The sequence below is a fragment of the Tachyglossus aculeatus genome, unplaced genomic scaffold (assembly GCF_015852505.1).
Source record: "Tachyglossus aculeatus isolate mTacAcu1 unplaced genomic scaffold, mTacAcu1.pri scaffold_100_arrow_ctg1, whole genome shotgun sequence".
NCBI classification, from domain to species: domain Eukaryota; kingdom Metazoa; phylum Chordata; class Mammalia; order Monotremata; family Tachyglossidae; genus Tachyglossus; species Tachyglossus aculeatus.
The window spans coordinates 2,271,199-2,343,287 of record NW_024044841.1 but is presented as its reverse complement, the minus strand read 5'-3'; the positions used below and the strand labels follow the sequence as shown (position 1 = coordinate 2,343,287).

Below are 72,089 nucleotides of genomic sequence, written 5' to 3'. Positions count from 1 at the left end.
AAACAGTGCTGGGTGATAGTACCACAATACTTGAGCTCAGAAGTGGATGATGTTAATCAATCTATCAATAGTGTTTATTGTGCACTTACCATGTGTGGAGCATTCATTCATTTCATTCAATTGTATTTATTCAGCACTTAGTGTGTGCAGAGCATTTTACTAGGCACTTGAAAAGTATACTAAAGCAATAAAAAGAGACAATGCCTGCCCACACTGGGCTTCATTCAGTAGTATTTATTGAGCGTTTACTGTTTACAAACCACTGTACTAAGCGGTTGGAGCACTTTACTAAGCACTTAGGAAAGTGAATACAACAGAATTGGTAGACATTACCCCTGCCCACAATGAGCTGACCGTTTACAGGGGGAGATAGACATTAAAATAAATTACAGCTGGGGAAACATTAGAGTGTAGGGAGGTGTACTATAAATGATGGTTGCTGGGGTAAAAACCAAAGTTCTTAAGAGGTTCACAGCCAAGTGCAGAGTCTCTGTAGAGGGTAGTGTGGGGATGGTAAATGAAGAGAGCGCTTATTCAGGGAAGACCTCCTGGAGGAAACCTTCTCCACTCACAGCTGGTCTGTGTGTTTATGAATTGCTCTTCTCTCCACATGCTGGGGTGGGTTGTGCTCTGGAAGGAGACACAAACTCCATGAGTAAATTTCCATTTGATTCTTTGATTCTGAAAAAATGTAAAGACCACTTGGAAAGAGTTTGCCATGATTTAGAAATAGGTAAACCTGTGTTTCAATGCACGTGAATGATGTATAATTAATTATTTCCAAAAGCCATTTTTTACCAGACGATTTGTGAGTTTCTTCAATGTTTTCATAACTACATAATTCTGTAGCAAGCTAGTAGAATGAAATATTTTGAAATTTAAAGGTGAGTGAACACATCTTTATGTTGACCTTTAGGGTTATTGTATGCTTTCTGTAACTGGCTCATAAAGCAATCATTCTACTATACACTGAGTATTGACTGTATGTAGAGTACAAACCTAAGCCTTTGAGGGAGAATAATAAAGATAAAAGACATAATCCCTGGCCTCAATAATTTACAATCTATTGGCAGTAAGAGGTACAGAATAACTTCCAATTGGATGAAAAATTAAATGGAAAGATGGTTAAATGAATCAGTAAGTTCTTTAAAAGTGTCTAAGTTGTATGGCTGGCTGTGAGTGAAAATGAACTGACTGGGTGTTTGAGAGGATATAAACGGGAGAAGAAAATAATCAGCAAATGGTTAAATTATAATCGAAAATATGGGCAAAGTCATAGAATTCATCGCAGTGACTATGAAGCTGTACTCAAATTTGTTTTCAACATGATAAAGAAAAGTTACTGGATTTGTTCCACCACCACCCGTGATAAGAAAGATCTTCAGGGACTTTGGGAGCTGGCAGAGTCTCTGGACCTTTAAAATGTTTTGCTTTAACAGCTGAGTCTTCTAGGCAAAATTGTTCCCAAAGATAGCTCTGCACCAAGCATTTGATTGGTCAAGGAGGAAAACTTTGGAGCTGTCTTTTATTTTTTTTCCCACTGAGTTCAGACACTGGTCAATGAGGTTGCACGTCTCAGACAGCACCAGGGAAATGAATTTGACTCGCAGGAAACCAGAGATGACTCGGGATTCAGAAACTCCAGTTTTTTGGAAACTGCCTCCATCCAACGTGAAGGTTGTACTTTCATTGAGACTTGAGTTCTGTCTTGATGCATCTCTGAAAAGCGTTTTCTTTGTAAAGAGCCAAGCCCACAGAAATCCATCACTGTGGGAAGACTAGCGAAGGGGTAAGATTATTATTTTCTTTTTTATAACAACAGAGTTTTCTCTTAATTTCTCAGTTCTCATTCTTTTATTCATGGATCTTTCCTGTGCAGGTTCCTAGTCGTTTTAATATTAAAAGGAAGCCAGATTGCAATGACCTAGGTTCGTATTGGCTGACTATCCTTGGAAAATTGAGCATGGATTGTGAATTTTGGTCTTCACCAAAAATCACAATCTAAATTCTGAAACATTGTGAGACAGATAAAATTCATTTTTTTAGCCCACCGTTTCCCCTTTGGCAGATCTCCAGAACCGTTTAAAAAATATCTGAATAGACACCATCATGTGATTCCTTGGTTCTAATCAGGTGGTCCTTAAAGGAATCCCGTGACTGATGGGCTGTATTGTTGTTGTCGAATGCCTTTGAATCATTTCTGACACATGGTGACTCCTTCTCCACACGTCTTCTCCAGAACATCCCATTTTCCTCTGTACTTGTTCTGGTATATAGTCCATAGCGTTTTCTTGGTCAAAAATATGGAAGTCCTTTTGTTCTGGCAAATCCCACCTGGTGCTGTCCCTGCATAATGGGATGGCCCAGGAATTCTGAAGAAGGAGGCAGACCACGCCAGTTTGATGTGTTATAGAGGTTAATTTTGGGGAAGTGTACTCACAGATCGTCTCTGGGTGGTGGCAGGGCCCCGAACAGCACACCACAACCCCACAACACCCGGGGGTGTGTGTGTGTTATATAGCTGCTGCAGACTGTGAGCTCGCTATTAGTTGTTTGTAGCTACATCCTGGGGATACGGGGAGGACTAACTGGTACGAGGGGGCTTCGTATAAGCAACTCACAATAAGACTACACTACAAGGTTGCAGAGTGGGAATTGTTCCCAATTAGATAGACATCCTGGGAGAATGGCCCGCTCGCCCTGAGGGATGAGACAGCATTCTAGGGACATATACTAAGAAGCAGAGCATGGAAGAGCAGGCCGGGGCCAGGACATTCCATTACACTCCACCCTTCCCGCCCCGCTCATACAATCTGGTGCACAGTCCGTGGGGGTCCAGCCGACGCCATACCCAAGGCAACGTGTTCAGACAGGCGGTGGGGTCCACTGCTTGTTCCCAACACAGGGGAGCCATTGTTGCCAGCTGCCCTGAAGCTGCGGTGACGCATATTCGACCCATTCGGATCTTGTGGAGGCCGACAGTGCGCGACACACTGAACAGGCTTTGCGTTCACCGACGGGGCTCGCGAGGAGTCTGGTTTTCATAGTCCCTTAGTGGACGCCAAACTCTTAGGGAAATTTCTCTCACATTCCCGGATCATACGCCTGTCTCCAGATAAGGTTCGTGGCCCCAGTGGAAGGTAGTCCTACTTGGCGCAACAGAGAAAGAAAAGTTACACTGACATAGAGCAGACAAGCATGACCAGTCTGGAGGTTAACCCTAAAAGGGCTCACCAGGAGAAAGGCGCTTTTTAAAGGGTTATAGCTTTAGGGTGAACCTCGATCCTTCGCTGGGGTTAGTGACTGTCGGGTTGCCATGGTGTCAGTGGAAATTTCCCTTCAAGGCCCTATTGAGAGCACAGCTCCTCCAGGAGGCCTTCCCAGACTGAGCCCCCTCCTTCCTCTCCCACTCATCCCCCCGCCTTACCGCCTTCCCTTCCCCACAGCACCTGTATATATGGTTATTTGTTTGTACATATTTATTACTCTATTTATTTATTTTACTTGTACATATCTATGCTATTTATTTTATTTTGTTAATATGTTTGGTTTTGTTCTCTGTCTCCCCCTTCTATACTGTGAGCCCACTGTTGGGTAGGGACGGGCTCTATATGTTGTCAACTTGTACTTCCCAAGGGCTTAGTACAGTGCTTTGCATACAGTAAGAGCTCAATAAATATGATTGATTGATTGATTGATTGATTGACTTCAGGAAGTCCCGCCTGCAGGTTCCCATATTCCTAAAAGAAGGTGGAATTTCCCATTTACATCCAATTATTGATGCCCCCTCAACCGCAAAGTTCAAGTTTCATTCAAGGTAACTTGCTCTATGCATGGGCTGGGAGATAAACAAGATTTAAGGGATTGGCTGAGACTCGCTAGGATACCTCGGGGTTTAGCGAATCTTTACCGAATCCCGGTTCAGCATCTTATCGTGTGGTTAAGGAAATTAGGGCTCAGGGATTGGCTGAGGCTCGTACGATTTTTTTCTCCAACATTTCCCCCCTTTAAACCTAGGCGATGTAGAGGTCACCGCAGGGTCATTTCAAGATTTGAAAACACGTCGAGGGCGTCTCGAATTCCTTGGGCCTCTTCTCTTTCTCCTTCACATACACTTCCTCTAGCCCTTCATACACATACAATTTCGTTCAGCCATCATTCTCCCCTTTAGCATGGAGGTTCGCTCAGGTCATGGATCACTGCTCTTCATGGGGAGTTGCCCGAACAGAGCCTTGTAAGAGAAAAACATGACATCCACACGTGGCCTGGTGCAAATCTGGAACGGGACTAGAGATGAGCAGAGGAAAGAACGACCCTGCAACTCCTCTTACTAACCTTAACCCTCTCTCCTTGAGTACAATGATCTTGCGCAAGGGCGACGCCTAAATGCAACGCTGCTTAGAGGACTTCCCTATGGGTAATGTAAGAAAACAATCCTGTACTTCTGGGTCATAGGTCTAGGCGAATTCCTGACCTTTCGGGGGATGAGGAGGCCACTCAATGATGGTTCCTTTGCTGGGCGTGTCTGGAAGTCAGGCAATTCTAACCATAACATTGTGAGGCAGACAGATACCCAGGAGGAGCATATAGCCTGATATAATGGATAAAGTTTGAAATAATAGCTTTCCTAATAACATTTAACAATTGTTCTTAATACATTCTTAGAAGTATTGATAACAATGTAACAATCTTTCCCATTATTATCCTTCTGTTGCTTTCCAAATCCTGGGGATATGATGGCTAAACCTTCCCAGCCCCTTAAAAGGAAAATTGTAAAGACAAAATAGACATCCAGATCTGTACATATGTGTGATACTGAATAACATACACCTGCTTTTAGTGCCCTTAGCTAGGCTATAGCAGAGACATCTCACATAACTTATATTGTTACCTTAACATAATGGAGATTTTATATTAAAGACCACCTGAACCAATTTAACAAACAAGGATGAACAATTAACCCCATTTTTTATACATTCTACTTGTAATATTTAGCAATTAAATGTGAACTTTGTGTGCAGTTGTCCCCTTATCAGACTCCCTAAGATCAATGGCTGACAAAGTTTCTCAGCCTAACTCTATTTTAGTTACGTCTTGAAATTCAAGGAGAGGACAACTCCAGGTTCAATTATCATTACCAGTTTTACCAATTTATCAAGATTAACTGCAGTAGAATTTCAGAAATCATGATTAAATCACTACCTCTACAGTTATTTCTAGGCTGGGAGCATCCTGGCAAATTTACTCCCAATTAGTTTCTAAAGGGAAGGGCCATAGATTGGAGAGGACAATCATTCACTTGAGGGAGGTAACCCTTCGCTAGAGGGAGGTGCCTTCTCTCAAAGGCATTCCCTTTGATCTTCCAAACTGATAGCACTGACCCTAAAGGCAAATTGGTTAAATTTCCTACCCCATGCCTTAACAGCAGTATGTCCACCCCCAGAATATACTCCGCTATGGGGGAGATGTACACCTGATATGATGCCAGGGCTAGGCGGCCGATCTTGAGGGTCAACATCGCCGCTTTAACCCTGATAGCAGTCCCACCGTATACGTCGATAGCCGTTATGAGCCCCTGAAAGTGGGAGATGTTACCGCAGATGAGGGGGCACTCCACCCCTGTGTCTACTACAGCTAAAATGCGCTGCTTGTTAGTGCGGAACTGGTAAATCACTAGCGCCAAGTGAGGCCTTCGGTCACCCACCAGGGCCCGCACTTGGGGAAGACCTTGGCCTAGCTCCTAGGGGAGGCGTCGCAATGGGGTCAACCCCCTAGGGTCTTCCACCTCCGCCCCGTCGCCCTCAGCTTCATCAATATACTTCCCCTCCTCCCAGGGGCTCCATGTTTCACGTTCCACTCCAGTCGGGAGATAATGGTACGCACTTGTTGCCAGGGCATTCATCGCCCCCAATCTCACACAACTGGCAGGCAAAATGTCCCAATCTCTGTCCCTGTTCCTCCATCTCCTTCCTCTGCTCTTCCAGGCAGTCCGACAGCCCAGAGGCCAATAGTGTAGTGGAGGTCCGGGCATCCCAAGCGCTTAGTACAGTGCTCTGCCCACAGTAAGCACTCAATAAATACGATTAAATGAATGAATCCCATTCTCGGGCTAATTCATCTTCCAGACTCTGGAGGCGGGCTTCTGCCCTTAATTGTGCTTCGGTCGTCAAGCGGGCAGCCCACAGGAGGGGCCAGGCTACCGCCGCCGCCCCCTTTTTCCAGGGCCACCCCGAGATTTCCCCCGCCACGGTCCCCTTCCCCATACCTCCTTCCTCGGAATCCCGCTGGCAACAACAAATTGTTCCGGTAAATCCCGCCTGATGCCAGGAATTCTGAAAAGGAGGCAGACCACGCCGGTTTGCTGAGTTCTATTCATTCAATCGTATTTATTGAACCCGTATTGTGTGCAGAGTACTGACCTAAGCGCTTGGAAAGTACAAATTGGCAACATATAGAGAAGGTCCCTATCCAACAATGGGCTCACAGTCTAGAAGGGGATAGAGGTTTATAGAGGTTTATTTTGGGGAAATATACTCATAGACAGGCTCTGGGTGGCAGCAGGTCCCCAAACAGCACACCACAAACCCCCGAATCTATGGGCGAGGTTTAAATAGCCGCCGCAGACTATGTTAGAGCAGACCTTGCTATCAGCTGTTTATAGCTACATCCTGGGAACACAGGGAGGGCTAAACCGGTACGAGGGGGTTTGGTATAAGCAACCCACAGCAAGGCTGCACTACAAGGTAGCGGAGTGGGAACTGTTCCCAATCAGATAGACATCCTGGGAAAATGGCCTGCTCACCCAGAGGGAGGAGTCAGCATTCTAGGAATGTATATTAAGAAGCAGATCGGGGCATTATCACTACACCTTTTCTATTGCCTTTTTTCCCGTGCCACTGCTGCCCAGCACAGGTGCATCAACTTCGTCTGATGCTTTGGCATAGACCTTTCCAGTATGGGTAAACCTGCTGAGAGAATAGCTCTCTTGCTTTAAGCTCTAAGCTTCATCAGCACTCAAAACCTCTACCGCCATGATAAGGCCTAGATTCAAAGGAGAGTGGGATTTATTAGAAAAAGGAAATCAGATCGTTTGAATTCTGAAACATCCTCATGCGACAGATATGATCTCTAGAGGAATATATGTATTGCTGGGAACTATCGCCCAGTGGAAAGCGCTTAGTACAGTGCTCTGCACACAGTAGATAATAATAATACAGTAGATAATTCAATAAATACGATTGAATGAATGAAAGACTGGGAGTGAGAGACCTGGATATGGGAAGCAGTGTGGCCTAGTGGACAGAGCACAGGCTTGGGAGGCAGAAGGGACTGGGTCCTAATCCCGGCTCCACCACATAGCTGCTGTATGACCTTGAGCAAGTCACTTCACTTCTCTGTACCTCAGATATCTCATGTCAAAAATGGGGATTAAGATTGTGTGGGACAGCGACTATGTCCAACCTCATTAACTTGTATTTACTCCAGATGTTTTATAACAGTGCTTGGCATATGGTAAGTGTGTAAAACATACCATAATAATAATAATAATAATAATAATAATTATTATTATTATTCTCATTATTAGTTTCTGCTCTGCTCCTGGACTGCTGGGTGATCTTGGACAAGACACTCAAACTCTTAATAATGATATTAATAATAATAGGGCAGGTAATGTGTGCATCGACTCTGTTATATTGTACTCTCCAATGCGCTTAGTACTGTGCTCTGCACATAGTAATCCCTCAATAAATAGGATTGATTGCTTGTTTTATAAGGGTTATTGTATCTGTTAAGCATGTACTCTGTGTTATACACAAAAGTAAATTCAGGATAATTATTTTTGTTATGATTTTTATTATGGGAGTTGTTAAACCCTATGTGCTAAGCACTATACTAAGTATTAGGATAGATAAAAGATAATCAGTGCAGACAAGCGGTGTGACCTAGTGGATAAAGTATGGGTCTGAAAGTCAGAAGGACCAGGGTTCTAATCCTGGCTCCACCACTTGTCTGCTGCTTGACCTTGGGCAAATCATGTAAAATAATAATAATGATAATTATGGCATTTGTTAAGCACTTACTATGTGTCCAGCACTGTTATAAACACTGGGGTAGATACAAAGAATCAGGTTGTACCATGTGTGGTCCACAGTCTTAATCCCCATTTTACAGATGAGGTAACTGAGGCACAGAGAAGTTAAGTAAATTGTCCAAAGTCACACAGCTGACAAATGGCAGACCCGGGATTAGAATCCCCGACCTCTGACTCCCAACCCCGTCCTCTTTCCACTAAGCCACGCTGCTTCATCATGTCAACATGTGGAACACACACCCTGTCCAACCTGATTAGCTTGCAATAGTAATAATAATAATGGTATTTATTAAGCGTTTACTATGTACAAAGCAATGTTCTAAGAGCTGGGGAGGTTACAAGGTGATCAGGTTGTCCCACGGGGGGCTCACAGTCTTCATCCCCATTTTACAGATGAGGTAACTGAGGCACAGAGAAGTTAAGTGACTTGCTCAAAGTCACACAGCGGACAGGTGGTGGAGCCGGGATTTGAACCAATGACCTCTGACTCCAAAGCCCAGGCTCTTTCCACTGAACCACGCTGCTTCTCTACTCAGTGTACCTATCCCAGTGCTTAGAACAGTACCTGACAAATAGTAAGCACTTAATAAATAACATTAAATAATGGGGGCACTGAGTCTAAGTAGGAGGGAAATAGAATTTAATCCCCATTTTAAATATGGGGAAACTGAGGTAAAGAGACATTAAATGAGGTCGTCAAGGTCACACAGCAGGCATTTGGGACAGCTGGATTTAGAACCCAAATCTGGTGACTCCGAGGCCTGTGCTCTTTCCATTACACCAGGCTTCTTCTCTTGTACCTTAGTTTTCTCCACTGCAAAATGGGGATAAAGTTTTCCCTCTCCCTACTTCTTAGATTGTGAGCCCTATACGGAAGAAGGACTATTTCCTATCCAATTAGCCTGTATTCTGGTACATAACAAAATGCGTGGTACATGGTGAGCACTTAATGAATAAAAAAATAATAAAAAAATCACCTCACTAGAAATGAAAGGGATGTATATCCAGAAAAGATATAAAATTTCTCTTGCAGTGTTCTCATATACATCAACACAGTAAGTAAGTAAGTAATATTCAGTTATAAGTAGAATGAACTGGTCACTGAAATTCTCTAAATGTTATTTATGATATTTCATTTTGCAATCATTTCAGGTAAATATTCCTCATTCTTAAGATGGAAATTAGGAAGAACATCACGGAATTTGTTATCTTAGGTCTGTGCAGTGACAGGAATTTGCAGATATTCTGTTTTGGGCTGTTCCTCTTCTGTTACTTTGCAATCCTCTTTAGGGAATCTCATTATCCTCATCACTGTCAAAGGCAGTTCCCTCATCAAACAGCCCATGTACTTCTTCCCTGCCCCGTGTCCCTCATGGTCCTCTGCTACACTTCTACGGTGACTCCTAAATTGGTCAGAAATTTGCCGTCTGAGAAAAAAACCATCTCCTTCCAACACTGCATGATGCAGTTCTTTACCATGCACTTATTTGGTGGAATTGAGGTCTTTATCCTTGTGACGATGGCCTACAATCATGATGTTGCTATCTGCAAACCCTTGCACTATGTGGCTGTCATGAGCAAGCAGCAGTGTGCCACAGTGGTTGCAGTGTGCTGGGGAGGAGGATTTCTCCATTTCATCGTCCAGTGGATCCTTGTTATTTTTTGCCCTTCTGTGGCCCCAGTAAAATTGATCACTATTTCTGCGATGTTTACCCTCTCCTGAAATTGGCTTGTGCAGATACTGACATAATAGGATTTTTAGTCCTCTCGATCCAGGGACAGCTACATTGTTCTCATTTATAGTCTGTTCTTCTCTTATGTCACCATTTTAGCCAGTCTGAGTATCCGCTCTTTGGAAGGTTGTCTCAAAGCCCTCTGCACCCGCGCTGCCCACATCACCATGGTGGCATTGTTTTTCTTGTCCTCCATCTTCATTAACCTCCGGCCAGCCCAGACCTTCCCTGAGGATAAGTTGCTTGCTCTGCTTTACACCATCATCGCCCCCATGTTCAACCCCCTCATCTACACTCTGAGGAACAGAGATGGAAACGGCCATGAGAAAGCTATCGTGTTGGAAGCCACATTTGGAGTGAAAATCAAGCAGGTGAAATGAATGTCCACATCTCATGTCTTCCCCTCCTGCATCTGTCTTATTCTGTCCACCCAACTAATCTCTGTACAATCAACCCATGTTTTCCTCTAGGCTAGGGGAAACGAGAATTCTTACTGTTTATCAGACCATAAACATCCCTTCTGCCACCTCAGTGCCTATATTTAATACAGCCATCTATTATCCTAGGCCATTTCAAATAAAATATCTTCAAGTAAAGGAATAACTCCTGCTTAATGGGATGGAAAGCTAATTACGGTCTTCAGTTGATGTTAAAATTAATTGTAAGCTTCTGGAGAGAGGGAGTTATGTCTTTGATGTGCACTTTGCAGCAATGGCAGATGTGGGTTTTCACAGATATAGTTTCTACTAAATGTTTATGTGTAAATAAATGTGTAAAGCAGGGCTCTCAGTGGAATCTACTCATACAATTGCCTTAGTCCCTCCTTACTGGTAGATGAGGCACAGAACGGAGTTGAAAGCTCTTTTCAGACATGGAGGTGGCAGCTTTTATGATTTTAAATGGGAAGTAGTGTGCTTAGTGGAAAGAGCACAAATCTAGTATTCAGAGAATTTGGGTTCTAATGCTGTTTCTGCCACTTGTCTGCTGCGTGACCTTGGGCAAGACACTAAACTTCTTTCAGTGTGCCTCAGTTACCTCATCTGTAAAATGGAAATTGAAACTCTGAGGCCCATGTGGAATCTAGATTATGTTTAAAATGATTATCTTACTTCTACCCCAGCAGTTAGTATAGTGCCTGGCACACAGTAAGCATTTCAAAAAGATGATAAAAAATCATCTTTACAACGCTTAGTGCATTAATACTGTTGCATAATATTACTGAGGTACTAATTCATCAGGCTGAGGTCTTTTAAACAAGTTGGGGAGTCCTGGAATTGCTCAATGGAACGGATTTATTTGAGATCATATTTTTCATTTAAAGAAAGGGGGCAGTGTTCTCAGTGATAAGTTCTTCTGCAATTGAAACTATGATATGAGGATTTAGGACTCAAAAGAAAAAGAAACTCATAATATGGAGATGGCTGCCATTAAACAAGATAAAATGGAAAACCTACTAGAATGGAAGATCAATGCTGGGGAAAATAGCTTTCAGAATGCTGGAGACATTAATGTGCATATCCATGGAGTTTGAAAAACATGATGTAGACGTAAGGGGAGCATTAAGGAACTATCCCCATGAGAATGTTTAGATATTTCCTTTGCAGTTTTATGTTATCATGTGAAGGTAAATTTGCCCCTCACTTGGCAGGTAGACAATCAGTAGTGTACCGTCTACTAGATGATTTTTGCAAGCATGATGCGTGGTAGTAGGGTCAAGACTGTTTCTTCTTTTTTTCCTTTTTCAAATGGTATTTGTTAAGTGCTTACAATGTGTCAGGCAGTGTGCTTGGACAATGGGGTAGATACAAGCTAATCCAGTTGGACACAGTCCATATCCCACATGGGACTAGCAGGCTTAATCCCCATTTTATACGTGATGTAACTGAGGCACAGAAAAATTGAGTGACTTGCTCTAGATCACACACATCCAGTGGCAGAGCCAGGATAAGAATTCAGTTCCTTCCTGAGCCTAGAGACATCAGTTCTTTCTTCTAAGTGTCTTCAGTGAACAGGTGAAGCAATCCTGCTTAACTTGGAAATTCTGCTCCTTTATTTCTACTTCAAGCACCTTCCTAAAATGCTTATCTGGCTGAAGAAAACCATGCCATGCCAGGGGATTTTCTGCATTCTATCACATGCAGATTTTCATCATGGTGCAGCTAACCTTCTGAGGCCCCAATCAAACTGACCACGATTTCTGTGACGTGCTTCCTCTGCTGAAGCTCGCCTGTACTGAGACCTATTTTGTCAACGTCTTAATTATTGCCAGCACTAGTGCTCTGTCCGTATTAACTCATTTTGCCTTGATTGTTTCCTATTTCATCATTTTATCCGCCCTGATGAAACACTCCATAGAGGGTCGGCGCAAATATCTCTCTACCTGTGGTTCGCATATCACTGTGGTACACATGTTTTTCTTGTCCTTCATCTTTACCTATATTTCCGTGGCCAATTCCATCAGTGAGGATAAAGCTTTTTCCCTCTTTTACACCATCATCGCCCTCGTGTTCAGCTGCTTCATCTACATGCTTGACCCCCCCTCCCCTTCTATTTATAGCCCTATCTCCCTCCCACCATTCCCTTCCAAACTCCTTGAACAAGTCGTCTACACGCGCTGCCTCGAATTCCTCAACGCCAACTCTCTCCTCGACCCCCTCCAATCTGGCTTCCATCCCATACATTCCACGGAAACTGCCCTCTCAAAGGTCACCAATGAGCTCCTGCTTGACAGATACAACAGCTCCTACTCTATCCTAATACTCCTCGACCTCTCAGCTGCCTTTGACACTGTGGACCACTCCCTTCCACTAAACACGCTACCCAACATTGGCTTCACAGACTCTGTCCTCTCCTGGTTCTCCTCATCTCTCTGGCCGTTCATTCTCACTCTCTTTTGCGGGCTCCTCCTCCCCCTCCCATCCCCTTATTGTAGGGGTTCCTCAAGGGTCAGTTCTTGGTCCCCTTCTGTTCTCTATCTACACTCACTGACTTGGTGAATTCATTCGCTCCCACGGCTTCAGTTATTGTCTCTACACAGATGACACCCAAAGCTACATCTCTGCCCCTGCTCTCTCTCTCTCCCTTCAGGCTCGTGTCTCCTTCTGCCTTCAAGATATCTCCATCTGGATGTCTGCTCGCCATCTAAAACTCAACATGTCCAAGACTGAACTCCTTACCTTCCCTCACAAACCCTGCCCTCTCCCTGACTTTCCCATCACTATTGATGGCACTACCATCCTTCCCGTCTCACAAGCCCGCAACCTTGGTGTCATCCTCGACTCCGTTCTCTCGTTCATCACTCACATCCAATCCGTCACCAAAACCTGCCAGTCTCACCTCCGCAACATCGCCAAGATCCGCCCTTTCCTCTCCATATAAACCGCTACTCTGCTCGTTAAATCTCTGATCCTATCCCATCTGGATTGCTGCATCAGCCTCCTCTCTGATCTCCAATCCTCCTGTCTCTCCCCAATTCAATCTATACTTCACGCTGCTGTTCGGATCATCTTTGTGCAGACACGCTCTGGGTATGTTACTCTCCTCCTCAAAAATCTCCAGTGGCTACCAATCAACATACTCATCAGGCAAAAACTACTCACTCTCGGCTTCAAGGCTCTCCATCACCTCGCCCCCTCCTACCTTATCTCCCTTCTTTCCTTCTACAACCCATCCCGCACCCTCTGCTCCTCTGCCGCTAACCTCCTCAATGTGCCTCGTTCTAGCCTGTTCTGCCGTCGACCCCCGGCCCACATCCTCTCCCTGGCCTGGAATGTCCTCCCTCCGCACATCCGCCAAGCTAGCTCTCTTTCTCCCTACAAAGCCCTAATGAGATCACACCTCCTCCAGGAGGCCTTCCCAGACTGAGCCCCCTCCTTCCTGTGCCCCTCCTCCCCCTCCCCATCCCCCCGCCCTACCTCTTCCCCCCACAGCACCTGTATATATGTTTGTACATATTTATTACTCTATTTCACTTGTACGTATTTACTATTCCAATTATTTTATTTTGTTAATATGGTTTGTTTTGTAGTCTGTCTTCCCCTTCTAGACTGTGAGCCCGCTGTCGGGTAGGGACCACCTCCAAATGTTGCCAATTTGTACTTCCCTAGCGTTTAGTTCAGTGCTCTGCACACAGTAAATGCTCAATGAATACGATTGAGATAATGAATGAATGAATGCTGAGTTACACCATGATGAAAAATGCCAGGAGAAAGGTATTGTGTAGGAAAGTTATCAGAAATAAAATAAATGCATAAATTTGACTTCCATTTCTTATGTTTTCTGTACACTTTAATGTGGCATTACGAATTACCATTAGCATGTGTTCTATGCACACATTAGTCCATATTAGCATACCCACATGTTGTATTTCCAGGCCCCCTTCTAGTGCCAATCAATCAGTTGTATTTATTAAGTGCGTACAGTGTGTAGAGCACTGTACTAATTGCTTGGGGTAGTACAATAGCACAGAGTTGGTAGACATGATCCTAAATATCATGCAGATCAAATGATCATCAGCTTGTCTGGTCTCTCTGTGACAGGGTTAACAACACATAGCTATCAACCATTCTATGGTGGGCTTCCTCCAAGGCTACTCCTCTTCCAAAATCTTCAAGATCGTGAAACTCTTCATGTCCCTCGAGAACAATTTTCAGTGGTAGTGATTTATATGTGTAATGGCTCCTGGAACAGTCATAATTTGGTAATAAAAAATTGAACCAGGTGTTTCATGTGATTCATTTCAATGTGTTTGTGGCATCATGGTTCCTTTCAGTGAGACAGTAAGTTGCCTTTGCAAATAACTTTCAAATATATTCAGAACTTAAAAATTCATTTGCTCTGCATATTTTGCATCCGCCCTTCCTGCATTTAATATAATTCCTCCCTCAGACCTCTGACACTGGCTCCATAAAGTTGAGACTAGTATCCAGAGCTAAGTACAGTGCCTGGCACAGAGTAAGTGCTTAACAAATACCATAATTAATTATTTTTGTTAATATGCTAAAGCTTGCAAATCCCAACATGAATTCATATGAAAACTAATCTTGAAAGAAATTATTTGAGGACAATTGTTTGCTTTCTGTTTCTATTTTGCCTTTAATATTCATGAGACTGGGTGATTTTATTCCCCCTCACTGGATGAAAGGACATAGGCCTTACCTGGAAAATATCAAGACTGGAACCCGTTAATCTAATTGTGTAACCACATTGAAAGAAGGATGGGATTCAGAGTTGGGAGACCCAGGTTCAAATTCCAGCTTCATCACTAACCTGAGTGTCTTTCCGTAAGTCGCTTAACTGCTCTTGGCCTCACTTTCCTCATCTGAGAAGAGGAATCAGAAACCTATTTCCCAACCCCGTAGACAGTGATCCCTGCCTAGAACAGGGACTATGTCCATCTGATTATCCTGTCTCTACCCCTGCACTTAGCAGTGCATTGGACACCTACTAAACACTGAAGTATTGTTATTATTGTTATTGGAAGCAGATAATTTATTCTTTACTATTTCTCTACTATAAACGTATGTATTTATATATTTCTGACCCCAGGAATCAATTAATCATATTTATTGAGCCCTTTATCATGTGCAGAGAACTGTACTACGAGCTTGGGAAAGTACAGTATAACAATATAATAGGTGAGTGTGCTACTTTTGAACCAATACATTTTCTCTTTCTCTCTCTCTCTCTCTCTCTCTCTCTCTCTCTTCTTCCTTCTCTTTCTCTCTCTCCCCCTTTCCCTCCCCCTCTCTCTCTCCAGCTCTACACACTGTGTGATTAGTCCCAGGTTTAGATTATAACTAATGTTTAAGTTTAGGCTAAAATAGTGGTCCTTTTTAACTTTAAACCCAAACCCATTACAATCTAAGCCTATGGCAGTCCACAAATGTCCAAAATATATTAAGCATCACTCAGTAACCAGCCACATGTGTATAATATTAGGAAATAATGGAGACTTGTATATAGAGATTAATCAATGAAAAAGCACTTTCCTGCCTTTATGGGATGTTCTATGATGGAATCTCACCACGGTCATCAACTACACAACATTATCAAGGGACTACGACCAGAACAGATACATTTGCAACAAGAAACTTACTCTCCCTAACATTTGAAATCAAAGGAATGGTTTACAGTAGCAGTAACAGCATTTGTTAAGTACTCACTGTATGTGGACCACTGTATTAAAGTCTTGGAGAAAATCCGCTGATGGGAATTAGACCCTGACCCTGTACCTCAGGGGTTTCACAATCCAAACCCATCAGATCTCTCAAGTTAACGTGGCCACTGAGAATCTGATTTTAGTTTAGTGAATGAGTTGTTTGTCTCTCTCAGTGTGAACAAGCACCTCTGCGAAGAGTTTAAGGGAGAACTAGATCAAGAGGACTTGAGGGGTGGCTGAGATGAGGCAAGAAGGAAGGAACTGATTAGTAGAAAGCAGCAACAATATAGGTAAATATGAAGGGAGCTAGAAGGGAGAAGAAAGAAGAGAAGCAGTGTTGCCTAGTGGAAAGAGCACAGGCCTGGGTTCTAATCCTGACTCTTCCACTTGTCTGCTGTGTGACCTTAGGCAAGTCATTTCAGTTCTCTGTGTCTCAGTTACCTCATATATAAAACAGAGCTTAAGACTGTGAGCCCCATGTGGGACATGGACAGTGTCCTACCTAATGATCTTGTATCTACCCCAGTTCTTTGTATAGTGTCTGGCAGATAGTGAGCACTTAACTCAAACCATTAAGAAAAAGAGAGAGAGAGTGGAAGGGTGAGTTGGAGGAGATGAGGAGAAGAACTCATCATGTTAGCCTTTCTGTTGGCTCTTCTGTTTTTTTTTTTTAGTATGTAAGTAATTGAGATTTGGTTACCTGAATTAGAAAGGAAGCAACTGAAACGAAAAGCAAGTAAGCTTACTTCATCAGATGATGAAACTGATACCAAGCTCATTAGACTCATTCACTAAAATTCATAGCTGGACAGTTTGAGGTCCCTTAGAGACTCATTCCCTTGAGTCTTCTGATGTCTTTAGGTATTTTATGGAGGGTTTTTTGGGCTGGTTCAGCAGAGAACTTGGTGCCACCTAACAGCTTTTCTGTTCTTCCTGAACTCAGGAAGATGAGAAAGAATGACTCAGCAGACTCAGGCCATTTTGGCTTCTAAGAGTTTATTGCTGTCCTTTAGGAATGACAGACACCTCAGCTGGCTCTATGGTAAGATAGACCTGTCAGTCAGTCAGTCAGTCAGTTGTATTTATTGAGTGCTTACTAATAATAACAATAATAATTTTGGTATTTGTTAAGCACTTACTATGTGCCAAGCACTGTCCAGAGCACTGGACGAAGCACTTGGGAGAGTACAATACAACAATGAACTGACACCGTTTCTGCCCACAGTGATTGCACTTGAAGGAAAAAAATTATTAATGTTTGAGTAGTTGGGGGCAATTCAATAAAAGCCAGTAAAGGAACTTTACATGGACAGAATAGGACTCTCAAGACTTTGGTGCATGGGGAAAAGGTATTATATTCACCTCCAAATACACCAGGGTGTGTTCAGATGTGGCAATGCTTTTGTGTGCCACATGGATTCTCATGAACTGACAGGATCCTGGGCAGAACTTTCTGACACAGCTGCTCAGACCCACTGTTCAGGTGTTGCTGTTCATGTGGATGATAAGGGAGAAGAAGGTGCTTAAAGAATTGCCATCCCCCGGCCATCCCCAAATACCTGTTCAGAGCTGACAGGTGCAGTGTTTGGGAACCTCACTTCCAATTCAGGGACAGCTTCTTTAGTAACTTTCTTCATCTTGGTGATTTCGTATGCTGTCATACTGTATAACCTAAGAACTTATTCAGCTTCAGGTCATTATACAGCCTTTTCCACATGCAGCTCCCACATCACTGTTGTGGTTATATTTTTTGTTCCTTGCATTTTCACCTACACTCTTCCTCCTAACACCATCGGTGAGGATCAAGTGTTTGCTGTGCTTTATACTGTGGTTGCTCCCATTCTGAATCCATTCATCTACACCATGAGAAAACTGGAAATGAAGACTGCCATAAGGAAAGTAAGGAAAGTACGGCACAAGAAAGCATTCTTGGGATAAAAACAGAACCAGTAACATCTCATTTATCTATGTCTTCCTCCCTCCTCAAATCCAACAGATAAGTACAATCCCTCTCTTCAAAATCTCATTGTAGGGCCAACTCCTCCAAAAGGTCTTCCCAGACTAAACCCCCCCTTTCCTCTTCTCCCACTCCCTTCTTCATCACCCTGAGTTACTCTCTGTGTTCTTTCCCCCTCCTACCCCCACAGCACCTATGTACATATCTGTAATTTATTTATTTAATTTAATGTCTGTCCCCCCACCTCAGCAGACTGTAAGCTCGTTGTGGGCAAGGAATGTGTCTACTTATTGTTGTATTTTACTCTCCCAAGTGCTTAGTACAGTGCTCCGCACACAGTAAGCGCTCAATCAATACGATTGAATGAATTAATGAATTTTAGATTCTGCTCTAAAGGTATACAAATCACAAAATTCAATTGTTACTATTGTTGTTATTATGATCTGTATCACATAATTTAGGAGAAACCACTACTGGCCATCAGGTCTGGACATTTCTATGATTATTGTCTCTCAGAGTGACGTTTCTAGTTGGCTATCTTTGTATAATGCCCAAGGCTTAGGCAAAATAAGCAGAACCTCCTATTTTCTGGTATTTGTTAAGTGCTTACTAAATTTCAAGCATTATTCTAAGGACTGAGGAGAGGACAGTGTATCAGAGTTGGTAGACATGTTACCTGACACTTACATGGGGCCCACAGCCTAAATAAGAGGGGCAACAGGCATTTCATCCCCATTTTACAGTTGAGGAGACTGAAGCCCAGAGAAGTTAAGTGACTTGCCCAAGGTCACACAGCAGGCAAGTAGGTGGGGAAATCAGGATTAGAACCCAGGTCCTCTGATTCCCAGACACACGCTCTTTCCACTGCTTCGCAGTGTTTTCAAGAATCTCTCTGTATATGCCAAAGTCACATACATGCTCTGACTTTAACACAGTAGATGAATCTCTGTAAACTGTATCTTTTGCTGGGGAAAGTCATCTGGACGAAATTCACTTTTCGAGGTTTGAATTACCCCCTTTTTATGTTAGTATGGTGTCTTGTGTCCACCATCCTCAGACGTTATCAGAAAAAAACACAAAATACTTGACACAATATCAATCACCTCTTTCTTTCTGTCATGTCCAAAATCAGTCAGCGACATATGAAGAGAGAATTGTAAAAAAAAATATGATGCTTCGTGAATTGCTTAGATTCTCCCCTCAGATCAGTCTCCAAAGACATTCTGATTCCATCAGGCAAGGTTTAAAGGACTCCCAAACAGGTCAACACCTCTGAAGTCTAACAGTGAAAGAATATGATTATTTATATGTCAATATGTAATTTTTCCCCAATTCAAATGTGAAATAGCTTCATATGAGCCAAAAATGTTTTGTTTCAGCTGGCTGTAACTAATGGAATGAGGTATGGCCCGTTAGACTTCTATATTCATCTGAAAGGCATTGGCCATTAATTTCTTTGGTATTTTTTCCTATGGACAGGATTTTAATGGGGCTCAATTTGCAGAATGCTATCACTCGAAGGACAGAGATTTTGAATAGGGAGGATATGAAAATTTTGATTCGAAAGCTCCAAGTTTTGTCAATATGTCATCCATTGCAGTTTGGTTGTTAGGCTTAGGTGAGAAATTATATATAATAAAAACTATTGCAACTTTGTGCATACTACTTATGGCATTTCCGTTTGCAATCATTATGGATAACTACTCCTCATTCACAGGATGGAAAATAACAGAAACAATGTCACATAATTTGTTCTCTTAGGTCTGTCCAGTGATAGAAACTTGCAGATATTCTGCTTTGGACTGCTTCTCTCCTGTTACATTGCAATCCTCTTAGGAAATTTTCTTATCCTCATCACCATCAGAGGCAGCCCCATGTATTTCAAGAAACCCATGTACTTCTTCCTCTTCCACGTGTCCCTCATGGATGTCTGCTACACTTCCATGGTGACTCCCAAACTGGTATGAGATCTGCTGTCTGAAAAGAAAACCATCTCCTTCAGCGACTGCATGATGCAGCTTTTTGGCATGCATTTCTTTGGCAGTATTGAAGCTTTCATCCTTGTGGGGATGGACTACAATCACTATGTTGCTATCTACAAGCCCTTGTGCTATTTGATCGTCATGAACCAGCAGAGATGCAACAGAATGGTGGCAATCTGCTGGGGAGTTGGATTTCGCCATTCCATGATACAGTTGCTCCTAGCAATCTCTTTGCCCTTCTGTGGACCCAATAAGCTCAGTCACTATTTCTGCGATGTTTACCCTCTCCTGGAACTGGCCTACACAGATACTCCCTTAATTGGGTTTTTAATTTTTGCCAGTTCTGGGATTGTTGTATTAATCTCATTTATAGACTTGGTCTTCTCTTACGTCACCATTTTATTCAGTCTGAGGACCACTCTTAAGAAGGACATCAGAAAGCCCTCTTCACCTGCACTTCCCACATCACCGTGGTGGCATTGTTGGGTTTTTTTTTTTTTGACCTGCATCTTCATTTACTTCCGGCCAGCCCAGACCTTCCCCGAGGATAAGGTGTTTGCTCTCTTTCACACCATCATTGTCCACATGTTCAACCCACTCATCTACATGCTGAGTAACAGAGAGATGAAAACAGCCATGAGAAAGATGTGGTGTTAGAAGCCACATTTGGAGGGAAAATCGGGCAGATGTAATTAATATCCACTTATCCTTCACCTCTTATTGCCCTGCTCTACCTACCCAGCTCTTCTCCGTACAATAGACCTAGTTTTTTCATAGTTACAGTGGAAACCTGAATTCTGTTTATCAGACTATAAACTGCCCTTCACCCATCTTAATGTCTATACAGCCATCCATTTTCCCATGTCATTTAGAATAAGATATTTTCAGGAAAGGAACAATTCCTGCTCAATGAGATGGAAAGTTAATTATGGTCTTCAGTTGATGTTGAAATTAACCGTGAGTTTCTAGAGAGAGGCAGTTATGTCTTTGATGTGTGCTGTGCAATGATGGCAGATGTGGGTTTTAGCAGATATAGTTTCTATTAAATGCTTATGTACAAAGCAGGGTTCTCAGTGGGTTCTACTCATACAACTGCCTCACTTCCTCCTTACCGGTAGGTGAGGCACAAAGCGGGTTTGAAAGCTCTTTTCAAACATGGGGGAATAGTATTTTGATTTTAAATGGGAAATAGTCTTGCTTAGTGGAAAGAGAAGGAGTCTAGGAGTCAGAGGACTTGAGTTCTGATCCTGCTCTGCCATTTGCCTACTGTGTGACCTTGGGCAAGTCACGTATCTTCTTTCTGTGTGCCTTAACTACCTCACCTGTAAAATGGGAATTGAAATTCTGAGTCCCATGTGGGACCTAGACTGTGTCCAAGATGGTTATCTTGTTTATACCCCAACACTTGGTACAGTGCTTGGCACACAATAGGCACTTAAATAGCATTAAAAAATCATATTCACATCACTCGATCTATTGGTGTATAACTTTTGCTAAGGGAATAGTTTATCAGGTTGAGATCGTTCAAAGGAGTTGGGGAAGCCTGGAATTGCTTAATGAAGGGATTTATTTGAGATCATGTCTTTCATTTAAAGAAAAAGGGCAGTGTTCTAGGTGGTACCTTCTTCTGCAATTGAAATTGTGATGTGAGGATTTAGGACTTGAAAGAGAAAGAAGCTAAGAATAGGGAGATGGCTGCTGATCAGTGGGAAAAAATGGTGAACCTTCTAGAATGGAAGAGAAGTAGCTTTCAGAACACTGGAGACAATATTCATGGACTTTGAACAATATGATGCAGAAGTCAGAGGAGCATTAAGGACCTATCCCCATGAGACTGTCCAGATATCTTTGTTACAGTTTTATGTTATAATGTGAAGATAATTTTCATTTGGCAGTTAAACGATCAGTAGGGTACTGCCTACAAGTTGATTTTTGGAAGCATGATGAGGGGTGCTAGGGTCAGAGGGTTTTTTAATTAAAATGGTATTTGTTAAGTGTTTGTTATGTGCTAGGCACTGTACATAAGTACTGAGGTAGTTACAAGCTAATCTGGTTGGACACTGTCTGTGTCCCACACGGGGCTGATAGGCTTAATGCCCCTTTTACAGATGAGGTAGTTGAGGCACGGAGAAGTTGAGTGTCTTCACAGATGTCACAAAGCCGCAAGTGGCAGGGACAGGATTAAAACCTAGGTCCTTCTGAATCCCAGTTCATTCATTCATTCGTTCATTCAATTGTACTTAGCACTTACTATGGGCAGTGCACTGCATTAAATGTTGGGGAGAGTACAATGCAACAGCTAACGGTCACATTCCCTGCCCACATTGAGTTTATAGTCAAGGGGATGGACACAGACATAAATATATAAATAAAAGATATGTACCTAAGTGCTGAGGGCTTGTGAACAGAGTTGAACAAAAGGAGCAGGTCCGGGTGATGCAGAAGGGAGTGTGAGAAGAGGAAAGGGGGGCTTAGTCAGGGAAGGCCTCTTGGAAGAGATATGCCTTCAATAAGGCTTTGAAGAGGGGGAGAGTTATTGTCTGTTGGATTTGAGGAAGGAGGGCATTACAGGCCAGAGGCAGGATTTGGGTGAGGGGCGGACAGTAAGATAGATGAGGTCGAGGTACAGTGAAAAGCTCAGCAATAGAGGAGGGAAGTGTGCGGTCTGGGTTGTAATAGGAGAGTAGCGAGGTGAGGTAGGAGAGAGCAGGGTCCTGGATTCTAATCCCAGCTGCCACATGTCTTCTGTTTAACCTTGGCAAGTCACTTAACTTATCTGTGCCTCAGTTACCTCATCTATAAAAAGAGAATTACGACTTTGAGCACCATGTGGGACAGGGACTATGTCCAACCCAATTACATTGTATCAACCCCAGTGCTTACTTAGTACAGTGCTTAACAAATACCACAATTATTATTATTATTATTATTATTATTATGGACTGAAGGGACTGATCCAAAGTCATACGGAAGGTGCTGTCGGGCTGTAATTTGTGCCCCTCATTGAGTCTGAACCCAGAGGTGATGGGGGTCATTGGGGTTCCCAGAGTGGGGAAAACGGGGCAGTGTTCATGGGCCGGGTGAGTGCCTGCAGGCTCCTCCCCACCACAGTCTGTCCTGGCTCTGGTAGCAGATGGGGCCGGAGGAGTAGGGCAGTGGATGGGAGACACTCAAGTTATGGAAATTACTTAAAATGCAGTAGGCACATTAGGTACAGGAATTGTGTAAGGAATGCGAATCACGGGGGTATATAAATTACATGAAGTTCCTGAATTGCTTATTAGCATAATTTACATAAGGCTCTGCATTACCTAGGCATTCCTGCTGATTGTTTAAATATCATTTTAACTGAAATTCTAACTCATTTCCCTGCTATTTTTTAAACCCATATATGTGAATTGAGCAAAAGCTTAAAATTACATAAATTATGCAGATTGTGTAAATAACGTGTGCTACCTAGGGACGCACATGTAATATAAACTGATGAAAATCGACAGCAGAAGTCATTTTTACTAGCTTCTCTTTAAACAAGACACTTTAATTATATGATTGGTGCATTCTTTTATGTTTTCACAACTGCATCATTTTGTAGCCAACTGGTAGGATGAAACAGCTGTCTGTTAAAGAATGTATAAACGCTTACCCCTTATGTGGACCATTGAGGTTATACATTTGCTTTCTGTAACTGGCTCATGAAACAATAGATCTATAGTAATTATTGAGTGCTGATTGTATTCAGAGCACAATCCTAAGCCCTTGAGAGGATACAGTAGAGGTAAAAGACTTGATCCCTGCCCTTAAAGATACTACAGTCTATTTGAGGTGACTGGCATAGAATAATTTCCAATTATTCCAATTGGATGAAAAATAAAATGGAAAGATGGACAAATGAATCATTAAATTCTTAAATAATACTACACATTAATCGCTGTCTGCCTAAGGGGTATGGATGGCTGTCAGTGCAAATGAATTGAATAAGTATTTGAGAGGGTATAATCTGATTTAATCTGTTTTACTCAAGCTTGGTTTCAACTTGATGAAGAAAGGTTCCTGCGTTTATTCCACCTCCACCTTTGATAACGAAGACTTCAGGGACTTTGGGAGCTGTCAGAGTCCCTGGACCTGTTTTGCTTTATTAGCTGGGTCTTCTAGGCAAAGCTTTTCCCAAAGATAATTCTACATCAAGCAGTTTCTGGGTCAAGGGATAAAACTTTGCAGTTGTGTTTCCTTCTTTTTTTGTTCCCCTCTGAGCTCAGACATAGGTGGGTGAGGATGCATGGCTCAGACAGCCCCAAGGAAATAAATTTGACTCTCGGGAAACCGGAGATGATTCAAGATTCAGAAACTCCAGTTTTTCAGAAACTGTCTTCATCCATTGTAAAGGCTGGACTTCCACTGAGATCTGAGTTTTGTCCTGATGCAGCTCTGAAAAAACTTTTGGTTCATATGCCTGGAATTAAGATCCAAGCACACAGAAATGCATCATTGCATGAAGATTAACAAACAGGTAAGTTTATTTGTTCTCTTTTATAACATGAGAGTTTTCTCTTAATCTCTCAGTTCTCATCTTTTGGTTCCTGGACTTTTCCTGTGCAGGTTCCTCATCATTTTAGTATAAAATGGAAGCCAGATTGCTATGGCCTAGGTTCAGATTGGATGACTGTCTTTGGAAAGTTGAGCATGGATTGTAATTTTGGTCTTCATTTAAATCACAAGCTTATTTCTGAACTATCGTGAGACAGAAAAAATTCATTTTTTAACCAGCCGTTTCTCTTTAGGAAGATCTCAAAGATGGTTTAAAAATGTCTCAATAAACACTTTCATGTGATTTCTTGCTTCTAGTCAGGTGGTCCTTAAAGGAATCCCGTGAATCATGGGATTTATTAGAGACAGGAAATCAGATTGTTGGAATTTTGAAACCTTCTCATGTGACAGATATGATCTCTAGAGGAATATGTTTGTTGTTGGTCACCATGGTCCAGTGGTACGATCATGGGACTGCTAGTGGGAGACCTGGATTTTAGTCCCAGATCTGTCCCTGGACTGCTGGACTGCTGGGTGACCTTGAGCCACTCAATCTCTTAATAATGGTATTGATAATAGTCAGGAAGTCAATGTATCTACCAATTCAGTGATATTGCACTCTCCTAAGAACTTAGTACAGTGCTCTGCAAACATTAGGCACTCAATAAATATGATTGATTGCTTGATATATAATGACATTTGTTAGGCACTTTGTGTTATATGCAAGAATACAATGCAGGATAATTATTATCACTATTATTTTTATAGTTGTATTTGTTAAGGCTACACAAATGCAAAGCACTGCACTAAGCTCTGTGGTAATACAAGATAATCATTCCAGGAACAGTCCCTGTACCATCTGGGGCTCTCAGGTTAAGTAGAAGGGAGGAAGGATTTAATACCCATTTTAGAGTTGAGGAAATTGAGACACAGAGATGTTAAATAATTTGGACAAGGTCACACAACAGGGAGGTGGAAGAGCTGGAATTAGAATCCGAATCTTGTGACTCCCAGGACCTCGTTCTTTCCAGGCTACATCTGTTGTAATACAGTTTTCTCAGCTGTAAAATGCGGATAGGATTCCCACTCTCCCTACTTCTTAGATTGTGAGCTGTATATGGGAGAAGAACTGTTTACTTACCTGATTAACCTGCATTCTGGTACTTAGCCCAATGTCTGGCACATGGTAAGTACTTAATAAAAAAAATTATCATTTCACTAGAAATGAAAGGGATGTATATTAGGCAAAGATATAAAATTTCTCTTTAAGTGTTCTCATATATATCAACACACAATTGTAACTCATATTCAATTATAAGTAGAATGAACTGGTCACTGAAATTTTCCAAATGTTATTTGCGATGTTTTATTTTGCAATCATTTCAGGTAAATATTTCTCATTCCCGGGATGGAAAATAGGAACAACGTCACAGAATTTGTTCTTTTAGGTCTGTCCAGTGACAAAAATTTGAAGATATTTTGCTTTGGGCTGTTCCTCTCCTGTTGCATTACAATCCTCTTAGGGAATTTTCTCATCCTCATCACAGTCAGATGCAGTTCCCTCAACAAGAAGCCCATGTACTTCTTCCTCTGTCACCTGTCCCACATGGACCTCTGCTACACTTCCACAGTGACTCCCAAACTGGTCAGAGATTTGCTGTCTAAGAAGAAAACCATCTCTTTCGGCCACTGCATGATGCAACTCTTCACTGTGCACTTATTTGGTGGGGCTGAGATCTTCATTCTTGTGGGCATGGCCTATGATCGCTATGTTGCCATCTGCAAACCCTTACAATATATGGTCATCATGAACAGGCAGCGGTGTGCTACGGTGGTTGCAATGTGCTGCGGAGGAGCATTTCTCCATTCCATGGTCCAGTGTCTCCTTGTCATTTTTTTGCCCTTCTGTGGCCCTAATAAAATTGATCACTATTTCTGCAATGTTTACCCTCTCCTGGAATTGGCCTGCTCAGATACTGTCGTGACTGGATTTTTAGTCCTTGCCAATACAGGGACAATTGTGTTAGTTACTTTTGCAGTCTTGGTCTTCTCTTACATCACCATTTTAGCCAGTCTAAGGACCCGCTCTTTGGAAGGACATCGCAATGCCCTCTCCACCTGTGCTTCCCACATCACCGCGGTGGCATTGCTTTTCTTGCCCTCCCTCTTCATTTACCTCCGGCCAGTCCAGATCTTCCCCGAGGATTAGGTGTTTGCTCTGTTTTGCACCATCATTGCCCCCATGTTCAACCCCCTCATCTACACTCTGAGGAACAGAGAGATGAAAACAGCCATGAGAAAGGTGTGGTGTTGGAAGCCGTGTTTGGAGGGAAAATCAGGCAGGTGAAATGGATGTCCACATCTCCTTTCTTCCCCTCCTGCATTTGGCTTATTCTATCCGCCCAACTCTTCTCTGTACAATCAACCCAGGTTTTCTCCTACGCTCAGGAGAAATGAGAATTCTTACAGTTTATCAGACTGTAAACATGCCTTCCTCCACCTTAATATTTAATGGCCGATATTTAATACAGCCTGGAAGACGTGAAATGTCTTCCCTCCTCACATCTGCCAAACTAGCTATCTTCCCCTCTTCAAACCCCTATTGTGAACTCACCTCCTCCATGAGGCCTTCCCAGACTGAGCCTCCCTTTTCCTCTGCTCCTCCTCCTCTCCCCATCACCCCTACTCCCACCCTCTGCTCTACCCCCTTTCCTGCCCCACAGCACTTGTATATATTTGTACATATTTATTACTCTATTTTATTAATGATATGTATATATCTATGTCTATTTATCTATTTTGATGCTATTGTTTCCTCTCTACTTGTTTTGTTTTGTTGTCTGTCTCCCCCTTCTGGACGGTGAGCCTATCGTTTGGTAGGGATTGTCTCCATCTGTTGCTGAATTGTACTTTTCAAGCGTTTAGTACAGTGCTCTGCACACAGTAAGCACTCAATAAATATGATTGAATGAATAAATGAATCCCTTCCTCCACCTCAATGTCTATATTTAATACAGCATTCCATTATCCTATGCCATTTAAAATAAAATATTTTCAAGAAAAGGAATAACTACTGCTTAATGGAATGGAAAGCTAATTACGGTCTTCAGTTAATGTTAAAATTAATTGTGATTTGAGCTCTGCTGTGCATCGATGGCAGATGTGGATTTCAGCAGATATAGTTTCTACTAAATGCTTATGTGCAAAGCTAGGTTGTCAGTGGTTTCTACTCATACAATTGTCTCAGTCCCTCTTGTCTGGTTGATGAGGCACAGAACAGGGGTTGAAAACTCTTTTCAGATACGGAGGGGAACAGCATTTATGATTTTAAACGGGAAGTAGTGTGCTTAGTGGAAAGAGCACAGGTCTAGTAGTCAGAGGATTTGGGCTCTAATCCTGTTTCTGCCACTTGCCTGCTGTGTGACCTTGGGCAAGTCACTTAACTTCTTTCTGTGTGCCTCAGTTATCTCATCTGTAAAATGGAAATTGAGACACTGAGCCTCATGTAAAATCTAGACTGTGTCCAAAATGATTATCTTATATATAGCCCAGCACTTAGTTCAGTGTCTGGCACACATTAAGCACTTAAAAAATGATTAAAAGATCATCTTTACATTGCTTAATGTATATTATTGGTGCATAATATTGCTAAGGGACTCATTCATCAGCCTGTGGTCATTTAAACAAGTTGGGGAGTCCTGCAATTACTCAATGGAAGGGATTTATTTGAGATCACATTTTTCATTTAGGAAAGGGGGCAGTGTTTTCAGTGGTATGTTCTTCTGCGATTGAAGCTATGACGCGAGGATTTAGGACTCGAAAGAAAAATAAACTAAGAATAGAGAGATGGCTGTCATTAAATAAGATAAATGGTAAAACTTACTAGAATGGAAGATAAATACTGGGACTAGTATCTTTCAGAATTATGGAGACAATAATGTGCACATCCATGGAGCTTGAAAAATATGATGTAGAAGTAAGAGGAGCATTAAGGAGCTATCCCCATGAGAATGTTCAGATATCTTTGTTGCAGTTTTATGTTATAATATGAAGCTAATATGCCCTTCACTTGGTAGGCAGACAATCAGTAGTGTACTGTCTACAAGATGATTTTTGCAAGCATGATGCGTGGTAGTAGGGTCAGAGTTTTTCTTTTTTTCTAGTGGCATCTGTTAAGTACTTACTATATGTCAGGCACTGTACTTAAGCACTGGGATAGATATAAGCTAATCAAGTTGGACACAGTCCATGTACCACATGGAACTAACAGGCTTAATCTCCATTTTATACATGATGTAACTGAGGCACAGAGAAGTTCCGTGACTTGCTCAAAGTCACACATATCCAGTGGCAGAGCCAGGATAAGAATCCAGTTCCTTCTGATTCTCAGGCCCACGTTATATCCACTAGGACATGCTGCAAGAGTTAAGACTTTGAATCAAACCATGGCTGTGGTTGGAATTTGGCCTAGATGTCAAGTTGGATTTCGATCCCAAGAGAGAATTGGAATACAATGTCAACCCCGGCTTCCATTAAGGAGCACGGGGTTGCTTATATTCATACAGTAAGCACATTACAAATAGCATAATACTACTACTACTACTACTACTACTAATAATAATAATAATAATGACAAAATATCACTTGTTTGCAGAAGTTCACTATGGGAAGACCTCCTGGAGGAGGTGAGCTCTCAGTAGGGATTTGAAGGGAAGAAGAGAGCTAGCAGATGAGTGGTGGTCGTGAGCCCTGTATGGGAGAAGGACTGGTTTCTATCTGATGAGCCTGTCTTACGGTTCTTAACTCAATGCCTGGCACATGGTGAGTGCTAAATACATTTAAAAAATTTTTCATCATGTCACTAGAAATGAAAGGGATGTATATTCAGCAAAGATATTAAATTTCTCTTGCAGTGTTCTCACACACGTTGGAAAAATTTTGCAAGTTGTATTCAATTATATGTGCAATGAACTGCAATTTTCTAAATGTTATTTACAGTGTTTCATTTTGCAATCATTTCAGATAAATATTCCTTATTCCCAGGATGGAAAATAGGAACAATGTCACAGAATTTGTTCTCTTAGGACTGTTCAGGGTCAGAAATTTGCAGATATTCTCCTTTGGGCTGTTCCTCTCCTGTTATGTTGCAATCCTGTTAGGGAATCTCCCCATCCTGATCACTGTCAGACGGAGTTCCCTTATTAAGCAGTCCATGTGCTTCTTTCTCTGCCATTTATCCCTCATGGATATCTGCTACACTTCCACAGTTATTCCCGAACTAGTCCGAGATTTGCTTTCTGAGAAGAACACCATCGCCTTTGGTGACTGCATGATGCAACTCTTTACCATGCAGTTATTTGATGGAGTTGAGGTCTTCATCCTTGTGGGGATGGCCTATGATCGCTACATTGCCATCTGCAAATCCTTGCAATATATGGTCATCATGAACAAGCAGCAGTGTGCCACAGAGGTTGAAGTACGCTGGGGAGGAGGATTTCTCCATTTCATCGTTCAGTACCTCCTTGTCATATATTTGCCCTTCTATGGTCCCAATAAGATTGATCACTATTTCATCGATGTTTACCCTCTCTTAGAACTGGTCTGCTCAGTCACTGATGTCCCTCGCCAATTCAGGGACAATTGTATTGATCTCATTTGTAGTTTTGGTCTTCTCTTATGTCACCATTTTAGCCAGTCTGAATATCCACTCTTTGGAAGGACGGCACAAAGCCCTCGCTACCTGAGATTCCCACATCACCATGCTGGCCCTGCTTTTCTTGACTCTTGCATCTTCATTTACCTCCGGCCGACCCAGACCTTCCCTGAGGATAAGGTGTTTGCTCTGATTTACACCATCACTGCCCCCAGGTTCAACTCCTTCATCTACACGCTGAGCAATAAAAATGGCCATGAGGAAGGTGTAGTGCTTTAAACTGCATTTAGAGAGAAAATCATGCAGGTGAAATGTATTCCTATGTCTCTCTCCACTCCTAGCTATCCTTGGAATCATTCACCTACTCATTTGGGTACATTCCAAATGCACTGCAAACAATTGCACTGCAAATACAAGTTCCTTTGTCCATAGGCTAGGAAGCAACATGACGCCTACCTGTGTTTCAGATGATAATTCCTTCTTTTTATGGCATATGCTAAGTGCTTACTATGGTTCAAACACTGTTCTAAGTGGTGGGATAGGTGCAAGTCGATGAGGTTGGACACAATCTCTGTCCTGCATGGGGATCATAGTCTAAGTAGGAGGAATAACAGGAGAAATGAGGCATAGAGAAGTTAAGTGATTTGGACAAGGTCAAACAAATAGCAGGCAATTGGCAGAATTGGGATTAGAGCCCAGGGACTCTGACTCCCTGGCAAATGTTTTTTCCATTAAGCCATGATGCTTCTTCCTCCAACTCAGTGACTGCATTTTACACAGTTGTATATTTCCTCATTTAATGCGAAATGACAGTCACTAAAAAGAAAAGTTTCTGCTTAATGAGATGAAAAATCAGTTATGATGCTAAAATTAATTGTAAACTTCTAGGGAACAGAAATTATGTTTTGGTATGGGTTGTGTGATGTCAGTAAATGTTAGTTTTCAGTGGGTCTTCTGTGGCATATGCATAAGTCACTCCCTGATGGTAGGTGAGGCACAGAAGGAGCTTCACTGACTCTTTTAGGACTTTAGGAGACTATTTAGGGTTTTGCATCACCAAAACGTCTGGTGCCAACCTATGCTGTTAAATTAACTGGGCGTTGGGGGGGCGGGGGCAGCTGGGTTTGGTTCATACAAAATATTTCACAAGCATTTTCACAAGCGTTTTAAGAAAGGGGGCAAGAATTTTAGGTGACAACCCCTTCATTTGAGGTGGTTTTGGGAGAATATGGCACTCTGAAAGACAAGGCAGAGAAGCTTGTTACCTATGAACTGAGCCTTCATAGTATAAAGTGAGTGGAATCAGGATCTGATTTAGCTAGTATTATTAGTTGGACTAGGTTTAGGTTATTTTTAGGATTAGATTTCAGGTTAGGGGTAATGTTAGGGATAGGTCTGGGGCAAGGCTAGCATCCGTACTCTCCTGCTATTCATTTATTCAGTTGTACTTATAGAGCACTTACTGTATACAGAGAACTGTACTAAGTGCTTGGAAGAGTACAATACAACAATAAACAGGCACATTCCCTGCCCCCAGAGAGTTTACAGTCCAGACGAGGAAGACAGATATTAATATAAATAAATAAATTACAGATATTTACATAAGTGCTGTGGGGCTGGGACAGGGGAAGGACAAAGGGAGGAAGTCAGGGTGATGCAAACGTAGTGGGAGAATAGGGAAGCTATGATTATGAATCCCATGTGGGACAGGTACTGTGTCCCACTTGATTATCTTATTTCTGCCACAGATCTTCATACGGAACTTAGCACATAGTTAGCACTTAACAAGTACCATAATGATTATACCAGATTTTGGCCTGACTTTCTGCTTTTGAGGTTTGGTAATTCTAATTTTTGAAATTTCAAGTTAGGGACCTGGGTTTTAACCCTCAGGGTGTAAAATATGTTGATTTGAGCTGAACAGCATTTCAGGGAAAACAGGGCAAAATCCAGCTCCAAACTGTGTAGGAATGTATGAGACCCAAAGGCACCCTGAGGTTGACTGCCAAGAGCTGGAGCTTGCTGGGATAACCATTAGGAGACTGTCAGAGATGGGGCCGGGAGGCTGCAGTCGAGCGCAGTTATCATAATTAGATAGAAGAATGAGAAATAATTTTTCCGGGTAATTGTTAATACCTAAATGGTAGAAGGTGACGCAGTAAAAGATCTATCAGGAGGACAAATTAGGAGACTAAGGCCAGAAGGAAAAGAGTGAAGAAAATGATCATTAAGTTGGTGGGGGAAGGTAAAGAGAGGGATGAAGATAAAGAGAGGGTAGAGAAAGCAAAGAAGGGCAGGTGAGGACTTTTAATTTTTACTGTTACTATTTATTCTGGTTGTACATGAAATGTTGGGTCACAATGAAGGGAATTTCATATGTTTACAAAGTAGAGATTAACAAAATCATTTTGAAAAAATTGATTTTAAAATAATTTTTAAAAACTTGGCATTATTGCTACTGCATGTTAATTGTTAACTACCCGCTGTGCTGTTATTTACCTTGCTGACCTCGCCATGAACGACCAATTCCCATGCTCCCAACTGCCCTTCTCATTCCTCACCTTCCCCTTCCCTTCTCCCACCCAGCTCTCTTCCCCCCTTTCCCCCGCCACCACCCCTCCCCTTCACCCCCTCCCCAGAATCCCTCTGTACAGCGCCAACCCTCAACCCCTCCCTTTCAACCCCCTCCTTCCCCTCCTCCCGGCCCCCACCCCATCCCAATTCTCCTTTCTCATCGCAGCCCCTCTTCCCCCTCTCCCCGCCCAGGCCCACACCAACTCATTCTAATCCAAACCCTCCCCACCCCTCGCACCCTTCCCCCTCCCTCACCTCCCTTCAGAGCTGCTGCCAAGTGTGGCCTTTGGAACCCCTGCTCCATTATAGGTAAGTTCCCTTACCTATAATAAATAAATACGATTGATTGATTCCCTTTCATCCTGGACCTATACCTTTCCAGCTCTCTCCTCCCCCTCCTCCTTTTCCCCCTAACCTAAACATGGCTCACTCCGGATGACACGGTCTCTTCTGCTGCTCCCTCCAGCGGAGGCCTCTTCTTCTCCCACCGCCCCCCACCCCCAAACTCACAGGAAAAGGAGCAGGTTTCGCCTTCTTTCTCGCTCCCCAGTGTCGCTTTTGCACTAACCCTCCTTCCCCTTCCCTTTCCTTCCCCTCCTTTGAAGCTCATATTATTCGCCTCTACCCGCTCCTCCAGATTCTTGTTGCCGTCATCTACTGCCACCCCACCTCCAACTTTTTTTTAACGATTTTGACCCCTTCCTCACCTTCCTTCTCTCCTTTTCCATGCCCACTCTGATCCTTGGAGACTTCAACATCCAAATGGATGTCCCTGGTGACTCCTCTGCTGCCCCCTTCTATCTCTCCTTGACACTGCCAACTTCCTGCTCCACTCCATCTCGCCCACTCACCAACTTGGTCACACCCTCCACCTCATCATCTCCAACCGCTGCACTATCCCCACCCTCACCAACTCCTGCCCATGGATCCATATTAACAAAGGAATTTATTTAGAAGTAAATTTACAAAGATCTGCTAGAAATTGCTGTTTCCTCCCAAATTTAATGAAAAGTCTAAAACAATAAAGTAACTCAGTGTTTTTAAGACTGAAATGGAGAAACTGAGGAAAAAGTCTGACACATGGCTCAGATTGCAAATATTATGAAGATTAAAATAAATAGTTTATTCAGTAAACTTAAAAAGAATAATTCTGTAAATGTGTGGGCAGGGAATGTGACTGTTTATTGTTTCATTGTACTTCCCCAAGCGATTAGCGCAGTATTCTGCACAGAGTAAGTGCTCAATAAATATAAATGAATGAATGAACGAACTATATGCTCCATTAAATAGCTAGTTGTGCTTTAATCTCTTCCATCTGCCATCAATTTTCTTAGAAAGAAATTTGTGTGACGATTTGATTGTCACTAAATTTTAATCCAAAAAATATAAAAACTTTAATAAAGTTAAATATTAGAATACCTTTTTATTACTATAACCACAGGAAGGAATCAAACAAAAGTCTCTAACCTGTTGAACCGTCAATAGTGCATAACTTTTGATCTTATCCACTCACCTCAATGAAGAGTAAAGGAGAATTCCTCTACGAGTTTGGAGACTTACTCCGCCGATCACTTAAGCCAAGAAGGTTAATTAGACTATAGTGAGTGGTTCACTGGGTGTAGAGATAGTGTACCCCTTTAAGCATAAGATCCATACTTCATTTCAAGCACAGTTAGCATATGTATAACATACTTTAAAAATCTTGAACTTCCATTTTGGTCAGTGCTGATGTTCGGTAAAGTTGCAGAGTGATTTTACTTGTCAAAGTAGTGGCGATGCAAAGCACTGGAGCTTCAATTTTGAATGAAAAAATGTGACCTTTAATAACTCCAAAAGATTTGCATTCACTTCCCCTGAAAGACTGAACCAAGGCGATGTGTGAAATGAGTTATCGGGCAACTTTTTCTATTAAAATTGCACTGCCTTTTACTAACTACTTTATAAAAGTCACTTAAAAAATCTATGCATAGCATTCACGCTTTGTTCTTGTAGCTCTTAATTAGCATAGTGTCTTCAGTTTCAGTAGAATATGTAGAGCTATCCCATTCAAAGACAACAATGTTGACGATGAGATTGAATTTGTGAATGCGTGTCACACTGAGAACGAATTGCACCTTGTGCACCTGAAAATACAATAATTTCCTGGGGGAAATAGAAGTAGATTTCTAAGCTGGGAATGTTTAAATATGAGAGATCAAATTTTAAAAAAAATCTCTGTTCCTTAGGGATGTCTCCACGCCTCTGGCATTCCTTGAACATTTTAACGAAGTCATGTTTTTCCTGGTTTTGCAGGGCCATTTATTGCCATCTGTTCTTCTCTAGAACATCTTCCAAACTTCAAAATACACAATCCTTATTCTAGAGCAATAAATCAAGAATCCAGGGTGGTTACCGTTTGATTTCATCTGAGCCCAATAATACACTTCCTCCAGTTGTGTTTTGTCTATGTCTTCTAGAGGAGACAATCTTTTTGTTCTAAACTAATTAACTTGTAACTCATAGATGGTAGAGATCATGTCTACTTACTGTAGTCTATGCTCCCAAGTGCTTTGTACAGTGCTCTTCACAGACTAAGTGCTGAATTAATTCCCGTGATAGCTTGATTCCCAGTAAGGCTTTTAGTACTTCATGGAAAGATTAACTCCAACTTCAGTGGGAGTTGAAGCAGTGATTGCCAAAATTAAGTTTAGCAGCCAGAAGGATGGAAATGTCTGGACATGTGAATGTTCGATGGATGAAGAGCTTCACCCAAGGATAACCACATTTTTCTGATGTAAGAAATGATTATATTAGTTTTTACCAGAAAGCATATAGATAGGGAACAGATTGTTCTCTAATTTCAATTCCCACACTGAATTTTTATCAGACACTCCTAAGAGAATTTCATTTCTTTTATAAAGTTTTACTATAGAGTTTGTTGAATTCCCATCACCGTTGATGGCACTATCATCCTTCCCGTCTCACAAGCCCGCAACCTTGGTGTCATCCTCGACTCCGCTCTCTCGTTCACCCCCCACATCCAAGCCGTCACCAAATCCTGCCGGTCTCAGGTCCGCAACGTTGCCAAGATCCGCCCTTTCCTCTCCATCCAAACCGCTACCCTGCTCGTTCAAGCTCTCATCCTATCCCGTCTGGACTACTGTATCAGCCTCCTCTCCAATCTTCCATCCTCTTGTCTCTCCCCACTTCAATCCATACTTAACGCCGCAGCCCGGATTGTCTTTGTTCAGAAACGCTCCGGGCACGTTACTCCCCTCCTCAAAAATCTCCAGTGGCTACCAATCAACCTACGCATCAGGCATAAACTCCTCACCCTCGGCTTCAAGGCTCTCCATCACCTCGCACCCTCCTACCTCACCTCCCTTCTCTCCTTCTACAGACCAGCCCGCACCCTCCGTTCCTCTGCCGCTAATCTACTCACCGTGCCTCGTTCTCATCTGTCCCGCCGTCGACGCCCGGCCCACGTCATCACCCTGTCCTGGAATGCCCTCCCTCTGCACATCCGCCAAGATAGCTCTCTTCCTCCCTTCAAGGCCCTACTGAGATCTCACCTCCTCCAGGAGGCCTTCCCAGACTGAGCCCTCTCTTTCCTCTCTCCCTCCTTCCCTTTTCCCTCCCCCTCGCCTTAGCTCCTTCCCTTCCCCACAGCACCTGTATATATGTATATATGTTTGTACATATTTATTACTCTATTTATTTTACTTGTACATATCTATTCTATTTATTTTATTTTGTTATTATGTTTGGTTTTGTTCTTTGTTTCCCCCTTCTAGACTGTGAGCCCACTGTTGGGCAGGGACCGGCCCTATATGTTTCCAACTTGTACTTCCCAAGCGCTTAGTACAGTGCTCTGCACACAGTAAGCGCTCAATAAATACGATTGATTGATTAATTGAATTCATATAGTACGAGTGGTCTCTGCTTGTAATAGGACAATTATAATTGTGGTATTTATTCAGTGTTTACTATGGGCCAAGGCCTCTTCTAAGAGTTGGGGTAGAACAGATATTTAATCCCCTATTTTATAGATGAGAAAACTGAGACAAGGAGAAGATAAGGTACTTGTCAGGGGTCTCAAAGAGAGAAAGGGTAGATTTGAGATTAGAACCCTGGTGTCCTAACTCTCAGGCCCTTGCTCTCACTTCTAGACCATGTTACCTCTGAAGACAAATAACTCTTTAAATGAACCCTCTAGGGTACCGTTTCCTGACCAATCAATACTCCAAATCTTCGTCACCATTTAACCACCTTTTGCACCTATGTGCAAATTTTTTATTTAGTTACTAATTTAGAGCAACTCTCATGTCTTATGGAACATATGAAAAAATCCCTTGCTTTTGCTATTGCAAATCATTGTTTAATATGTCTACAATTTTCTTGGAGGCTGAAAGTTTTATGTTTTCACTGAAGAGAGTTTACTTTTTGACTAGTATTCAATTATACTAGGTTATTCTGAAATGAGATTTTAGTAGCTATGGAGCAAATAAAATTAGTGAATGAAGGAATACATCTATTACTGGGCATTTAGTAAATGTTGCTTATGAAGCTGGAAGTTAATTTAGTAAAAAGTTTTAGCTGGACTCAACTTTCAGAAATGACTTTATAGAGGAGGTTGGAATTTAAAGATGCCTAAGAAAGGGAGTGAGAGAACAAAATCCATGGCACTGATCTCAGACCAGCTTGCCGGGCTCTGAAATGACATCCGGTGTTCACAGATAGAGGCTGTCAGGGAGGGTAATTTAGAGTCTCAATGTGGCCTAGAAGCAAGAGCACGGGCCTAGGAGCTGGAAGTCCTGTTTTATAATCCTGGATTGCATGTTGGGTGACCTTTGGGAAGCCAATGAACCACTCTGTGCCTCACTTTACACTTTAAAATAGGAGTTCAATTCCTGATCTCCCTTCTAGTGTCAGTTACCCCCTTCTACTACCCCCTTCCCCCTGCTCTCTCCCCCTCTCCCCTGCTCTCTCCCCCTCTCCCCTGCTCTCTCCCCCTCTCTTCAGGCTCGCATCTCCTCCTGCCTTCAGGACATCTCCATCTGGATGTCTGCCCACCACCTAAAGCTCAACATGTCAAAGACTGAACTCCTTGTCTTCCCTCCCAAACCTTGCCCTCTCCCTGACTTTCCCATCTCTGTTGACGGCACCACCATCCTTCCCGTCTCACAAGCCCGCAACCTTGGTGTCATCCTCGACTCCGCTCTCTTATTCACCCCTCACATCCAAGCCGTGACCAAAACCTGCCGGTCTCAGCTCCACAACATTGCCAAGATCTGCCCTTTCTTCTCCATCCATACCGCTACCATGCTCATTCAAGCTCTCATCCTATCCCGTCTGGACTACTGCATCAGCCTTCTCTCTGATCTCCCATCCTCGTGTCTCTCTCCACTTCAATCCACACTTCATGCTGCTGCCCGGATTATCTTTGTCCAGAAACGCTCTGGGCATATTACTCCCCTTCTCAAAAATCTCCAGTGGCTACCAATCAATCTGCGCATCAGGCAGAAACTCCTCACCCTGGGCTTCAAGGCTCTCCATCACCTCGCCCCCTCCTACCTCACCTCCCTTCTCTCCTTCTACAGCCCACCCCGCACCCTCCGCTCCTCTACCGCTAATCTCCTCACCGTGCCTCGTTCTCCCCTGTACCGCCATCGACCCCCGGCCCACGTCATCCCCCGGGCCTGGAATGCCCTCCCTCTGCCCATCCGCCAAGCTAGCTCTCTTCCTCCCTTCAAGGCCCTACTGAGAGCTCACCTCCTCCAGGAGGCCTTCCCAGACTGAGCCCCTTCCTTCCTCTCCCCCTCGTCCCCTCTCCATCCCCCCATCTAACTTTCTTCCCTTCCCCACAGCACCTGCATATATGTATATATCTTTGTACATATTTATTACTCTATTTATTTATTTATTTATCTTACTTGTACATATCTATTCTATTTATTTTATTTTGTTAGTATGTTTGGTTTTGTTCTCTGTCTCCCCCTTCTAGACTGTGAGCCCACTGTCGGGTAGAGACTGTCTCTATGTGTTGCCGACTTGTACTTCCCAAGCTCTTAGTACAATGCTCTGCACACAGTAAGCGCTCAATAAATACGATTGATTGATTGATTGATTGACAATTCGTTTCTCTGTGCCTTAGTTCCCTCATCAATAAAAAGGAGATTAAGCCTGTGAGCTCTATGTGGAACAAGGCACTGTGCCCAAACCAATTATCTTGTATCTACCTCAGCACTTAGAATAGTGATTGGCTCATAGTAAGCACTTAACAAACACCATAATTTTATTATTATTATGCTGATGGGAAATCATATCAAAGTTATGCAATTTATTCTCATCGGAGTTTTCCAGTGTCCCCAAAATGCAGGGCCATCGTTTTGGGTTATTCTTGGTCATTTACCTGACTATTACTACAGGAATAAATCCAAGGCCAGTCAAACAGTCCACATCCCCATATAGCTTTCCCTTAGAAATCTGTTACCCACAGTTACTCTCCGCAGAATGCTGGTGGAACTTTGGACACAGGAAAGAACTATTGCTTTCCCTGTTTGTGTTTCTCTGCTGTATAATTTGATTTTTCTAGGTACTACAGAATTTGTCCACCTAACAATGATGGTATACAATTTTTTAATGTTACTTTTTAAGCATTTACTATGTGCCAGGCACTGTACCTAGCATAGTTGTAGATACAAACTAATCAGGTCAGACCCAATTAATGTCCCACACTGGGCTAATAGTTTTCATACCATTTTTTCATTCATTCATTCATTCAGTCAGTCAGTCATATTTATTGAGCGCTTACTGGGTGCAGAACACTGTATTAAGCGCTTGGGAAGTACAATTCAGCAACAGAGACAATCCCTACCCAACAGCGTGTTTCAGATGTGAGAACTGAGGCACTGAGAAGTGAAATACACATCCCAAGGTCACACAAACAGGCGAGCTGCAGAGCTGGGATTAGAGCCCAGGTCCTTCAGACTCCTAGGTCCACACTCCCTCCACTAGGCCATGAGACTGCTCTTGGTATGTGGCCATATGTAACCCCCTGAGTTTCTCACCTATCATGAGCTACAAAGTGTGTGTCCAGCTGGTAGCTGCTATGTGAAAGGACCCTTCCAGTCCAGGTAGAGCGCATATATATTGAGTCTCCACACAGCCCTTTTTGATTTGGATAAAATTAACCATTTTTTCTGTGACTTGCATCTGTACTGAAGTTGATCTATGGGGAAACCTTCCACAATAAGCGTCTGCTATACGATGTGACTATGCTGATTGTAATGGTTCCTTTCCTGTTGATACTTCTGTACTGTGTCAAAATCTTCTCTCCTTTCAGGCCACGAAGCCTTTCCCGTGTGCCCCTCCGACCTCATTGTCATCACGTTGATCATTGGATCAGGAAGAAACTCCTCACCCTCGGCTTCAAGGCTCTCCATAACCTCGCCCCCTCCTACCTCACCTCCCTTCTCTCCTTCTACAGCCCAGCCCGCACACTCCGCTCCTCTGCCGCTAATCTTCTCACCATCCCTCATTCTCACCTGTCTCGCCGTCGACCCCCGGCCCACATCATCCCCCTGGCCTGGAATGCCCTCCCTCCCCACATCCGCCAAGCTAGTTCTCTTCCTCCCTTCAAGGCCCTACTGATAGCACACCTCCTCCAGTAGGCCGTCCCAAACTGAGCCCCCTCCTTCCTCTCCCCCTCCTCTCCCTCTCCATCCTCCCCACCTTACCTCCTTCCCTTGCCACAGCAGCTGTATATATGTATATACGTTTGCACGTATTTATTACTCTATTTATTCATTTATTTTACTTGTACATATCTATTCTATTTATTTTATTTTGTTAATATGTTTTGTTTTGTTCTCTGTCTCCCCCTTCCAGACTGTGAGCCCAATGTTGGGTAGGGACCGTCTCTATATGTTATTAACTTGTACTTCCCAAGCGCTTAGTACAGTGCTCTGCACACAGTAAGCGCTCAATAAATACGATTGATAGATTGATTGATTGATTGGATCTGCTATCCTCATGTATTCTCTGGCCAAGACAAGCCACTCAGGTGATATTGACAAGTTGCTCTCCTTCTTCTCTACTTGTACATTTAACCTGATGATACTCAGCTCAAAAAATACATGTCCTGCCATCGACCACCGACCCACGTCCTTCCCCTGGCCTGAAATAACCTCCCTCCACACATCCACCAAGCTAGTTCTCTTCCTCCCTTCAAAGCCCTACTGAGAGTTCACCTCCTCCAGGAGGCCTTCTCAGACTGAGCCCTCTTTTTCCTCTCTTCCTTCCCACCCCCCCCGCGCCCTATCTCCTTCCCCTCCCCATAGCACTCGTATATATTTGTACAGATATATTACTCTATTTTACTTGTACATATTTACTATTATTGTGTTAATGATGTGCATATAGCTTTAATTCTATTTGTTCTGACGGTTTTGAAACCTGTCTACATGTTTTGTTTTGTTGTCTGTCTCCCCCTCCTAGACTGTGAGCCCCTTGTTGGCTAGGGACCGTCTCTATATGTTGCCGACATTCATTCATTTATTCATTCAATCGTATTCATTGAGTGCTTACTGTGTGCAGAGCACTGTACTAAGCGCTTGGGAAGTACAAGTTGGCAACATATAGAGACGGTCCCTACCCAACAGCGGGCTCACAGTCTAGACATGTACTTCCCAAGCGCTTAGTACAGTGCTTTGCACACAGTAACGCTTAATAAATACTATTTAATGAATGAATGAGTCATCTCTGACCCATAACTAGTCCATGGACACATCTCTCCCAGAATGTTCCACTTCCATCTGCAATCATACTGGTAGTATATCCATAGAGTTTTGTTTAAAATATGGAAGTGGTTTACCATTGCCTACTTCTTTGAATCTCCACCCTCCACTCTCTCTTCCCCAATAAGTCTCTGCCATACAATGTGGCTATGCTGATTGTAATGGTTCCTTTCCTGTTGATACTTCTGTACTGTGTCAAAGTCATCTCTCCTTTCAGGCCATAAAGCCTGCCCCATCTACTTCTCCTACCTTATTGTTATCACCTTAATCTTTGGATCCCCTATCATCTCCCATGTTGCTGCTGCCCAGCACAAGTGAGTTTTGATTTGCGGCAGATTGCCTTCCACTCGTTAGCCACTGCCCAAGCTGGAATAGAATGTGTATACTTCTGCTTGACTCTCCCTCCCATAGCCAAGACTAGTAGAGTACTAGAAACTCTCCAGGTGCAATCCTGAGAGGGAACACAGTTCATTATCCAGACCAATTTCTAGAGGCAGGTCTCTAAACCATTTCATTATATAAATAGGACTATTTTTTTTGTGCCTGCCAATGTTTTGTGAGACTCTCTTGGATTCCAGTGCATTGAGTTAGATCCTCCTTTATTTTGAAAAGCAGTAACTTCCAGCTCAGTCACATGGCCCAGGGAAGAACCTTTTGGTTTTGTTTGTTTTCTTTATAGTATTTGTTAAGTGCTATTATTTGCCAGGTAACATACTAAGCATAGGGGTAGATACAAGCTAATCAGTTTGGACACAATCCATATCCTATTTGGGGCTTATAGTCTTTATCCCTATACTACAGATCAGGTTACTGAGATATAGAGAAGTGACTTAATAATAATTACATTAATGATAATAATGATATTTGTTAAGTGCTTAAAATGAGCCAGCCACTTTACCAAGCGCTGGGGTGGATACAAGGAAAGCACGTTGGACACAGTCTCTCTCACATGTTGGGTTCACAGTATCAATCCCCATTTTTAAGATGAGATAACTGAGGCACATTGACGAGACTTTCCCAAGGTCACATGGCAGACAAGTGGGTGAGCCAGGATTAGAACCCATGATCTTCTGATTCCCAGACCTGTGCTCTATCTACTACGCCCTGCTGACTTGCCCGAGGTCACACAAGAGATACGTGGCAGAGCTGTGATTAGGACACCAGTCCTCTGATTTTGAGACCTCTGCTCTTTTCACTAGGCTATGCTACTTCTCTAAAGTTGTAAACTATTTCAGGTGTTGCATCCCACCTCATTCCAATGAGTTACCTTAAACTCTGGGAGAATCGAGGTATCAAACAGTTCTAAGTTCTCAAAACTGTTACTTGTGTTTGAGAGTTTTGAAGATTGTATGCATGGGAAAGGAGAAATGTAAAAACTGAATAATGGCTAGTCCTTATTCTCTTTTATATGTTTCCCTGGGCCCATTTGATTGACTTCTGTTATTTAGATTTGCCTTCTACAGTTTTATGTCACGAGGAAGTTTAGCATGCTTCTCCCCTCTCTGAGGTTCTCTCTGAATAGGTAGAATTGTAATTTGAAAATCCCCTTATGCAATTCATATACACCTAAGAAAGCAATATACCTAGTATAAATCCCTCCCTGATCCACAGGTCCACAGTCATCATATACATATCTGTGATTCATTCATTTATTTATATTAATGTCTCTCTCCCCACTAGACTGTAGACTCACTGTGGGCTGGGAATGTAGCTACCAACTCTTTTACATTGTTATATTGGACTCTCCCAAGCAGTTAGTACCGTGTTGTGCACACAGTAAATGCTCAATAAATACAATTGATTACCAGCACAATAAATATTAATGATTAATACATTCTTCTAAATAAAGAGTTATAATAATTGGAGGGCCAAGCAATTATCTTAGGATACATGATCACTGTTATAGAAACCATCCTCTAATCAATTGATATCTGAGCAATCACAAAGTTAAGTTTTTTAGATTACTTTCAGAATGCAGTTGATGTGCTTGGATATTCTTCACCTTACTGGACCGAGAAGTGAGATTGTCAGAAGAAGATGTGACAGGGCAGGGAATGTGGGGCTTATAGTCTTTATCCCTATATTACAGATGAGGTAACTGAGATATAGAGAAGTGATTTAACAATAATTATAATAATAATAATGGTATTTGTAAAGTGCTTAAATGAGTCAGTCACTGTACTAAGCGCTGGAGTGGTTTTTTATAGTTCTTTATATCAATATCTATAAAGAGCTCACTGATAAAAAAAACAGTGAGTTCTATATAGAACTCAATGAGTAGCTTGCTGTGTGCAGAGCAGTGTACTAAGAGCTTGTATTAAGTGCTGTCATGTGAAATGATGTTCAATGCATACTGACCATAGGCAAGAAGAGTCAAGAGTCAAGCTGCTCTTGTCCCCACCTGTAGAATGCAGAGTGCACACCGGAGGGCTTTGCCCTTTTGGAGAAGCGGGGCTTTCAGCTGTCCTGAGTCCAAGGAAGACTGAAAACAGTGAAAGCATTCTGAACCACAAAAAGTGACAAGAGATTCAGGAGCAACAACAGAAGACAAAGTAAACAGGAAGCTGCATGGTCTAATGGATAGAGCCCAAATGTGGTAGTCAGAGGATCTGGGTTCTAATCCTGCACAGCTACTCATTGGCTGTGTGGCCTTGGGAAAGTCACTTAACTTCTCTGTGCCTCAGCTACCTCATATGTAAAATGGGGATTCAAGAATCCTCCCTCTGGTAGACCGAGAGCCCCATGTGCAATAGGGTCTGTGTCTGACCTGATTATCTTCTATCCACCCCACTATTATGTACAGTGTCTGGCACATAATGAGTGGTTAAATACCACTTTCACCATAATTCTTATTAATCTCAATAAATCATATTTATGGAGTGCTTAATGTGTGCAAAGCACAGTACTAATCGCTTGGGAGAGTACAGCATGATACAGTTCGTAGACAAGTTGCTTAACTATTAGGAGCTTACAGTCTAAGTGATTTGGCCAGTATGAATATGGCATCTAAGATCCTCATCATCAACACTCATCAACTGCACTGCCCTCCCTCCACACATCCACCAAACTAGCTCTCTTCCTCCCTTCAAAGCCCTACTGATAGCTCAGCTCCTCCAGAAGGCCTTCCCTGACTAAGCCCTCCTTTTTTTCCTCTCCTCCACCTCCTTCCCTCCCCATCATCCCCTCCTTTGTCCTACCCCCTTCCCCTCCCCACAACACTTGAATATATTTGTACATATTTATTACTCTATTTCATTTGTACATATTTACATATTTATTTCATAAATGATGTGTATATAGCTATAGTTCTATTTATCCTGATTCATTCATTCATTCATTCATTCATTCAATCGTATTTATTGAGCGCTTACTGTGTGCAGAGCACTGTAGTAAGTGCTTGGGAAGTACAGGTTGACAACATATAGAGACTGTCCCTACCCAACAGTGAGCTCACAGTCTAGAAGTGGGAGACAGAGAACAAAACAAAACATATTAACAGAATAAAATAAATAGAATATGTACAAGTAAAATAAATAAATAAATAGAGTAATAAATACATACAAACATATATACATATATACAGGTGCTGTGGGGAAGGGTAGGAGGTAAGGCGGGGGGGAGATGGCATTGACACCTATCTACTTGTTTTGTTTTTCTGTCTGAATCATTCAATTGAATTTATTGAGCACTTACTGTGTGCAGAGCACTGTACTAAGCACTTGGAAAGTACAATTCAGTAACAAATAGAGACAATCCCTACCCAACAATGAGTTTCAGATGAGAGAACTGAGACACAGAGAAATAATACCCAGCCCAAGGTCACACAAGCAGATGAGCTGCAGAGCTTGGACTAGAATCCAGGTCCTTCAGACTCCCAGGCCCACATTCCCTCTACTAGGGTATGAGAATGCACTTGTTATGTGGCCATATATAACCCCTTGCATTACCCACCTATCATGAGCTACAACGTGCATGTTCAGCTGGTGGCTGCTATGTGAAAGGGCCCTTCCAGTCCAGATAGAGCAAATATATTGAGTCTCGACACAGCCCTTTGTAATTTGGATAAAATAACCATTTGTTTCTGTGACTTACATCAGTGCTGAAGCTAACCTATGGGGAAACCTTCCCCAACAAGCTTCTAACGTAAGACGTGACTATGCTGATTGTAATGATTCCTTTCATTTTGATACTCCTGTACTATGTCAAAATCATCTCTCCTTCTTTCAGGTCACAAAGCCTGCCCCATCTGTTCCTCCGACCTCATTGTCATCACCTTGATCTTTGGATTTCCTATCGTCATGTATTCTCTGGCCAAGTCAAGCCACTCAGACTGTGAGCCCGTTGTTGGGTAGGGAATGTCCCTATATGTTGCCGACTTGTACCTCCCAAGTGCTTAGTACAGTGCTCTGCACACAGTAAGCGCTAAATATATATGATAGAATGAATGACTGAATGTGGACAAACTGCTCTACTCGTATGTTTAACCCCCTGATACTCAGTCCGATAATACAGGAGGGGACCACACACTTGAACTAAATACATCAACAAGTGGATTCCTAAGCCAAGCCCCAAGCCAAAGAAGAATTTTCATTTATAGGTAGCAGCATATCAAAGTTCAAAGGGCATGGGTCTGGGAGTCAAAGAACCTGGGATCTAATCTCAGTTCTGCACACTTAGTTCTGGTGACCTTCTCTGTGCATCTGCAAAATGGGGATTCATTCAATCGTATTTATTGAGCGCTTACTGTGTGCACAGCACTGTACTAAGCGCTTGGGAAGTACAAGTTGGGAACATATAGAGACGGTCCCTACCCAACAGCGGGTTCACTGCCTAGAAGGGGGAGATAGACAACAAACAAAACATATTAACAAGATGAAATGAATAGAATAGTAAATATATACAAGTAAAATAAATGGAGTAATAAATATGTACAAACATATATACATATATACAGGTGCTGTGGGGAAGGGAAGGAGGTAAGGCGGGGGGGGTGGAGAGGGGGAGGAGGGGGAAAGGAAGGAGGGCGCTCAGTCTGGGAAGGCCTCCTGGAGGAGGTGAGCTCTCAGTCGGGCCTTGAAGGGAGGAAGAGAGCTAGCTTGGCGGATGTGCAGAGGGAGGGCATTCCAGGCAAGGGGGAGGACGTGGGCCGGGGGTCGACGGTGGGACAGGCGAGAACGAGGTACAGTGAGGAGATTAGCGGCAGAGGAGCGGAGGGTGCGGGCTGGGCTGTAGAAGGAAAGAAGGGAGGTGAGGTAGGAGGGGGCGAGGTGATGGAGAGCCTTGAAGCCGAGAGTGAGGAGTTTTTACCTGTTGCGTAGGTTGCTTGGTAGCCCATGGAGATTTTTGAGGAGGGGAGTAACAGGCCCAGAGCGTCTCTGTACAAAGATGATCCGGTCAGCAGCGTGAAGTATAGATTGAAGCGGGGAGAGACAGGAGGATCGGAGATCAGAAAGGAGGCTGATGCAGTAATCCAGTCGGGATAAGATGAGAGATTGAACCAGCAGGGTAACGGTTTGGATGGAGAGGAAAGGGCGGATCTTCGCGATGTTGTGGAGGTGAGACCGGCAGGTTTGGGTGACGGATTGGATGTTAGGGGTGAACGAGAGAGCGGAGTCGAGGAATGACACCAAGGTTGCCGGCTTGTGAGATGGGAAGGTTGGTAGTGCTGTCAACAGTGATGGGAAAGTCAGGGAGAGGGCAAGGTTTGGGAAGGAAGATAAGGAGTTCAGTCTTGGACATACTGAGTTTTAGATGGCGGGCAGAAATCCAGATGGAGATGTCCTGAAGACAGGAGGAGATATGAGCCTGGAGGAAGGGAGAGAGAGCAGGGGCAGAGATGTAGATTTGGGTGTCATCAGTGTAGAGATCATAGTTGAAGCCGTGGGAGCGAATGAGTTCACCAAGGGAGTGAGTGTAGATTGAGAACACCTATAGAGGAGATTAAAAACCTGTTCTCCCTCCTCTGACTGTGAGCCTCATGTGAGACTTGATTATCTGCCCAGGCTCTTTCTTGAACTGTGTTACTTTCCTCGAATCCCCCTTGAATTTCTTTCTCTTTTTCATGAAACACCTTCTAAAGGGTCATATTTGCCCTCAATGCTATTTCAGTCTAACAAATGATAACCCCACCCAAAACAGGATATGCACAACCTTGTCTAAACTGAATTGAGAAGCAGTGTGACCTAGTCAATCAACCATGGGCCTGGGAGTCAGAAGGACCTGGGTTCTAATTCCAGCTCCACCACTTGTCTACTGTGTGACTTTGGACAAGCCTCTTCACTTCTCTGTGCCCTCAGGTTGTCTCATCTGTAAAATAGGGATTAGGACTGTTAGCCCCATGTGGGACATGGACTATGCAAAACCTGATTAGCTCATATCAACCCCGGCGCTTAATGCAGTGCCTAGCTCATAGTAAACACTTACTACCGTTACAAAAAGTATGATTAAAGGAACTGAATACATGGTAGATCTCTAGACGTTACTATTCAAGGATCTTATTTTTATTCTTTTGCAATTAGAAGAATACTTTCCTTGAGCTCTGTTGGATGCAGACAGTTACTAGATGTCACTTCACTTACAGTTTTACTTCAAAATTCAAATCCATTATTCTATTTTCAGACACGGCTAGCATCTTTTTAAATACAAATGGGGGAGTATTTCCTGGAATAACAGGGTAGTGACCCTGTAAATAGGGGTGGATCAGGAGCAGAGGAACCTGTCTGTGAGATGAAAAATCAACCTAACCTTCAACCTCCAGGAACTACTAAATATTCTTTTTTGATCTTCTCTTCAAACTTTTTAAATAAAACAATAGAACAGAAGTACATATCAGTAATTCTGTAATGCTATAAAAGATTGTCCTCATGCTCTGCAAACAATTAGCCCTCAATCAATATCATTAATTGATAGAGCAATTGTCCAATTTTACGTGTTGATGTCGATATTTTATTTTGTACTAGCCTGAGTTCTTACTGGTGTTGTCTATTTTAATTTTGAGAATAAGGAATAGGCCTCTGACACTTCTCCATGGTCTTTACAAGAGCCCAGAATATCCCGTGCACACAGTGAGCCCTCAGCAAATGATAAAGAAAGGAATGTGCCTAGTAATAGTGCCTGAGCAAAGTCATTGACTTTATACCTCAATACAAAAGTCACCTTGACAAATCAGAGCCTCTCAGATCTTGGGAAGGTATCATTTTACCCAGAATCCTCTTTAGAGCACTTTTCACCTCTTGATTTCTCAGACTGTAGATCGGGGATTTAGCATGGGAGTGAAGACTGAATAGGAGAGAGAAAGCACCTTCTTGGTCTCAGGAGCGTAGGAGGATTTCACCTGGAAATAAGTCGAACCTACAGCCCCAAAGAACAGTGAGACCACAATGAGATGGGATGAGCAGGTGAAGAAGGCTTTGTGACGGCCCTCGGCAGTGGACATCTTCAGGATGGTGACAAGGATGCGGACGTAAAATGCACTGTTCACTCCAAATGGGAGCATCAGGCGATCACACTCCCAGTTACACTGTATATCTCAAGCGTAAAAGTGTCCATGGGCACCAGGTCTAAGAGAGGAGGGCTATCACAGAGGAAATGGTTAATTACATTAGGCCCACAGAACGTCAATGTAAACATCAGTGTATTCTGTACTGTTGCCACGGGAATCCCTGCCAGTCAGGAAGACAGAGCCAGTTGCAGACAGAACCTTCAGCTCATAATGAGTGAATAGCAGAGCAGGTCACAGATGGAGGCCTGTCTGTCATAAGCCATCATTGTCAGGATCCAACACTCCGAGGGGCCGAAAAATAAGGCAAAATACATCTGGGCTGCACACCACCAAAGGAAATACTTTTATCCTTGGACAGTAAAATGGTGAGGATTTGGGGGATGATGGCAGTCGTATAGCAGATATCCATTAGGGACAGACTTCTGAAGACAAAGTACATGGGGGATTGAAGGCTGGGATCCACCGTGGAGACCAACACTAAGAGGGAGTTTCCTATCAAGGTTATTAGGTATACTACAAGGAAAATAATAAACAGGATGACCTGAAATTCATAGAGATTGGAGAAACCCAAAAGAATGAATTCAGTTACAAGTGGCTGATTGCCTTTCCTCATTCGCATGTTTTTTTTTTTCAGCAATGTATTGCATAAATAACTGGATCCAAAATATGTCTTCTCCGTTCAGGAAAAAAATAAGTAGCGATTTTTTCAAGGAGGTGACCATAGCATGAAATAAATATATGGTGTTTGTTGTCAGTGTCCAGAATCAAGTTCAAGAGACTGGGGAAGTAGTGAGGTTAGCCAATAATACAAATTCTGCAAAGAAATAAAGAGTTTCATTTTATCATCAGTTGGTATTTATATTTATTATTATTGAACGCACATTTTTCCCACCACACTACATGTTATCACCTTTATAGGGCCTAAGTCTGCTGGGGGAATTAAATAATTGCAGATTCTCTGCAGGGAACAAAGCATCCCAATCCATGACCCCCACATAGAAATTTCCTCAACTTCTGGTCACACAAGCGTCCCTCCACACACCAACCTACATCTCCACACACATAACCGTCTGTACACAAACACAATTACACAGATGCACACAGGCTAGGTGCTTATGTGCCCAACAACGACTGGGTGAAAGATTTTCACACAAAAACAACAACCAAAAATCTACCCACTTATCCGTACCACCTTTTCTTTCTGAAGACCCTTCGTTAGGGAAGTAGTGTTATAATTCTAGCATTGTGAAAAAATTTTATATGGTACTTAAGCACTTCGTGCCAGGCACTGTTCTAATCTCTGGGGTTGATACAAGTTAATCAGGTTGGACGCAGTCCAAGTCCTACATGGGTTTCACTTTCTTAATCCCCATTTTATGAATGAAGTCACTGAGACACAGAGAAGTGAAGTGACTTGCCCAAAATCATACAGCAGACAAGTAGCAGATGGCTTGGAACTAGATGGTCCCAAAAGAAAAAAGATATTTGTCTTCCTATTCTCAGGTACCTGGAAATCTTTCCATACTCCTCCTTTCTTCACTTTTGAAAAATGACAAGAAGAACAGGTGCTATCAACAGGATGGTGGGGAGAGGAGGAATAGTTCAAAATCAGGGAATCAAGAAAACTATTTAAACTCCATAGCATCTTATTCTTTCCATAACAAAGGTTTATTGTTGTCTTGATTGTTTTTTTAAATGTTGGATTTCATTTTTGAATAAATTTAGTGAAGTGAAAGAGAAGAATAAAACAAAATCCCTAATGTGTCTTGAGACTCCTTCAATTGATAACTATATAGTGTTTAAGGATCAGTTCAGTTTTCTAGGAGCAGTTTAGCTGTTTATATGTATTTGAAACATAAGACAATTAATCAAGTGGCCAACTCTGTGGTAGTCTAGCTAAACTAAAAGCCCTGGGTAGTTTTATCTGGCCCTCCAAATTGAAGAAGTTTTTCAAAGTATTAACATGCCTTCTGTTCACATGCCATGTGGAATAGTTTATTTTAATGGGCATAAAATAACTCGGGAAGAATATTTCCACAAATCTGCCTCCTTCTCGCCATCCCTTTGCCCGATAAAGAGCTTTTATGACCTAATTACTAGATCATTCTAGCAACTTTATTTATCATCCCCTATTGTCCCTCTGTCCCTAGTCCAATCACATATTGCACAGAACAGCAAGTCTCTACTCTTCAACACATTGTATGGTGGCACTCCACTTCTAGACTGTGAGTCCGTTGTTGGATAGGGATTGTCTCTGTTGCCAAATTGTGCTTTCCAAGCACTTAGTACAGTGCTCTGCACACAGTAAACGCTCAATAAATACGATTGAATGAATGAATGAATCACTTGAAGTCAACAGGAATACTTGTCAATAATATCAATTGAAATCGTTTCCTTGTGAACATCACAGCTCTAGGCCAGTTGTCTTCCTCCTAGGTCATTCTCTCCACTCAGCCCGAGGAAACATGCACACTGTTCTAATCCTTCCCACTTTTTTCCCAAACCAGACTTCCACCATTTCTTCAAGCTCTGCAAATTCCAAACCCTCATGAGCCCTACCCACAATACCCCTCCCCTCATTGTCCACTCAACATGTACATTACTGTTAGTTGTATATGTAGTTTTAAATAACTCATTCACCTTAGCTAGTGTTGTAAGGTGATCATGCTTATCTACTGGACATATCTCCTCCATTAGACTGCAAGCTCCTGTAAGGAAAGAACCACTTTTTATCCTTCTTTTGTTATTCAACATACAGTGCCTAGAAGAGGACATTGCTCAGAGTTGGAGCTCATCAAACACTGCTGCTAATCAAACATATTTATTGAGTGCTTACTGTGTGCAGAGAGCTATACTAACCATTTGGGAGAGTACAGTATAACAGACACGGAAGGCATGTCTCCTGCCTACAAGGTACTTCCAGTCTAGAAGAACTTAATAGTATTGTCTCATCCATCCTCCCAACCTCCCTGTGAGATTCAAGAGAGTTCAAGAAATAGGAAAGAGGAAAAATGGGAAGTGAGAGATCGAGGATTAGAAGCCAAATCTGCCATCCAGACAGGCATCCTTTCTCCACTATTTACTAACACATGGTGAATGCTTTATTGAGAAATTTACCTGCCTCTTGAAGGAGATTGTTCCTCCCCGGTTGATTTGAAAGGCTGATTTTATGGATGATAAGGACTCTGAAATTTGGGGGTGACCCCTGAGAGGTGGTCCCCAGGCCATTGCTTACAACAAAGGGAGCAATGGGTTAGCTTATTATCATTTTGTTTACCTTTCTTTAGAGAAATATGGAAAGCTTCATTAGGATAAATCATGCCCATGGGATGCTGGAATTTTTTACACTTAAAAGATGTTGTGAAATCATTGAATTTTTAATTTTGCACATTGGGAGTTAAGCATAAGCTGTGTTCGCCTGAACTTTTAGGGATTTGGATTTTCAAAAGCCTTGCCTTCAAAGTCTGCTCACCTAAAAGGAAAACATCATCTAAATTGTTGTCTAAATTTAAGATAGGTAGATACCTGTTGGAATTCCTCATTGTATTCATGTTAGACCTACCCTATAAATTATAAAACTAAGTCCTTGATAGGATTTTTTCAGTTGCTATTTTCATATCTTTGTTTGAATATTTGGTGACTGGGTGAAATAAAAATCAGTTTGTTAGGTATTGTAGATTTCTGAATATTAGATTTAATATTAGCTGTTCATTTACTGCTGAACTTTCCTTTAGTTGATTAAGCACAGACTTTGACTTTCCTATGGATTGTAAGCTCCTTGTAAGCAGGGATCATATCTACAAATTTTATTGATTTGTACTTTCCCTATGGGCCTAGTACAGTGCTCTGCACAGAGTACGTGCTCAATAAGAACCACTGATTGATTTTGGAATTTTAAATTTTACAGACAAAACAAGTATGGAAATCACCAGTAATATTCGGGTTACAATGGCTGCAGGAGTGGGCTCTATAGGTAGATAATTATTATTATTGTTATGGTATTTATTAAGTGCTTTCTATGTGCCAGGCACTGTACTAAGTGCTGGTGTGGATACACGCAAATTGGGTTGGACACAGTTTCTGTCCCGCATAGAGCTCATAGTCTTATTCCCCATTTTATAGATGAGGTAACTGAGGCACAGAGAAGTGAGATGACTTGCCTAAAGTCACACAGAAGACAAGTGGCAGAGCTGGGATTAGAACCCATGACCTTCTTACCCAGGTCCATGCTTTATCCAGTTTGCCATACTGGCTTCCCCTAATGAGCATCACATTTAGCATCACAAAGGTTTCAGTGTGCTCTTCTAATGAACAGCATTGGTTCCCAAAACATAAGAAATGTTATGTTATGAAATGTTATGAAATGTTATGAAATGTTATGAAATGTCCCCCGGGCCTGGAATGCCCTCCCTCTGCCCATCCGCCAAGCTAGCTCTCTTCCTCCCTTCAAGGCCCTGCTGAAAGCTCACCTCCTCCAGGAGGCCTTCCCAGACTGAGCCCCTTCTTTCCTCTCCCCCTCGTCCCCCTCTCCATCCCCCCGTCTTACCTCCTTCCCTTCCCCACAGCACCTGTATATATGTATATATGGTTGTACATATTTATTACTCTATTTATTTATTCATTTATTTATTTTACTTGTACATTTCTATCCTACTTATTTTATTTTGTTGGTATGTTTGGTTCTGTTCTCTGTCTCCCCCTTTTAGACTGTGAGCCCACTGTTGGGTAGGGACTGTCTCTATGTGATGCCAATTTGTACTTCCCAAGCGCTTAGTACAGTGCTCTGCACATAGTAAGCGCTCAATAAATACGATTGATTGATTGATTGATTGATTGATAAGAAATTATACCACTCACTTTACAAAAGTTAAACCCTGAAAACAATGTTTATTGTTCACCTGAACCAACTCCCTCTAGGCCAGTGAAAGTCATTCCTAGTTTATTATGTTTTTAAATCCCTCCCAATAGATTGAATTCTGGGAGCTGAAGGTGTTCGTACATACAAACATGGAATACTGCAATCATGAGTACATTGGCTAGTCATAATCCCTAATGCCACTGTTAACCTGTGGTGCCAACCAAAACTGAACGTACTCAAACATGGAGCTTATTTTAGGCAATGTGTCAGTTATACTGTTATATTGTTCCCCCCGCCCCCAACTCAAGCATTTAGTATAGTGCTCTGCACACAGTAAATGCTAATTAAACAGGATTGTTTCGTGCTTTCCCACCTATAACTTCAGGTTTGATCTAAATAAGGAAATTAATCAACTCTAGATCATCCATGTATGTGGTGGCAAGCAGCTGCACAGATAATTAAAAATAACTGACAACAGTAAACTGAGGGGAGGCAATCCTGTAATGAAGTATGGGGAGTTACCACTTCAGGTTTGTGAAGTTACAACATGGAGTGAATGTTGATGGGAATGTGCATGTTGCCGTTGATGGTAACTTAAAAACCTGTTACACCCAGTCCACCTTGACTAATTTAGGAATGACTGGACACTTGGCCCCCTATTAATATGATTTGATTATAAAAAAGATTTTCTGATTTTTTTTCATTGTCTATGTTATGCATTACCTACGTGCCAGACACCGTAATAAGTACAGGAGAAAATACAAGACAGTCCAGTTGGACACAGGCAAAGCTTAATTGCCTATCAGTTTCACTCATTTTCCAATCAATCTGCTACATGGTTGCTAGCAAAGTCTGTTTTCAAACTCCTGAACAACTAGCTTGTGATTTCCTTCTTACATTCACGATCTCTCAGAATTTTTGGTCTGTAGTGTCCCTTTGATACCATCCCCTTCAGGCCTACATGTTTACATTTTGCTAAGTGAGCAATGTCAGTGTTAGTAGAGAAGCAGCATAGCTTAGTGGAAAAAGCACAGGCTTGGGAGTCAGAGGTCGGGGGGTCTAATTCCGGCTCTGCCACTTTTCCGTGTGACTTTGGGCAACTCACTTAACTTCTCTATGCCTCAATTGCCTCATCTGTCAAATGGGGATTAAGACTGTGAGCCCCACGTGGGACAGTGGCACATAGTAAGTGCTTAACAAATCACCATCATTATTATTATTATTGCTTTCACTTTTGAAAAGTGAAAAGTGAAAAGTGTACAATTTTTTGAAAAGTGTAGTGCAACATTTTAGGTTGTTTCACTTTTTATGATTAGCTTTGATTAGAGCGGATAGTAAATATCAACTACACTCTTTCCAGGCTGTAATACCAGCTTCTGGGCTACCTTGGAACTCATGGATTTTCTTAGTAAATCCTTAGTAACTCCTTTACCAAGAAACCTCAAAGCAATATGGATCATCTAATATCTCCCAGGACAGAGACATATCCGAGGATGCTGAGGTCTCTCCTCTGAGAAGCGAGTAAGTGACAAACTGGCACAGACCACTGAACATCCCCCGGGGCAAAGATATGCTTGAGGACACAGATCACTCTGCAGAGAGGCCGCAAACCATCGCCCATCGCCTGGATCAGGGATCTGCCTGAGGACACTGACATTTCTCTGCTGAGCAGCCACATATCATTTCCCGGGACAGAGACCCTCCTGAGGAGACAGCTCTCTCTGTCGAGTGACCACTAATCGGCACAAAACAACAAACATCTCCTGGGAAAGAGACCCGCCCGAGGATCCTGAGCTCTCTCCCTGGAGAAGCCTCAGCCTTGCACACCATCTACCATCACCCAGGATATAGACCTGCCCAAGGACACTGACAGAACTTTCTACTGCCCACTATCACTCTTAAACTCCACTGACTTCCTGCTCCACTCCAGCTCATCCACTCACCAAATTGTACACAAATTTGATCTCATCAACTCTAGTCACTGTACAAGTTCTACCTTTACAAAAGGTGATATCTCTCTATCTCACAATAGCATCTTCACCTGGCTTCTCTCCCACATACCTCATACCAACAAATATGTCCTGTTCCCCGAAAGAAATCTCCAGTGTTTGGACTTCGTCCAATTTTCTCAAATCATCATGCCCCATTTAGCCTCCGTACCCAAACCACCTTCCTTTGATTACCGAATTGACACCCTCAAAACCACCCTCTCTACTGAACTCAACTCACTCACTCACCTACCCTTTAATCGATCTCATACCACTAGCCCACAGCCTTAAATCACCTACAGTCCACTTCCATCACTCCTGTATATAAGCCACAAATCACAGAGTCACAGAGTACTGCTGGAGGAAATCGAGATATCAGGCCAACCTCGTCTACCTCAAGTTCATCCTTGTGTGCTTTACCTCTGCCCGGCAAAATACACTCTCCTTCCTTATTGACACCCATGACCACCTATGCCTCACCATTTATTCCAGATTTTTAACTCCCTCCTCTGCCTGCCTCCCCCATCCTTTACCCCTAATGACGGGCCACTTACTTTATTGAGAAAATTATGATCTCCCTTAAACCTCCCCTTGGTTTAAGTACCTGGGGCTCCTTCTGGGCAGGGAATGGCTTTACTGAATCTCTTGTGTTGGACTCGCCCAAGTGTTTCGTGCAATGCTCTGCATACAGCAAAGGATCAGAAAAACCCATTAATGATAAAGATGATGTGGGCGCATCCGATCTTTTCGAAAACAATGTCTCTCTGGGGCTGGGGAGACTCCACTGCTCCCAGAGATGTGAGATTTCGGAGGGTTTGCTTCCAGTGGAGCTGATGGGGCGGGGGCGGGGTGGGCGTTCCCTTTGAAAAGCCAGCCACCATGGCCCTCTGACCATTTGATATTCGCGTCACATCCATAACTCTTATATATCTGTAATTTTTGTTTATTTGTATTGATGTCTATTCCCCCCCTTTCTAGACTGTAAGCTTGTTGAGGGTAGGGAATGTCAGTGTTTATTGTTTTATTGTACTTTCCCAAGTACTTCGTACAGTACTATGCAAACAGTAAGCACTCAATTGAACTTCAAGCTCCCTGCCCCTCCTGAGTCCCTCCCCCATCCTGTCCTATCGTCAATCTCTCTCAGCAGTATCTCAAGAGATCAATCAATCAATCAATCAATCACATTTATTGAGCGCTTACTGTATACAGACCACTGTACTAAGCACTTGGGAAGTACAAGTTGGCAACATACAGAGACAGTCCCTACCCAACAGTGGGCTCACAGTCTAAAAGGGGGAGACAGAGAACAAAACCAAAGATACTAACAAAATAAAATAAATAGATTAGATATGTACAAGTAAAATAAATAAATAAATAAATAGAATAATAAATACGTACAAACATATATACATATATACAGGTGCTGTGGGGAAGGGAAGGAGGTAAGATGGGGGGATGGAGGGGGGACGAGGGGGAGAGAAAGGAAGGGGCTCAGTCTGGGAAGGCCTCTTGGAGTAGGTGAGCTCTCAGTAGGGCCTTAAAGGGAGGAAGAGAGCTAGCTTGGCAGATGGGCAGAGGGAGGGCATTCCAGGTCCGGGGGATGACGTGGGCCGGGGGTCGATGGCGGGACAGGCGAGAACGAGGCACGGTGAGGGGATTAGCGGCAGAGGAGCGGAGGGTGCACGGTGGGCTGTAGAAGGAGAGAAGGGAGGTGAGGTAGGAGGGGGCGAGGTGATGGAGAGCCTTGAAGCCCAAGGTTAGGAGTTCTCAAAGGTACTCAGAGCACTATCTCAAAGATCTTCTGCTTTCTCTCATAATCCACTCCCTCCACTTGCACATCTGACTCCATCCCTTTGCACCTTATCAAAGCATTTGCCTTTTCCTTTCTTCCCTCCCTGACTACCACTTCAACTGCTCACTCTCCAATGGCTTCTTCCCCACTGCTTTCGAACATGCTTTTTCATGTCTCCCCATCCGAAAAAAACTCTCCCTTAACCCCACTTGCTCCGTCCAGTTATCACCCCTTCTCCCACTATTCCTTTCCAAACTCCTTGATCACGCTGTATACAACCACTGTCTCAAATTCCTATTCTCCAATTCCTCCTTTGACTCCCTCCAATCTGGCTTACCTCCCCTTCACCACCCTCTCAAAGATCACAAATGATACTCTTCTTGTCAAATCCAATAGCCTCTATCCCATCCTAATCCTCATCTGCCTCTCAGCTACATTCTACAATGTCAATCTTCCCATTCTCCTTGGCGTCACTGACATGGTTCTCCCCTAATTATCCCTCTATCTCTCAGGTGGCTCGTTCTCAGTCTCTTTTATGGACTCCTCTTCTGGCTCTCTCCCTCTAATTGCTGCTGCCCCTCAAGTTTCAATTCTACGTCTCCTTCTATTCTCCATCTACACCCACTCCCTTGGAGAACTCATTTGCTTCAATGGCTTCATCTACCATCCCTATCTGGATGATTCCCAAATCTATATCCCTAGACCTGATCTCTCTCCCTACCTGCAGTTTTGCATTTCCTCCTATACTCAAAACATCTTTACTCGGTTGTCTTGACATCGAAATTTACATGTACAAAAGAGAACTCCTTATCTTCTCAATCAAACCCTGTCCTTCCAGTGCCTTTCATATTACTGTACCCAACACCATCACCCTTCCTGTCTCACAAGCCCGGAACCTTGGCATTATCCTTGACTATTCTCATTCAACCCCATTTTCAATCCATCACTGAATCCTGTCAGTTCTACCTTCACAGCATCACTGAAATCTTCCCTTTCCTCTCCATCCAAACTGCTACAACATTCATCCAAGTACTTATCCTATCCCTCCTTGATTACTATATCAGTTTTCTTGATGACCTCCCTGATTCCTGTCTCTCCCCACTCTAGGCCACACTTCACTCTGCTCCCTGGATCATTTTTCTACAGAAACAGTCCATGTTTCCCCACTCCTAAAGAACCTCCAGTGGTTATCCATCCAACTCTGCATCAAAAAAAAACTCCTCACCATTGGCTTCAAAGTACTCATTCACCTTGTTCCCTTCTACCTCACCTCACCATTTTCCTACTACAATACAGCTCATACACTTCGCTCCTCTATTCGTAACCTAGTCACCATGCCTTGATCTCATCTATTTAGCCACTGACCTCTCACCTACGTCCTGTCTCTGACCTGGAATACCCTCCCTCTTCATATCCAAGAGATGACTACTCTCACCACCTTTAAAGTCTTAGTAAAGGCATTTCTCCTCCAAGAGTCCTTCCCTGTCTACGCCCTCAGTTTTTTCCTCTCCCTCTCCTTCTGCATTATCCTTATTTGCTCCCTTTATTCACCTCCTTGCCTCAGCTTCATAGTACTTGGGTAGATATTGGTCAGTTATTTATATTAATGTCTGTATCCCCATCTAGATTGTAAACTAACTGTGGGCAGGGAATGTGTCCATTATATTGATACACTATAATCTCCACAGTTCTTAGTACAGTGATCTGCTCACAGTAAGCGCTTAATAAACACGAGATTGATTGACAGTAAACTGAATGAATTTATTACAAAGTGTGATCATTTTACCATTATTTAAATCATCACTAAGTCAAAATGGATTCTTCCCTAGTGTTCTAACTAGACTCCTAATAAAATGTCATTGTGCAATAAACAAGAAGATGGATAGAGAAGGAAGAGAATCTAAAATACTGGGAGAAGAGTCATTTGTCTTTTACCCTCTAAGTAGAAGCATATTGAACAGGAAATTTGAGATGTTCTCTAAATGGTTTTTGCTGAAAAGAAGTCTCATTACTGAGGAGAAAAGTACTTTTTTTCAGTAGTAGCAGCAATATTCAGCTTGAGTTCATGAGACCCAAAAAAGGCTAGGCTAGTGCCCATGTTATATAACCACAATCTGTTGTCTCTGATGTAGATATAGTATCGCAGCAGTGCAGAGACATGGGAAAATCCTCAAGGCTGAAACAACTTTAAAAGGATGACAGAAAAATTCTCTCCGGGTTTCACCTGTCAAAGAATTAGTGCTTCATGTGGCCTCCGGCTCTTGCCCCAATCTCCTCCTATTTTGAGGCTGCAAACTTCAGCAGGTAAGAAGCAAGTGGCTACCAATACATGAGAGAACTAATACAGATTCATGGGAATACTACTACTACCAATAGTAATAAGAATGATAATAATAATTGTGATATACTTTGTGGCGAGTACTGTACTAAACACGTGGGGACATACAAGAAAATCAGTTTGTATACAATCTCTTTCCCTCCAAGAGAACCAGGAGAGGACAGTGTCAGTGAAGCTGAGGTAGGATAATATTTCCAGGAGAAGGGAGTTGTCAACAGTAGGAGGGAGATCAGGAACTGAGCTCCCATTTTACAGAGTAAAGTGAAGCACAGAGAAGTTCAATGCTTTGATAAAGGTCACCCAGCAGGAAAGCCAGGATTACAACTCAGGGCTTCCAACTCCCAGGCTTATGCTCTTGCCTTTAGCCCACATTGGTTCTCTAAGTTACCCTCCTTGGCTACCTCCATCGGTGTACCTCAGATGATATGTGGAAGCCTGGCAAGTTGGTCTGAAACCAATGTCATGGACTTCATTCATTCATTCATTCATTCATTCGTATTTATTGAGTGCTTACTGTGTGCAGAGCACTATACTAACCGCTTAGAAAGTACAATTCGGCAACAGAGACAATCCCTACCAAAAACGGGCTCACAGTCTAGAAGGGAGGAGACAGACAACAACACAAAACATATACAGGCATCAACAGTATCAATATTAATAAATAGAATTATAGGTATATACATATCATTAATAAAATAAATAGAATGATAAATATATACCCCTCCCTCCATTTCCTAAGCACCTTTAAACACCTTTATGTTCCCACCTCCTCTATGAAGTCAACGTGGTCTAGTGGTAAGAGTAAGGGCCTGGGAGCTAGCATACCAGGGTTCTAAGCCCAATTCTGCCACTGGCCTGTTTGTGATACCAGGCAAGTCACCTAACTTCTCTGTAACTCTTAAATATCTGTTTACCCCAACTCTTAGTAAAATTGATGGCCTACACTATGCACTGAACAAATACCATAATCACTATTGTCCAGTTACAAGCAGAGACCACTGGCCCTATGTGAATCCAGCAAACTCTGTATAGTAAAGCTTTATAAAATGAAATTCTCTTAGGAGTGTCAGAAAAAGTTTCAGTTTGGGAATTGAAATTAGAAACCATTCTGTTCAAAATCTATGGGCTTTCTGGTAAAACTAAGACAATCATTTCTTAAATCAGAGAAATGTGGTTATCCTAGGATGAAACACTTCATCCATCAAAGATTCAGGTGATCGTACCTTTCCATCATTCTGGCTGCATGGATTAATTTTGGCAAACACTGCTTCATCTCCCACTGACGATGGAGTTAATCTTTCCTTGAATCAATCAGTAGTATTTACTGAGCACTTACTCTGTAAAGAGCATGGTGCTAAAAACTTGGGAGGACACCCTAGAGTAAATAGACTAATTCATAGGCTAATAGGCTAATTCATTTAGAGCAGAATGATTGTCTCCTGTAGATGACTCAGACGTAGATAAAACGCAATTGAAGTAACTATATCAGTGAGCCTAGATAAAATTGAACACTAACCATCTGGTTATTGATTTATTGCTCTAGAATGAGGGTTGGCATTTTGAAGTTTAGGAGATTTTCTAGAGAAAAACAAGCGGCAGCAATTGGTCCTGCCAAATTAGGAGAAATATTAATTCATTAAAATGTTCCAGATGGATGGAGGCATCCCTAAGGAACAGAGAGAATGTTTTGATCTGACCTCTTGCATTGATATATTAATGGCTTTGAAATCCACCTATATTTCTCCCAGGAAATTATTGTATTTTCAGGTGCACAGGGTGCAATTCATTTTCAGTATGACCTGAACCCTTGAATTAAATCTCATTTTCAATACTGTTATCTTTTATTGGGATAGCTCTATATATTCAACTGAAATAGAAGATACTGTGAAAATCAATCAATTGTATTTATTGAGCGCTTACTGTGTGCAGAGCACTGTACTAAGCGCTTTAGAAATACAAGCTGGCAACATATAGAGACAGTCCCTACCCAACAGTGGGCTCACAGTCTAGAAGGGGAAGACAGAGAACAAAACCAAGCATACTAACAAAATAAAATAAATAGAATAGATAGGTACAAGTAAAATAAATAAATAAATTGAGTAATAAATATGTACAAACATATATACATATATGCAGGTGCTGTGGGGAAGGGAAGGAGGTAAGATGCAGGGGATGGAGAGGGGGACGAGGAGGAGAGGAAGGAAGGGGTTCAGTCAGGCAAGGCTTCCTGGAGGAGCTGAGCTCTCAGTAGGGCCTTGAAGGGAAGAAGAGAGCAAGCTTGGCGGATGGGCAAAGGGAGTGCATTCCAGGCCCGGGGGAGGACGTGGGCCGGGGGTTGATGGTGGGCCAGGAAGGCTGAGTAGGTGCGAATGAGGTTGTCGTTAAAGTCACTTGGAGATAAGAAGGGCATTTTCCCCGGGGTGGGGGGCGGGGAGAGTCAGTCAGGACAGGATTGGAAGAGGGGGTTGGGGGGCACTATAAGGAAGGTCGCTTAAGTGGCGGGGGGATGGAAGCAGCGGGTGTCTATGGCGGCGCTCGGAGGAGAGGAGCCTTCCGGGAGCAGCGGGGGCCACGCGGTGTGATGGAGGGCCGGGCGGAGTCCCGGGCGTCTATGGTGTGCCTCTCTGGCGCTCTGAGGAGGGCCGGACGGAGTCCCGGGCGTCTATGGTGTGCCTCTCTGGCGCTCTGAGGAGAGGATCCTTCCGGGAGCAGCGGGGGTCTATGCGGTGTGATGGCGGAAAAGTAAGAGCTACAAGAATGAAGGATGAATGTTACACCTTTATTTCTTTAAAATGACTCTCACACAGTAATCAGTTAAAAGCAATGTTATTCTAAATAGAAAAATTTACCCAATAAGCTTCTTGGTGGCAATAATACATTGCTTTGATTCAGTTTTTCAGGGGAAGTTCCACACCATAGGTAAGAAGCTTCACAAATATAAGAAGTACTGCAATTGAATGCAAAACTTTTGGAGTTGTTAAAGGTCCTTTTTTTTCCAAAACTGAAGTTCCAGTTCTTAGCATTGTCACTACTTTGAAAAGTAATATCAGTCTGCCACTTACCAAGCATCAGTTCTGACCAAAACGGGAATCAAAGATTTTTAAAGTATGTTATACAATTGCTAGCTGTGCTTGGAATGAAGTACAAGTCTTATGTTTAAAAGGACATATTGTCTCTACAGGTAGGGACCCACTCACCACAGTCTGGGAGATTACCTAAACTTCTCAACTTCATTGATCGGCAGAGTAAACCTAGAAACGCAGAGAGGAATCCTTCTTTCCCCTTCTTTGAGGTGAGTGGATAAGATAAAAAAGTATGCACTACTGAGGGATCAACATTTAGATACTTTTGTTTGCCTCCTTCCAGTGTTTGTGGTAGTAAACATTCATTCTAATTTTTAGGTTTATTGAAGCTTTTATATTCTCTTTTGGATCAAATGTTAATGAAAACAAAATCATGTCACAAAGATTTCTGTCTGAGAAAATTGCTTGCAGATGGAATATTAAAGCCCAGCTAGCCATTTAATGGAGCATACAGTTAATATACCGGATTATTCTTTTTCATTCATTCAATCATTCAATCGTATTTATTGAGCGCTTACTTTGTGCAGAGCACTGGAATAAGCGCTTGGGAAGTACAAGTTGGCAACATATAGAGACTGTCCCTACCCAACAACGGGATCACAGCCTAGAAGGGAGAGACAGACAACAAAACAAAACATGTGGACAGGTGTCAAGTCATCGGAATAAATAGAAAAAAAAGCTATATGCACATCATTAACAAAATGAATAGAATAGTAAATATATACAAGTAAAATAAATAGAGTAATAAGTCTGTACAAACATATATACAGGTGTTTGGGAAGGGGAAGGAGGTAGGGCGGGGGGGGATGGAGAGGGGGAGGGGAAAAAGAGTGCTCAGTCTGGGAAGGCCTCCTGGAGGAGGTGAGCTCTCAGTAGGGCTTTGAAGGGAGGAAGAGAGCTAGCTTGGCGGATGCGCGGAGGGAGGGCATTCCAGGCCAGGGGGAGGAGTTGGGCCGGGGATCGATGGCGAGACAGGCAAGAACGAGGTACAGCAATGAGGTTAGCAGTAGAGGAGCAGAGGGTGCGGGCTGGGTTGTAGAAGGACAGAAGGGAGGTGAGGTAGGAGGGGGTGGAGTGATGGAGAGCCTTGAAACTGAGAGTGAGGAGTTTTTGCTTGATGCGTAGGTTGACAGGCAGCCACTGGAGATTTTTGAGAAGAGGAGTAACATGCCCAGAACGTTTCTGCACAAAGATGATCCAGGCAGCAGCGTGAAGTATTGACTGAATATTAATATAGCTCATTATTACTTCAGGAAATGCCTTTCTAGTTATAATAATATAATATATTATATAAAATAATATAATATATAATATATAATATAATATAATATAATATATAATTATAATAATAATATAATAATACAGTGCCAGACACTGTATTAAGTATAATCATAGATATAAGATAGTCAGGTTATACCCAGCTATATCCCACATGAGACTTACAGTTTTCATCCCTATTTTTCAAATATGAGAACTGAAACCCTGAAAAGAGAAGTAACCTGCCCAAGGTCACACAGCAGACAGATGGCAGAGCTGGGATTAGAACCCAGGTCCTTCAGAATCCCAAACCCACACTCTATCCACTAGGCCATGAGGCTGCTCTTCTTTTGTGGCCATATGTAACCCCTTGAGTTACCCACTTACCATGAGCTTCAAAGTGCATGTTCAGCTGGTGGTTGCTACTTGGATGAGTAGCAAATGCATTGACCCTTCACACAAACATTTGGGATTTGCATAAAATTAACGATATTTTTTCAGTGACTTATATCCAGTACTGGAGCTGACTTATGGGGAAATCTTCCCCAGTAAGCTTCTGACATAAGATGTGATCCTGCCTATAGTGATGGTTCCTTTCCTGCTGATACTCAGGTCCTATGTCAAAATCATCTCCATTCCCAGAAACTGCCCTTAGGCCATGGGAAGATAGAAAGCCAACTCCACTTGCTCCACCCACCTCATTGTCATCACCTTGGTCTTTGGATCTCCTATCATCATGTATTATCTGGCTAAATCAAGCCACTCAGGTGATTTGGACAAGCTGCTCTCCCTCTTCTCTACTACTATGTTTAATCCCTTGATATTCAGCCTGAAAAACAGGAGGGGACCACAACACTTAAATTAATACAATAACCAACTAAATTCCTAAACCAAGTACCCAAAGCAAGAAAGACTTTTCATTATAAGTAGAAGTATGGCCTAGTTCAAATGGCATGGGCCTGGGAATCAGAGAACCTGGGTTCTAATCACAGTTCTGCACATTTAGCTACTGTAACAGTGAGCAAGTCACTTGATTTATCTGTGCATCTGCAAAATGGAGATTCGACTCCTGTTCTCCCTCCTCAAACTGTGAGCTCCATGTGAGATTTGCTTATCTGTCCATGCTCTGTCTTTACATGTGATACTTTCCCCTAATTCCTCTTGAATTTCTTTCTGTTGTGCATGAAACACTTTCTAAAGGGTCAAGCTTACCTTCAATTCTATTTCAATTTACTAAACGATAACCCCACCCAAAACATGATATGCATAACCAGGTCTGATAACCTGAACGGAAAGGCAGTGGACAAGCTGTTCAGGCCTGGGAGTCAAACGGACCTGGGTTCTAATCCCACTTCTGCCACTTGTCTGCTGTGTGACCTTGGGCAAGTCACTTCATTTCTCTGTATCTCAATTAACTCATCTGTAAAATGGGTATTAAGACTACTAGCCCTATGTGGGACATAGACTACCCAACCTGATTAGCTTGTATCTACTGCAGCACTTAGTACAGTGCCTAACTCATAGTATTAACTTAATAAATGCTATTAAAAGAAGTTTGATAATAGGAACTAAATAAATGGTAGATCTCTAGATATTACTATTCAAGGAACTTGATTTTTTTTCATTTGGAATTAGACTACGTTTTTGTGCTCTGTTGGGTGCAGACAAATATTAAATGTCACTTCACTTATTCATTCATTCATTCAATAAATTTATTTATTCAATAAATAAATAGAGTGATAAATACGTACAAACATATATGCATATATACAGGTGCTGTGGGGAGGTGAAGGAGGTAAGGCGGGGGGATGGGGAGGGAGAGGAGGGGGAGAGGAAGGAGGCGGCTCAGTCTGGGAAGGCCTCCTGGAGGAGGTGAGCTCTCAGTAGGGCTTTGAAGGGAGGAACCGAGCTAGCTTGGTGGATATGCATAGGGAAGACATTCCAGGCCGGGGGATGACGTGGGCCGGGGCTCGACGGTGGGACAGGCGAGAATGAGGCACAGTGAGGAGATTAGCGGCAGAGGAATGGAGGGTGTGGGCTGGGCTGTAAAAGGAGAGAAGGGAGGTGAGGTAGGAGAGGGCGAGGTGATGGAGAGTTTTGAAGCCGAGGGTGAGGAGTTTTTGCCTGATGCGTAGGCTGATTGGTACCCGCTGGAAATTTTTGAGGAGGGTAGTAACATGCCCAAAGCGTTTCTGCACAAAGACGATCCGGGCAGCGGCGTGAAGTATGGATTGAAGTGGGGAGAGACAGAAGGATGGGAGATCGGAGAGGAGGCTGATGCAGTAATCCAGTCGGGATAGGATGAGAGATTGAACAAGCAGTGCAGCGCTTTGGATGGAGATTAAAGGGCGGATCTTGGCAATGTTGTGGAGGTGAGACTGGCAGGTTATGGTGACAGATTGAATGTGAAGGGTGAACGAGAGAGTAGAGTCGAGGATGACACCAAGGTTGCGGGCTTGTGAGAAGGGAAGGATGGCCGTGCCGTCAACAGTTATGGGAAAGTCAGGGAGAGGGCGGGGTTTGGGAGGGAAGATAAGGAGTTCAGTCTTGGGTATGTTGAGTTTTAGATGGTGGGCAGACGTCCCGATGGAGATGTCCTGAAGACAGGAGGAGATGCGAGCTTGGAGGGAGGAAGACCGAGCAGGGGCAGAGATGTAGATTTGGGTCTCATCAGTGTAGAGATGATAGTTGAAGCTGTGGGAGCTAATGAGTTCACCAAGGGAGTGAGTGTAGATAGAGAACAGAAGAGGACCAAGAACTGACCCTTGAGGAATCCCTACAGTAAGGGGATGGGAGAGGGAGGAGGAGCCCGCAAAAGAGACTGAGAATGAACGGCCGGAGAGATAAGAAGAGAACCAGGAGAGGACAGAGTTTGTGAAGCCAAGGTTGGATAGCATGTTGAGGAGAAGGGGATGGTCCACAGTGTCGAAGGCAGCTGAGAGGTCGAGGAGGATTAGTATAGAGTATGAGCCGTTGGAATTGGCAAGCAGGAGGTCATTGGTGACCTTTGAGAGGGCGGTTTCCTTGGAATGTAGGTGACAGAAGCCAGATTGGAGGGGGTCTAGGAGAGAGTTGGCATTGAGGAATTCGAGGCAGCGCGTGTTGACGACTAGTTCAAGGAGTTTGGAAAGGAATGGTAGGAGGGAGATAGGGCGATAACTAGAAGGTGAGGTGGGGTCAAGAGACAGCTTCTTTAGGATGGGAGAGATATGGGCATGTTTGAAGGCAGAGGGGAAGGAACGAGTGGAGAGTGAGCAGTTGAAGATGGAAGGTAAGGAGGGGAGAAGGGACGGAGTGAGAGATTTCATAAGGTGAGAGCGAATGGTGTCAGAAGCACAAGTGGCCGGAGTAGCAGTTGAGAAGAGGGAGGATATCTCCTCTGAGGTAGCAGTAGCTGGGAAGGATGGGAGAGTAGCGGAGAGGTTTGAGAGCCGGGGATTTGGCGAAGGATGGGGGGAGTGACTTTGGGGATCTTAGAACTGATGGATTCAATTTTATTAATGAAGTAGGAGGCCAGATCGTTGAGGGTGAGGGAAGGAGGAGGGGGAGGAACCGGGAGTCTGAGAAGGGAGTTAAATGTATGGAAGAGCTGACGGGGATGATGGGCATGGGTGTCAATAATGGAGGAGAAATAGTTTTGTCTGGCAGAGGAGAGGACAGCGTTAAGGCAGGAAAGGATAAACTTGAAATGACCGAGGTTGGCATGGTGTTTAGACTTTCGCTTGCAGCGTTCAGCAGATCGAGCATAAGAGCGAAGGAGGTGGACAGTGGCAGTGATCCAGGGCTGTGTGTTAGTGGTACGAGATCAGCAAAGGGAAAGGGGAGCGAGGGAGTTGAGCTGAGTAGAGAGGGTAGAGTTGAGAGAAGTAACCTGATCATCAAGATTGGGTAGAGAGGAAAAGGAGGCAAGGTGGGGTGTGATGCGCTCAGAAAGATGGATGGGTTCAAGAGAGCGGAGGTCTCTTTGAGGAAGTAATATTTGCAGGGGAAAGGATTGTGAGTGAGGAGGCAGGTGAGAAGGTAATGATCAGAGAGAGGGATTTCAGAGTTGGTGAGGGTGAAGACAGTGCAGCAGTAGGAGATGATGAGGTCGAGAGTGTTCGTGAGTGGGCGAGGTGGGGTGGAGCAAGAGTTTGGCAGCGTCAAGGACAGATAGAAGGCGGGCAGGAGAGGAGTCACCAGGGATATCCATGTGGATGTTGAAGTCTCCGAGCATCAGTGTGGGCATGGAAAAGGAGAGAAGGAAGGTGACGAAGGGGTCAAAATCATTAAAGGAGTTGGAGGTGGGGCCGGGGGCGCGGTAGATGACGGCCAGGAATCTGGAGGGGGTGATAGAGGCGAATAATGTGGGCTTCAAAGGAAGTGAAGGAAAGGGAAAGGGGACAAGGGATAATGCGAAAGTGACATTGGGGGGCGAGAAGGAAACCGACACTTCCTCCTTTTCCGGTGAGTCTGGGGGAGTGGGAGAAGAAAAGGCCTCCACTGGAGAGAGCAGCAGAAGAGACCGTGTCTTCCAGAGACAGCCATGTTTCAGTTAGGGCGAGGAGGAGTAGAGACCTGGAAAAGAATAGGTCCAGGATGAAATGGAGTTTATTTATAACGGAGCAGGTGTTCCAGAGGCCACACCTGGGAGGAGCTGTGGAGCGAGGGCACGGAGGGGGAAGGGTGCGAGGGGTGGGGAGGGTTTGGATTGGGATGAGTTGGCGAGGGCCTCTCCGGGGAGGGTGGGAAGAGTGGTGGCGATAGGAAAGGAGAATGGGGATGGGGTGGGGGCGGGGAGGAGGGTAGGGAGGGGGCTGGGAGGGAGGAGCTGAGGGTTGGTGCTGGTACAGAGAGATCCTGGGTAGGGGGCGAGGGGGAGCAGTGATGGTTGGGGAAACGGAGGGAAAAGGCTGGGTGGGAGAGCGGAAGGGGAAGGTGAGGAATGGGAATGGCAGTTGAGAGCAAGGGAATTGATAGTTCATCGTGAGGTCAGCAGGGTAAATGACAGCAGAGCGGGAGGTTAACAATTCAAATGCAGCAGCGATAAAACAGTAGCAATGATATAAGTAAGCGATGAAACAGTAGCAATGATATAAGTAGGTGATGGCATCACAGAGGGTAGTTAACGATTCACATGCTATGGCAATAATAAAATAGGCAGATAATGATGTCACGGAGAGGAGATACAAACTCTTATGTGCTGGAGTACGGTGGAACTGATAATCAATCAATCAATCAATCAATCGTATTTATTGAGCGCTTACTATGTGCAGAGCACTGTACTAAGCGCTTGGGAAGTACAAATTGGCATCACATAGAGACAGTCCCTACCCAACAGTGGGCTCACAGTCTAAAAGGGGGAGACAGAGAACAGAACCAAACATACCAACAAAATAAAATAAGTAGGATAGAAATGTACAAGTAAAATAAATAAATAAATAGATAAATAGAGTAATAAATATGTACAACCATATATACATATATACAGGTGCTGTGGGGAAGGGAAGGAGGTAAGACGGGAGGATGGAGAGGGGGACGAGGGGGAGAGGAAAGAAGGGGCTCAGTCTGGGAAGGCCTCCTGGAGGAGGTGAGCTCTCAGCAGGGCCTTGAAGGGAGGAAGAGAGCTAGCTTGGCGGATGGGCAGAGGGAGGGCATTCCAGGCCCGGGGGATGACGTGGGCCGGGGGTCGATGGCGGGACAGGCGAGAGCGAGGTACAGTGAGGAGATTAGTGGTGGAGGAGCGGAGGGTGCGGGCTGGGCAGTAGAAGGAGAGAAGGGAGGTGAGGTAGGAGGGGGCGAGGTGATGGAGAGCCTTGAAGCCCAGGGTGAGGAGTTTCTGCTTGATGCGCAGATTGATCGGTAGCCATTGGAGGTTTTTGAGGAGGGGAGTAATATGTCCAGAGCGTTTCTGGACAAAGATAATCCGGGCAGCAGCATGAAGTATGGATTGAAGTGGAGAGAGACACGAGGATGGGAGATCAGAGAGAAGGCTAGTGCAGTAGTCCAGACGGGATAGGATGAGAGCTTGAATGAGCAGGGTAGCGGTTTGGATGGAGAGGAAAGGGCGGATCTTGGCAATGTTGCGGAGCTGAGACCGGCAGGTTTTGGTGACGGCTTGGATGTGAGGGGTGAATGAGAGAGCGGAGTCGAGGATGACACCAAGGTTGCGGGCTTGTGAGACGGGAAGGATGGTAGTGCCGTCAACAGAGATGGGAAAGTCAGGGAGAGGACAAGGTTTGGGAGGGAAGACAAGGAGCTCAGTCTTCGACATGTTGAGCTTTAGGTGGCGGGCGGACATCCAGATGGAGATGTCCTGAAGGCAGGAGGAGATGCGAGCTTGGATTCCGGAGGAGTTGGTCCGCGAAGGACACGGGGCGCCTTTCGCCATTAGGAACGCCTCCGGTCGCACGGCTCCCGATCAGCGTGTACGCCACGTGGCCGAGGCTCAGCTCCACCATCCCCAATTCTACCTTCCTGCAGAAGAAAGCAGGGGAGCCGGTGCCGACGGCCAGCTGCGCTGCGTACGTCAGGGTCTCCCGGACGGGGAGGTAGCCCAGAAAAGTGTCCTCCTCCAACAGCGGTGGAGAGGACACTGAAGTCAGTCCAGCCCCACACTGAAGACCTGCAGCAGCTAGACTGCAGGGCATAGAAGATGCAATCCTGAAACTGGTCGGGGTGCGACCGGTGGCTTTCACACACACGTCTCCCACTAGTGTCCCCTGCTGTCTCAGCTGCCCCGATGGCACGTCCGGCAGCATGGTCCTACCAGAACCTGAGCTCCCCAGGACCCCCAGCATCTGCCCACTCTCTAGGTACAGCGAGACGCCCTTCAGGATCTGCCGGGTCCACTTCTGCCCTCTGACCGCAGCGGCCCACCGAGGCCCGACCCGCTTGCTTTCTGGAGAAGACCAGGATGCCAAACAGGGAGTGCTGGGTTTAGGCCTGGATGCCACCTGTCCGGTCGCCGTCCCGCTAGGCGGTCCCTCCGGTGGGGTGGAAGGCCCCCGGATGCGGGGACACTCAGAGAATGCAGCAGAAGTATCTCTGCGCACCGGTTTAGAAGACGAGGTTGTGCAGAGGTGATTCCGCAGGTTTCCTGGGGATGCGGGGGGCGGCGGCTCGGTCCCCTCGGTCAGGCGGTCGGTTTCCTCACCTTCTGCAGCATCTCTATGGGCTGCCACTGGTGGTTAATCGAGAGCAACTTTTGAGGTTGCGTAGGATCCATGCTGTCCCGTGGCCCTGGATTTTGGGACCTGCTGAGGCAATCCGACTGGCTTCCCCAAATTTCCGGGGTCAGGGAGTGGAGATGCTTGGGGAGAGGAGTGAACAGCCAAATAGCATGGGAGGGCTGACTAGGTGCGAATGAGGTTGTCGTTAATTTAACTTAGTGATAACAAGGGCCTTTTTCCCGGGGGAGGGGAAGAATTAGTCAGGTATGGACCGGGAAAGGCGGTATTGGGTGGCTCTTTAAGCTTGGTCGCTAAAGCGGTGGCGGGGGGTGGAAGCAGCGGGCGGTAATGGGGACGCTCTAGGGAGAGGATCCTTTAGGGAGCAACAAGGCCGCGCGGTGTGATGGCGATCGGGCCTCTCGGGAACGGAGTCTCGGGCGTCTATGGCGGCGCTCTGGGGACAGGATCTTTCCGGGTGCAGTAAGGCCGCACGGTGTGATGGCAGGTGGACCACTCGGGAACGGAGTCCCGGGCTTCCATGGCGGTGCTAAAAACTTATGGTTTTGTTTCAAAAATCAGTACTGATAATTGGATTTTCAGACATGGCCAGCATCTGTTTAGATAAAAATGAGGTAGCATTCCCTAAAAGAACAGGGTAATGGTCTTGGA

The 72,089-nt window shown here is 43.5% G+C and overlaps 1 protein-coding gene and 1 pseudogene across 1 annotated transcript; both read left to right on the top strand.

Moving 5' to 3' along the window:
* Positions 1 to 25,856: 25,856 nt before the first annotated feature.
* LOC119922208 lies at positions 25,857 to 27,713 on the top strand (annotated as a pseudogene).
* A 1,977-nt stretch (positions 27,714 to 29,690) lies between these two features.
* Positions 29,691 to 30,380, top strand: LOC119922207 (olfactory receptor 4P4-like). Its single transcript, XM_038742177.1, has one exon. It carries the CDS (start codon positions 29,691 to 29,693, stop codon positions 30,378 to 30,380), a length of 690 nt encoding a protein of 229 aa, XP_038598105.1.
* The last annotated feature ends 41,709 nt before the right edge of the window (positions 30,381 to 72,089 follow it).

What these genes read in the sequence shown, in the direction of transcription:
- LOC119922207 (XM_038742177.1), top strand. Translation starts at nt 29,691, where the DNA reads ATGGATATCTGCTACACTTCCACAGTTATTCCCGAACTAGTCCGAGAT.